Source organism: Elephantulus edwardii, unplaced genomic scaffold, assembly GCF_000299155.1.
Source record: "Elephantulus edwardii isolate Elephantulus edwardi_28Jun2011 unplaced genomic scaffold, EleEdw1.0 scaffold00074, whole genome shotgun sequence".
NCBI lineage: Eukaryota > Metazoa > Chordata > Mammalia > Macroscelidea > Macroscelididae > Elephantulus > Elephantulus edwardii.
Window position 1 is genome coordinate 4,619,965 of NW_006399824.1, and position 72,089 is coordinate 4,692,053.

At 39.3% G+C, this 72,089-nt stretch overlaps 2 protein-coding genes and 2 pseudogenes across 3 annotated transcripts in view; all 4 read right to left on the reverse strand.

The window, feature by feature from the left end:
- Positions 1-1,574: 1,574 nt before the first annotated feature.
- Positions 1,575-36,216, reverse strand: SUPV3L1 (suppressor of var1, 3-like 1 (S. cerevisiae)). Its single transcript, XM_006888998.1, has 15 exons — positions 35,895-36,216; positions 29,212-29,289; positions 28,046-28,153; positions 26,305-26,419; positions 24,898-25,066; positions 21,662-21,773; positions 17,240-17,317; positions 15,861-15,952; positions 15,544-15,724; positions 10,426-10,519; positions 8,925-9,144; positions 7,552-7,632; positions 5,452-5,628; positions 2,668-2,816; positions 1,575-2,066 (listed from the first exon to the last, which is right to left on the reverse strand). Exons 1-15 carry the CDS (start codon positions 36,163-36,165, stop codon positions 1,631-1,633), a joined length of 2,361 nt encoding a protein of 786 aa, XP_006889060.1. The 5' UTR covers positions 36,166-36,216; the 3' UTR covers positions 1,575-1,630.
- LOC102871212 lies at positions 18,853-19,743 on the reverse strand (annotated as a pseudogene).
- An 8,962-nt stretch (positions 36,217-45,178) lies between the features above and the next one.
- LOC102872028 (vacuolar protein sorting-associated protein 26A-like) overlaps positions 45,179-72,089 on the reverse strand; it is a 59,224-nt gene continuing 32,313 nt past the window's right edge. For both annotated transcript variants that reach the window (XM_006889000.1, XM_006888999.1), the window contains exons 5-9: positions 63,473-63,637; positions 61,326-61,432; positions 59,830-59,898; positions 57,847-57,989; positions 45,179-45,292 (exon numbers count right to left, since the gene is read on the reverse strand). In XM_006889000.1, coding sequence (XP_006889062.1) covers positions 45,179-45,292; positions 57,847-57,989; positions 59,830-59,898; positions 61,326-61,432; positions 63,473-63,637 — 598 coding nt within the window. The remainder of the gene's footprint in view (positions 45,293-57,846; positions 57,990-59,829; positions 59,899-61,325; positions 61,433-63,472; positions 63,638-72,089) is intronic.
- LOC102854422 lies at positions 47,408-55,368 on the reverse strand (annotated as a pseudogene).

Here is a 72,089-nt window from a genome sequence, read left to right on the forward strand (position 1 = left end):
GCTTGCTTGGTTCCACAATAAAAACTCTTGGTACCAGCAGTCAGGACATCAAAAGATGAATTGCACTAGCAAAGTCTGTCATCACGGACCTCTCTAGAGTACTGAAGAGCAATTATGTCAGTTTGGAGACAAAGGTGCGCCTGATCCAGGCATGGTCTTCACAATTACTTGCTATACATCTGAGAGCTGGACAATAACTAAGGATGATAGAAGAAGGATTGATGCCTTTGAGCTGTGGTGCTGGAGAACAGTGTTGAACATACCATGAACTGCTAGGGGAACAAACAAGTCTGTCCTGGAGAGGGTGAAACGCGGCTGCTCCCTAGAGTCAAGGATTTTGAGGCTCCATCTCACATACTTTGGGCATGTGGGCAGGAAGGCCCAGTCCTAGGAGAGGACATCAAGCTTGTAAGGGTGGAGGGATAGTGCATAAGAGTAAGACCCAGGATGAGATGGATTGACTCAGTGACTGGATTAGGTCTGTCTGAGACGATGAAATTGGCTCAGTACAGGGCAGGCTTCAGAGCTAATGTACTTAAGGTCAGTATGAGTCGCAGGCAACTTGATGGCACATAACAAGAATATGAGCGAAGGAACATTATCTGTTATGCTTAATGCATATATTTAGCACCAAGCTAAATACTTGCACACAGCAGCTATATAAGAAGTACTTGCTGAATGAAAAACACATAATTGTTGGTCAAAGATTTCTACCAATTGCTTTTTTTAAATGTATATCTATTTCTTACTCATTTTAATCAAAGTTTACAGAGACTTTGGATTTTCATTCATTGTTGCACTTTTCTCCCCTCCCAACCTCCCCCAGTTTGCTCTTCTCTTTGAAAAATAAAATTCTTTCATTGTTATACAATCCCTGCCCCAAAGTCCACTCCACTATGCAGCCTTCGTTCTGGACTGCTGTCACGACAATACTACCTAATCACATATCCCTTTTAAACAGTTCTCTCTCTCATCTGTTTCAATGTAGTATACATAATGTATCCCAACTTTCTCAATTTCCCCACAACCCCAATGTCAGTCTCATTTTACAACAGTGGCACAATGCAGTATTTGTCCTTCTGTGACCAAGATATTTCACTCAGCATAATGTCCTCCAGAGTCACACATTTTGTATAATATTTCATGAGTTCCTTGTTTTTCAATGCAGGGTAGTATTCCATTGTGTGAATATACCACAGCTTCCCTATCCATTCATTTGTTGATGGGCACTTAGGTTGTTTCCAGCTCCTTGCTATTGTGAACAAAGCTGTTATAAACATGGGTGTGGGTTTCTACCAATTTCTAAGACACAGAAGACTGACCCAACAATTCACCAAACTAACTTTATTTCTGTGCAGAGTTCCTTAAAATGCATCATCCTGGTGCTATATTAAAAAAAATAATAATTTAAATATAATCCCTAAGACAGTCTAAGATTTTTTAAAAGTACTGATCAGACAGCAGCTTGGTCATCTCTGAGAGTTAATTTTTCGGTACCAAAAACTCCCCAAAAATACATCAAGCAATGGGTGCACTATCATGGCAGGAAGTAAAAGTGTATGAGGACAAAAGATTTCTAAGCAGGTTTTTATTTGCAAAAAAAAAAAAAAAATCAATAAAATCAGAAAAACTAGTCCGAGTCAGGCTCCTTCTTCTTTCGCCTTGTCCCTTTTGCATTACTCCAGGACTCTGTCCTGTCCTTGCCATGCTCTGTCTGCTGCGTCAGCCACTCTTTCTCCAGCTGCTTCAGCATGTCCGGAGTGAGGAGTCCCTGCTGCACCAACCTGGAAGCCAGCGAGCTCCCTCCTGCCGCTGGGTCTTTAAGCTCAGCAGCTTTACTCCCTTGAGTTCTGGTGCCGTGAGTCCTTCTAATTTGGCCTTTTAAGTTTCCTGACAAACGGGACTGGCTCCCTGCTGACAAACTCTCCAACTGCAGCAGCTTATGTGTTTCGGAAATTTTGATGAGTTTGGTGATGTTGTGTACGCCATCTTGGATAATGCCATCGAGCTCTTTCTGGAGGTTTCTAATAAAGCTGGCATCCGGAAACATATCCATAAACCGATAGCTGGGAAAGAAGACACATTATATCAGTGCAATAGCTTTTGTCACATTTGCTGGATTATTTTCAAAGGCCTATGTCTAGGCATGGATCAATGCCAAACGTTCTTTCTGTAAACTCTGTCCAGTGTCTCTACTTGGCCTCCACTTCATCCCATTAACTCCTCTCACGAGATTGTGATTTGCTCTCCTAGGAGTGCAAGCCCTGCCTCTGAGAATCACTGATTAAGGCCAGTGCTTTACAAATCTTTTCAAAAGGAACTACCTGGGAAGCTTGATAAGATTTTAGTCAACAAATCAGGAGTAGGCCTGATAATCTCTGGATGTCTAACAGGTTCCCAAGTACCCTCGATGTTTTTGTCCAGAGACCACCCATTGGGTACAAAGAGTCTAGTAGATTTTTAACATCTCTACTAAAATAACAACAGTTCTTTATGTTATTTTTGGAATGGGAATAAAGCAAGTTCCATTGCCCTTATAGACAATAAATATAATACAGAGTAACCTGCAAAAGTGTGAATTTGAGAGAGCAAGAGGTCACTCATAAAACCCATGACTCACTGTATTGCTTAGAAAATTGTGACCACAGAAAGGAGAAAATATGGTACCTTAGCCAGAGGTAGAGATCCAAGACGTCATGGACAGCCTCAAGATCCATCAGATCTTTAATGTTTTTAGGTGGCAGTAAAGGCCATTTAATGTACCGACGCAGCCATCCAAAGGTCAGGGGTTCATTCCTGCTATACTGTCTGGCAAACTGAGAAAGGGGGGGGAAAGGTTTGGTAAGGAATTAGAATTCACTTATGTCTATAATTAGAAAGAAAAAGGAAGAAAATACAAAGAAATGCTGTGGCTGTGTTTCAATAGGCAAGCTGATGTCTTTACATTTTCCCCCTAAATGTTTAAGGAGCCGCCCTGGTAGTACAGCGATTAAGCACCTGGTCGTTAATGGAAAGGTTGGCAGCTGGAACCCACCAGCTGTTCCACAGAAAAGCCTTGGTGGTCGGCTTCTGCAGAGACCACTGCTGTGTGTCACTCAGGCAGCCTTGGAAGCTCTGGGGCAGTCCACTCTGTCCTACTGGGTCACTGAGTCAGAAGCAATTTGAATGCAACAGGCTGGATTTCCGAGAACATTTATTATTCGGTAAAAGTGTTTAGGAAAAACTAAAAATCATTTTCTTCTTTTTTTCAAAATCAGGGCAATAATACATGAGTCAATGGTTTCACAAGGAGTAACTTTCCAGGGCTTAGGGCTATTAATCCTCCTTTATAAAAATATTCATTGGTGGACAGTATCTGCAGATGACGATTTCTGTCCCTTCTCGTAGTCTCATAGTCATAGTCCCAAATTATTCAATTTTCTGTATTTTGTTCTTTAATAATAATGTCTTTTCTTCTTAGAAACTGCTTGAGGTGCCTGGTGGCTGGCCATAAGCCAATCTTGACTGCCTTCCATTAGCTATGGCTCTGAGCCTCAACCTCTTCAGTAACTTGAGACGACAAACGTCCTTCTTGAACTATGAGACATGGGTGAGAAATGTGCTTTAGTAGGATGAGAAGGGCATCCCAACATGAGACATTATCACACACAGCCTACACTGCAGGTGACAGGAATACAACAAACTGTATATAGTGAGACTTCTCAAGAAGGAATTTTAAGGGAGCTCTGGTGGCCTAGTGGCAAAAAGCTGCACTGCAATCCCAGAGGTACGCAGTTCAAATCCACCAGATGCTCTGCTGGGGAAGGAGGAACAATCTCCTCCTGTACCAGTCAGATCCAATTTGATGGTACACATACACAAAATTAGAAAAGAAAAAGGAATTTTAATCTATAGCTTCAAAAATTAAATGCTTTCAAACGGAACATTCCTAATTAGAGAAAAGTATTTCTAAATCTTTAACCTAAACAAGTGAAATACTATGGACAGAGGCAGGCCATTTTTAGACTAACTGGAATCATATGATGCTGATTTTATTAAATTCTGCCTGGTGTATTTGACTGTATCGACTATATGGAATAATGCTGAGTCTACAATTGTCAAGTTCTTTGAGAAAGACAGCAGCTTTAGTATTTCTGGTCATAAACAACTACTGGAAACTCAGTATGTGAAAGAGTTAAATTTGAAACTGCCAAGAGAAAGGGCAAGATGCTCAAGCATTTGACACCACCTGGAAGTGCCCTGAAGGAGCTCCTTGAAACTGCCAAGAGAAAGGGCAAGATGCTCAAGCATTTGACACCACCTGGAAGTGCCCTGAAGGAGCTCCAGGGAGCACAAATCCACAAGTAATGTTCTAAAGAGATAGCAGAGGCCATCATTATAGCTCAGTAATAATAGATACTAAAAAAAAAAAAAAGGTAAAAACTAAAGAAAGAGGAACACAGACAGACGCAGCCGTTGTTCACTGCATATCATTTTTAATAGCAACGTGCTGGAAACCATCTAAACATCCATCAACTGACAAAAGGCCAAAGAAGCTACAGTGCACTCACACAGTGGAAGATTATCCATTACTAAAAAAATGATAAAAAATTCACAAAATACTGTAGTGTCTAGAACAAATTATGTTGAGTGGGGTAAGGCTTATACACAGAATCATCATTGGATGGTTGAGAGGGAGAGGAGAGTAAAACTAATAAATAGATAAGGTGGTGAAAGGAAAGGTAAGAAAATAAGGAGTAGATTAGACATTGTAATTAACTCACTACATTAATCAATGATAATTAGTTATAAATAAAATGTCTATGAATGAATAAATGAAAAACCAATACCATTTGTAAACTTTCTCAAATTTTTTTTTTTTAAAAAGAGACTTTTGGATGTAGTGGGGTGGCAAGGGCATTCCGAACACCAAAATCTGTGCAAGGGCCCAGGGAGGCGGGAAGGGTTGGAGCAGGGGCTGGACGTTCAGGTGCTAGTGCCCTTCTAGCCCCCTTTGTTTGGGTAGATTCTGTCTTCTTCACTCAAATGGTTACGAGAGGCACACACATTAGCAACCTCGGGTTTGTTGCCTTCCATTTCTGAAAATGAAATGCCACTGCCACTAAGGACCCTCAACCAATCTGCTGACCTTCCTCCAAAGTATTTACCTAAGACTGAGAAGCCAAAAAGTGTCATTAGGCAAAGCTCTCTCCCATGGAGCGAAAAAACGTGGCAGTCTGTGTTTCTTCACAAAGACTACCATACCATCCCAGACACAAGTCACGGCTTTTCCCACTCCCCAAAAAACAACACATCTGTGAGGAAGCAGTCACGTGCCATTTACATTCTTAGAAAGTCCCTCCTATTACAAAGCACTCTCTCAACTGTTTTATTTTTCATTTAAAAAGTACTATTTGGAGAAAAATCCATCAGCCTAAAACAACTCCAAATATCAAAAAGGTAAAGGCTTACCTGTAACAATGAAGAGCAAACAAAAGGCTGCTTCTTATTAATAGGCGCTGTGCAGAACACATATCTCACCCGGAGACTTAACGGGATATGCTGGATCAATTCTGCTGAAAATTTAAAATCATCCATATTGCAGACAAAATACTGCCCATCAACTTGTGAAAAGTCAACAAAAATATCCTAGGAGAAAAGACACATGACATTATGGACTGCCAAAAGGGCACGAACATAATATGGAATTCTACAAAAGTCAATCTCTTTATCAGACTTCCAGAAAGTCTCGCTTTAATATTCACTGTTACTTCAAGGTAATAGACTTCCCACAGCTTTCCCAACTGAGATGAATTCCTGGGACATAAGTCCCAGAAAAGTTGGAAAGTTTTTACTTTAAGATAAATTGTACAAATAGTAATTTTACAAACATCCCAAAACAAAACAAAATGCTCATGAGATGAACAAGTAGTCATGTGGCACATCACCAGCATTTTTAAAGAGGTATAAAATAAAGGAAATTTAAAAGTGAATTTCTTTCAGTTCCATTGCTTGGGGACTTAGGGTCACATTTTCTTGGGATAATCAAGGTAACTCATCTAATAACATGGTTAATGCCTCTCTTCTACCTCTTAGTTATCTACCTAGTGCCTTGGGTCTGCAAAGCTTGCAAGCATTCACCCAAGGCACAACTGGTAGAGACCAGTTGCTCCTCTGGGAGCAACAGAAAAAGAGGACACTCAGCAAAGGAGGTAAAAATGGACCGTGTGGCTAACTGCCTCCATGAACAACTGCCTCCTCTGCCATGAGATGAGAAGACCTGGATGGTGACTGTCTATCACCACCACCATTTGAATCAAGGATTCTATACAAATATCTAATCTAAATGGGAAAAACACAAAACTGAATTTCAAATTTTCCTGGAATTCAGATTTTCGGAACCATGGGTGCTGGATGAACTACTGAAATTATTTCTCTAAACTATAAATCTGCTTGCTGAAACTGAGGAGGACCTGAAGGGCCTGCTGCAGAGGGTCAAGGACTGCAGCCAAATATGGATTGAGGCTCAATGTCAAGAAGACAAAGACTCTCCCCATTGGACCAACTGGCAGCATCAGGATGGATGGTGGAGAGATTGAGATTGTTCACAGCTTTAGTTTGCGTGGCTCCACAGTCAACACTCTTGGCACCAGTAGCCAGGAAATGAAAAGGTGTATTGTCATGGGAAAGTCTGCTGTTAGGGACCTCTCCAAAGTACTGAAGAGCAATGGTGTCTCTCTGGAGACTAAGGTGCATCAGATAGAGGTCATGGTCTTTGCCATCACTTGTTATGCATCAGAGAGTTGGACAATGACCAAGGAGGATAGAAGGAGAATTGATGCCTTTGAGCTGTGGTGCTGGAGAAGAGTATTGAGAATACCATGGACTGCTAGGAAAACAAACAGATTTGTCCTGGAAAGGGTTAAACCGGGTGGCTCCTTGGAGGCAAGGATTCTGAGGCTCCGTCTAACATACGTTGGACATGTTGTGAGGAGAGACCGGTCCTTGGAGAAGGACATCATGCTTGGGAGGGTGGAGGGACAATGCAGGAGGGAAAGGCCCTCTATGAGGTGGATTGATTCAGTGACTGGGGTAATTGGGATGGGAGTGTCAGAGACAGTGCGACTGGCACAAGACAGAGTTTAGGGCTGTTATACATAGGGTCGCCATGAGTCACAAGGGACTCGACGGCACATAGCAACAACAACAATAATAAATCTAGAAACCAAAAATCCCCTGAAATCTTCTAAAATAACAATAGTTTAGCTTAACTAATAAAGAATGTCTGTCTTTCACATTATGCTCTTTTAGATTCTATCTGTATGAAATCAAATTAGCAGTGACAACTTAAAAGAGTACATAGGATGCTTAAGGGACAGTAAGTAGTAAGTTTAACTTAGTGGAAGAAGATCAACTCAGAAAAGGCGGGTGAAAATGGTCACATGACTCAAGGAAGGGAAGCAATGTCACAGGGCTGTACATGCAGAAATGGCTGATACTACGTGTCAGTTCTGCTATGTATATTTTCAACAATGAAATTTTAAAATTATTAAAAAATAAGGATCTACTTACAATGAGATTAGACAGTGTTGTATCAGGTAGATGGTAGGCAAACATTTCAATCTGTTCAGCAGTTGGATGAAGACCAGCTGCCTTTAGTAAAAGGAAAAGGGAAGAACCACCATTAGTTAACAGGAAAAAGGGATAAATTTTCTTATCTCAAGATAAAGTTCTAATTCAGGTTAAGCTCTCATTAAATAGCAAGAATTAGAGGGCAAACAAGAAAACCATCATCAATTCTTCTTTTATTACCATTTAGGAAAACTGATGGTATCGTTTAATAAAACTTAAAATTATGCACATGGAAAAAAAAATTATGCACATGGAATAGACTTTCACTTACATCTCAGTTATATACCTAACACCAGCGATGACTGGTATACTAACTGAAAACTGCTTTCCAGTGGAAACAACTTTGCATATCTTAATTCAGCTCCCTAAACCAAAAGGAATGAAGGACCTCCCATTCTTAAATATGAGAAAATGTTTACACTGAAGAAGAGTTATTTCTTCAGCTGTATAACCGCACTGTTAAGAAGAAAGCAGACAGAAATGAGGGGGTGGGAGGAAGGAGATCGAGGTAATGAGGCAGAGAGAGGAAGAAAGAGCACGAGCAAGTGATAATGTGCCCAGGACAAGGTGGGGAATGTCTGAGAAGCCACCCATCAACTGAACCACGCTTTTAACAAAAGCTACAAGAATTACTTCAATCACAGCTTTCTTCTTGTGTTATTTTCCTTTATTCAGTGTCACTGAAAACTGAGATAAACAATTTAAGGGAATTAAAAATTTAAGTTTAAATATAAACTATTTTTAAAAGTTATTTTCTCTTTATGGTAATGGATATTGGTGATAATGGCATAAGATTTCTTTAACTGTTATCACTCATTTATAAAGGTGAAAGAGACCTGGTAAATGTCTTAGCTATTTTTACAATAAAAATAGTTCTTTTGTTAACATAGGTATACCTATGATTCATTAAGTACACCAATTAAAATTTAACTTCATCCTTACTGGCTTGAAGTTGTACTGCTTGGTGTTATTCTTCTTCCACACTCAAGAATTTTATCTACATTCAGGTTCCAAGAATTTGTTAAATCTGGTGACACAGCTCTGTGTGTCCACCTGAAATAACTGTGTCTAGACACTTGCTGCCTGATGTGAGAAAGAACTAAAAGTAGACTCACTAAACTTCTTTAAGATCTTTTACTTGCACAACCTTTTCTGGCCCAGGAATCTATGCCTCTACAAAGCAATAAAGTAGGATTTTCTTAATATTACCTCCACAGCACAAAAAAGAAAAGAATTTCTATCTAAGAGTCTGACTAGTGAATGAAAGAAGGGCTAATTGCACTCCACAGAGAAGTTGTTACACAACACCTTACCCTGATAGGTTCCACAGGCCTATTCAAAATGTCCTTTAATAAATTAAGGTCTTCACGATGCATTGTTGTAACCTCTCCTCCTTTAAATTTTGAGCTGAATCTACCAGCTCTGCCGGCAATCTGCAGGGCCTGCGAGGTGGTGATTGGTTCCATTTCTTTCTCTCCTTTTTCATTGACACTGGGCTTTATAAGGGAGTAAAAAATAATTCTTCTTATGCTCCTGAAATAGAAAAGCAGTCTCATAGCCTGTGTATGACAACAGCTTAAATCTCCTGCATCACCACATAAATCCCCACTCTACTTCTAATACAGGTCCGTTTGTAATCCTGCCCACCACCTATAAGTAAAATATGAAGAGTGCAGTCAATGTCACCAGGGTATTTACATAGAATTATTAAAATACAGCTACCTGTTGCCTTGATTACCTTGGGAGGAATAATTAGGGCTAAGTTTGTTGTCCCTAACAACAATGGCTAGCCCTACATTCCTGACAACTGTTGTATGAGACATTGAACTTAATATACAGTGAACTGCTTAGCAGTGGTGGGAGTTCAAAAGGCCTAGAGCCTTCTAGCACTTACTTGCCTTTCATTTCCTCAACAAGCTCAATCTGAGATCCGTACTACCAAGTCCTGCTGGCAGAGTGTGTGACCTGCTGGACTGCTAATAAGTCTACCAGCTATCAGTGGGAGGAGGAGGAGGCAGCTTTCCCTGCAAAGCTCTACAGCCTCAGTAACCTGACTGCCATTAGGACTGCCTCGAGGGCAGTGGGCTAGGTGTTACAAACAGGCATTCTGCAGGTAACATCAAAGCTGGGTGGTTCACACTCAATCTTCTTCCACAAAGATTACAGCAAGAAAACAAAATTCTACTCTGTCATTGTCAGTTGAAATTGACATGACAGCACCTAACAACAATATACTTATGATAGCTAAGGGTACTGTATGTCAACTTGGCTATGATTCTTAGTACAATGTGATTATCTTATGTGTTGTAAAACACCTTCTTGAACATCTAATAAACATCAGTTTCTTTCTCTTGCTAAAAAAAAAACCAAACAACCAAAAAAACACCCCACACCTTCTATGTTACTAAGGGAAGATTAGAGCCAGTTAGGTAATGACATATCTGGAAAGGCTAGTTAACTTTTACTAGATTTGGATCCCATATCTGACTCCTCACCTCAAGTTCTATGAACTTGAACCAGAAGCCTGTCATGCCTACAGACCTGGCGACTTGTCAGCCTCCACAGATGCCTCTCTCCTGAGGTCTGACCCACAGGGCTGGCACGAGCCAGGCTCTAGAAGCCTGTGAGTCATTTCCTTGAGATAAGCCTCTATGTCTCCCGATTTTATTTCTCTAGAGAACCCAGCCCAAAATATCATAAAATTCAGTTCCTGAAATTAAATGGTTGGCTTATTCTCATTCCAATTAGAAAATTGAAAGAAAAAATGTTATCTAATTCACTGAAGACACATGCTTATTAAAAACAATTACTTACAAATTAAGTCCCATGCCAATTGCATCTGTGGCTACTAGGATTTTACAGGGATCATCAGGATCATTAAACTTTTTCGCTTGGGCAAGTTTGGTCCCTAAAAAATCAACAACACACAAACACAAAACACATCAGGTATAATAAAGTTTATGTTAAATTAATGTCTTCAATTACTACATTACATCAAGTATATTTTTGAAACTCTCACCTCCTATTCTTCCCATTTACAGAAAAAACTATTGTGAAAAGTTGTGATTTGAGTGAAAGCTTACAGAGTAAGTTGGTTTGCCAGTAATAAACATTCTGTTTAATGATGTTAATGATACCACCAGAAGGTTGCTGCACTCTTTTCTGCCTCCTGCCTGGGCCTCTTACCCCTGACCCTTTCATCCTATGTGCTCCTAAGCTTTACATGGATGAAAAACTAACAATTCAAATTTCTTTGCATCTTCAATAGAGGCATTCATCTTCTACTTACACCTCTTCAATACTTTTTCATATGGTAGGCCATCCCTCCAACACAAACTTGATGGTTTCTGGTAACACTTACTAACAGATTTCACCTTAAAGGGTACCACCAAGTCCAAATTATAATAATACTTCTATAAGAAAATAATAACCTCAAAATTTTTCCCCTACTTTCCCTCCACTTCCATTGTGTTCTAGACAATAATTTATAGACATTGTTTCAGTAACCTTAACATTTTTAAAAAGAAAACCTTAACATTTAAATTTCCCTGTTGGGTGGGGGAAGCTGAAGGCCCTGCCTGCTGGCCCTCTCTTCCCTTCTGAAATTTCTATTTTGTGCCGAGCTCAGCCTTCCACGTGTGCCCCAATGATTTCTGGCTCTGCCTTGACCTGCCAGGCCTCTGAGTTGTGTTTACCTGTTGGGTGACTTGGGCCAGGAAAATAATCTATATACCAGATCTACAGGACACATTTCTTTCGCTTGGGAAACATTACCCCTAAACTCAAGAGACACTGGCCACAGCATAAGAATTGTCAGCAGCTGGAGTATTTGAAATCACAAAAGCCCATAAAGCTTGAGATATAAGCTATCAGATCAAGGGCTGGACAACGGGAGATATGTGTTGAAGGGAGTGGGTGGGAATGGGAGGGGATGCTGGTGGATGGTGGAGAAGGAAAATGGGTGGATTGTATCAAGGGTGGGGACAACACTGAAACTACTGGTTAATTCCACAATTGGGGAAATACCTTTTATCTGCTTTTTCCATAAAATGCTTGTCTGTCAGATACTTTTCTAAAACTGAGCATTCAGATTAAGCCAGACTAGGAAGAAGAACTGGCCCACCACCCACTTCCGAATTAGCAGGCCTCTGAAAACCCTATGTATAACAGAACACATATTGGATAACAGATAGGGCAACTGAGGTGGAGCTTTCAAGTATGGAAATACAAAGGAAGAGGAACAGTTTTAAGCCCACACTAGTGACTGGAACATGGAATGTGAGAACCATGAATGTAGGAAAATTAGAAATTGTGAAGGAAGAAATGGAACATATACATACTGACAAACTAGGTATTGGCAAGATGAGATGGACAGGCATGGGGCATTTTGAGTTGGACGATCATATGATCTATTACTCTGGAGATGAAAAAGTGAAGAAAAATGAGGATGCTTTCATAGTTAAAAAAGTCATTTCTAGATATGTTTTAAAATACAGTACTGTAAGGAACAGGATAATATCCATACATATGCAAGGAAGTCCAGTGAATGCCATTATCATTCAAATATATGCACCAACAACCAGAGCCAAAGAAGAGGAAATAGAAGATTTCTACCAACTTTTGCAGCCAGAGACCAATCAAACATGCAATCAAGATGCATTAATAATAATGGGTGACTGGAATGCAAAAGCTGGGAACAGAGAAGAAGGATCAGTAGTTGGAAAACATGGTCTCAGTGACAGAAATGAAGCTGAAGATAGAATAACTGAATTTTGCACAATGACTTATTCATGGCAAATATGTTTTATAAATGCAGGTTACACACATGGATTTCACCTGATAGTATGCACAGGAATCAGATTTATTACATCTGGGGAAAGAACTGCTGGAGAAGACCCAATATCAGCTGTGAAAACTAGGCCAGGTGCTGATTGCAGAACAGACCACCAACTACTCACATGCAAGTTCAAGTTGTAGCTAAGGAAAATTGAATCACACCCACAGGAACCAAAATATGACCTTGAATCTATCCCACATGAACTTCAAAACCATCTCAGGAACAGGTCTGAGGCCGTGAAAACCAATGAGATGAGTTGTGGGAGGATATCAAGAATATCATACAGGAAGAATGCAAAAGGTCATTACAATGACAGGGAGAAGAAAAGACCAAGATAGATGTCAGAAGAGACCCTGAATATTGCACTAGAGCACTCAGAAGCCAAAGCAGAGGGAAGAATTTGATATTAAAGAGCTGAAGAGAAGATTTCAAAAGGCAGCACAGGAAGACAAAGTAAAATATTACAATGAAATGTGTAAGGAGCTGGAATCAGAAAATTAAAAGGGCCAAACTCGCTCAGCGTGTGTGTGTGTGTGTGTGTGTGTGTGTGTGTGTGTTGTAGGGCTATAGTTCTTTGTCATGAGCACTTCCCCCTCTTTTCTAAATTTTAATTCATTTTAATGAATGTTTACAGAGATTTTGGATTGCCATTCATTCATTGTTTCATTTTTCTCCCTGCCCCTCCCCGCCTCTTCTCTTTGAAAAGTAAAATTCTTTCATTGGTATACAATCCCCTTTCCCTGCCCCAGCCCTGAGTACACTCCAGTATGTAACCTTCATTCTGGACTCTTGTCATACCTATAATACTCTATTATATATCGCTTTTAAACAGTTCTCTCCCTCATCTGTTTCAATGCAATATACATCATTTATTCCATTTTTCTCAGTCTCACCCCAACCCTGATGTCAGTCCAGTTCTACAACAGTGGCACTATGCAGTATTTGTCCTTTTGTAACTGAGATACACTAAGCATAATGTCCTCCAAGGTCCCCATTTTGAGTAATATTTCATGAGTTCCTTGTTTTTCAATGCAGCCTAGTATTCCATTGTGTGAATATACCACAGCTTCTCCATCCATTCATTTGTTGATGGGCCCTTGGGTTGTTTCCAACTCTTTACTACTGTGAACAAAGCCGCAATAAACATAGGTGTGCATGTTCAGCATTTCTTAAGCTTAAGGAACTGAAGAACAAATTCAAACCTCGAGTTGCTATACTTAAGGATGCTTTGAGCAGAATATTAAATGAGCCAGGAAGTATTAAAAGAAGATGGAAAGAGTCATTGTACTGAAAGGAACTGACAGAAGAATTTCATGAAACAACATGTAAGCAAGAGCCTACAGTGATGAAGGAAGAAGTTCAAGCTGCTTTGAAGGAAACAGCAAAAAATAAGGCCCCTGGAATTGATGGTATACCAACTGATGTATTTCAACTAATAGATGCTGCCCTGGATGTGCTCACCAAGTTGTGCCAAGAAATCTGGAGAACAACCACGTGGCCAATTGACTGGAAGAGATCTATATTTGTTACCATTCCAAAGAAAGGTGATCCAATAGTGTGGAAATTATTGAACAATATCATTGACATCACATGCAAACAAGATTCTGCTGAAGATTATCCAAAAACAACTGGAACAGCACATCAACAGAGAACTGCCACAGTGCAGTCTGGGTTTAAAAGGGGTTGCGGTACTAGGGATATTGTAGCTAATGTTTGTCAGATGAATCTTGGTTGAAAGCAGGGAGTACCAGAGGAATGTCTATCTGTATTTAATTGATTATGCAAATGTGTCTGACTATGTGAATCACAATAAACTTGGCAAACTCTGAGAAGAATGGGAATCCCAGAACACTTGATTGTGCTAATGTGAAACTTACACTTGAACCAGGAGGCAGTTGTCAGAACTGAGCAAGGAAACACTGCATGGTTCAAAAATGGAAAAGGTGTACACCAGGGATATGTCCCTATCTGATACGTTTTCAACCTATATGTAGAACAGATTATCTGGGAGGATGGACTCTATGAGGAGAAATGTGGCATCAGGACTGGAGAAAAATTAATCAACAATCTGTGTTATGTAGATGATACAACCGTTCTTGTTGAAACTGAGGAGGACCTGAAGAGCGTGGTGAAGTAGGTCAAGGACTGCAGCCTTCAATATGGATTGAGGCTCAATAGCAAGAAAACAAAGATTCTCACCATTGGGCCAACTGACAGCATCAGGATGGATGGTGACGAGATTGAGACTGTTAACAGCTTTAGTTTGCTTGGCTCTATGGTCAACATTCTTGGTACCAGGATCCAGGAAATTAAAAGATGTATTGCGATGGGCAAGTCTGCTGTTAGGGATCTCTCCAGGGTACTGAAGAGCAATGATGTCATTCTGGAGACTAAGGTGTGTCTAATACAGGCCATCGTCCTTGGTATGCATCAGAGAGGTGGACAATGACTAGGGATGATAGAAGGAGAATTGATACCTTTGAGCTGTGGTGTTAGAGTATTGAATATACCATGGACTGCTAAGAAAACTAACAGGTTCACCCTGGAGAGGGTGAAAACAGGCTGCTCTTTGGAGGCAAGGATTCTGAAGCTTCGTCTAACATACTTTGGACATGTTGCAAGAAGGGACCAATCCTTGGAGAAGGACATCATGCCTAGGAGGGTGGAGGGACAGCGCAGGAGAGGAAGACCCTCGATGAGGTGGATTGATTCAGTGACTGGGATAACTGGGGTACGTGTGTCGGAGAGATTGTCATGGGATAGAGCAGGGTTTAGGACTGTTGTACACAGGGTCACTATTAGTTGCAGGTGACTCGGCAGCACATAACAACACCACCACCACCACCATTTAAAATGCAGTTTATTTTAAAAAATGTAGTTTATTACTAGCAGCTAATTAAAAGATCTACAATTAATTAAAACACTCTCTTCTCACTGAAATAAAAGCATTATTTTTTATGAACTAGATTAAAATACTCATCTGTCAAACAATTTAATCCACTACCTTTTACTGAAGTGTTTTTTTATATATATCTCGACATAAAGTCCAAAAAGAAGCTATTTTGTATCGTGTCATGATGAAAATCCAGCCTTACCTGGTGGGAGACTGCCATATATAACAGCTGATTCCAACCCCCGAATTTCAATCTGTCGACTCACAGAATAAATATCATTCTTGCTGAAACAGACAATGCAGTCCCCTGGCCGAAGATTATCTAAAGACTCTAATGCACGATCCAGAACAGAAATAGGGGTGAGCCTGTCATAGTTTCGAACCTACAACAAAAAAATGATCCTGTAAAATAACAGACAAAACTCAAGTTCTTGTGACTATAAAGAAAAAGCTGTAAGAACAGCTAAAATGGACCGATACCAATTATTTTTCCAAGAGAAAATATGGAAAAGCATTTACCTCCACTTCCTCCCCAGTCGTGTACATGAGCTCAGTCACCAGGTCGATAGCAGCAGATTCTCCACACAAATGGACTTCTTTAGCACAGAGTCCTGTACATGCAGAATTGACATATTTTTTAAAAGACAGCAAGCAAAATTAAAGTTTGTAACACTTTACACAGAATAAATAGCTTAGAATTGATTACCAACTGTTTTACAGCTTTACCAAGTTTTCACAAATACTATTCCTTTGGTTTTAACCAAAGAACCAACTTCTAGAGGGCAATGATTATCCTTATTATTAGAAATCTCAGAGAGTTTTAAAAACTATTTTTGTCAAGATTTTGGAATCTATTATAGTCAACGAAGTTTAGAACTGAGCAGTTCAGTGCTGAGTATGGAGCACCATCCTATGCTTGAGTTTTTCAAATCAGACCCCTGGAAAGACTGAGGTGCCCAAGAGGCTGAAAGGTGGAAGGAACCATGCTCCTAACCCCTGAGCCAATCTACTTTCATCTGTTTTACCCAACAGCCTTCAATGTATCTTCTGAACAAAGAGTTGAGCTATTTATTTGCATATTTCAAAACATCCCCAAATAAGAAAAACATTCATATTGTCCAGTGGAATTCAGGAGCCTATCCCTGAAAAAATAAAAAGTAAATAAACAAGTAACAAAAAGAGAAAATGCCACAAAGATGCTTATTGCAACATTAGCAGCAACAGTTCACTAATATGGCAACAAATTTTAGCACAGCTCTTCAATTGGACATATGAAAATATCCAGCCATATTTTAAAATATAAACAAAAATGTCTAGGAAACAATAAAGAAGAAAAAAAAAAAGCAAAAAGCAAAACACAAAATATCATGTGTACAAGAAAAAAAAACACAACTGGCCAGAAGCTGGCTAAAATATTAATAGTTGTTGTGTAAATACGGTAATATTTGAAAATTTTAATTTGTAATTACAAGGCTATGCTCATTTTAATAGGAAACATCAACCTCCTATTATTAAAAAATATTTAGAGAACATAAACTCACAATCAGGGCTTTTTGTCTGATCTTGCCAGCTTTACTGGCAACGTCAGGCAGATAAACAAAACTCAGTGCCGATCAGAAGAACTAAATAGTGCCCGGCTACTCTACTTTTGTGATCAGAGTCACACAACAGATAGATCTTGAGAGAAATATGGGACAGAATTTAAGTTCTTTAAAAGTCCAGGTTTACCAGATTGGTTAAAACCAAAAGACTCCCTCTTTTTAAACATTAAACCAAAACATTCCTGGAGGACATCTTTTAGTTAAATAAGAGATGAGCTGATAAAATAAATACTACAAAACCCAAGAAAACCTCAGTGTCAATCTCAGCACCCAGGTTTTAGCACTAAGAACACCAACCTAGAAGCGCTCTGGTCCAGGCCCATCCTCTAGCTGGATCTTTAATCATTTGAATTTCGTCAATTACAGCCACTTCATCTTAAAATAAAAAAGTTATATGAGCAGAACAATCCACTTAATATGTAAAGAGATTACCACACCAAACTCAACCTTTCACCAGCACCACCACTACCATAGTAGCAGCTGCTAAAACTTTATAGCTGCTTCTTAGAAGTTATTTTAACTATTTTACGAAGTAATTAATTTAATTCTCACAACAAACCTATTTGGTCAAAATTATTACTATTTCAATTTTACATAAGAATAAACTGAGGCCCAGAGAAGTTAAGGCACCAACCTAAGTTTATATAGTTAATTAACAGGATGACTTTATACCTCAGTCCATTTGGTTCCAAAATGCACACTCTGAAATACAATGCCACACTAACTTTAAAACCAAGCAGGTTCACCCCATTTTCTGCCATCTCAGAGATGGTCAAGAGGATCTCTGTGAACTCACATGCCCAAAAAGCTGAAAAAGAAAGCAACTTTACATGCTTCCAAGAACAAGGAGGCAGGTGTCACGCACTAGAGGAAGGATGTGTACCACAGAAACCAGGCCGTTCTCAGGAGCAGGAAGTGACCTGGAAGGTGTAATTCCTCAGGTTCCCACTCTGCTCATTTGTAGGAATTTTAAGCTCATCACTATGACAAAAAATAGGGGTCCCCACTTATTTCCTAATGCTAACATGCTTCCAATAATACTACTTTATTTTCCATAAATCAATACATTATAAAATCATTCTATTTTCTTTCCAAATTACCAGCAAATCAGAAGTGAAAACTCAGGAACAAATCCAAAACTTAAAAATACCTTCAAAGACAAGATAGTTTAAAAAAGCTAACTTTATACTGAAAAACCATCAGATTAAAAATTACTTTCTAGTGCTACAGCTTTTTTTTAATTTGTCTAGCAGGTCTTCTGGGTTTTTCAGAAGGCCTCTGCATGCCACCCTCCCCCAAAAAATTTAGTTTCTACATCAGATTTTTGGAAGCAGGAGTGGCATACACTTCCTAAACAACATGCCTCTGGAAACTCTATGAACTTTGATAAATGTTGATAGTTTTAGAGGGGCTTCAGGCCTTGAGTTCATAGGGTCGCTATGAGTCATGCTTGACTCAAAGGCAATCAACAACAGCACATCAGATTATACAACACAAATATGACTAGAAAAGAGGAGGCAGAAGAGGGAATCTCGATTTATAAACTTCTGTCCTGTACCAGTCAGATCTGATTTGACGGTACACGTAAAAATAATACAATTAAAAAATAAATAAATAAACTTCTGTTATTTGAATTTTCACAATTTTATGTTACAGTTCATAAACATACACTACATATTTGATAAGAAACTGGGTTTTTTTGTTTGTTTGTTGGTTGGTTGGTTGGTTTTGGGGTGGGTTTTTTTTGGGCCGGAGGGTTGTCGAGTGTGGTGCCCCAGTCAGGTCTGTTTATTGATAGGAGATGTGGGTGCTGAAACCAAGCCTCCAGGGTCTGGCTGACAAGTGGTGGGTACTGGTGGGATGGACACATGGATGGGCTCAGGGTCAGGCCAGCCTCACACACTGGGAGTTTACTGCAGGACCAGCCGGTCTAATTCATTCTTCTCAGCCTGGTACTCTTTGATGAATGAGTGGGACCTACGGGAATCCTTCAGCTGTGACATCTCAGGGGGCTTGCCCGGGTTCTGTGACAGGACAATGAGGTTGATCAGCGCCTCTGGGTATCCACTGTCCTTGTCGAGTGCCTCCTGCAGCACGCCCTCGGCCTTCTTCCAGTGGTTCTGAACCATGTGCCAGGCGGCCTGGCCACTGAGCAGCAGCAAGGTGGATGAGTACTTGTTGGCCAGCTCCTGGAAGGCGTAGTATGTATCCTGCAGCTTGTCACCACCCACAGCCAGATTGACCGAGGCAGTGGCCAGCTGGGTGAGGGTGGTGTCCTTGTCCTGGTCCTACATCTTCAGCTCCTTCAGGGCAAGGTCCAAGCGGTCCAGCTGCAGCAAGATCTGCAGTACGATGGCCAAGCACTCGAGGCTGTCACCCTGGTGCAGGCCCTCAGTGTGGCATCCGGGTTCCCATCATGCAGGTAGATGGAAGCGGCCATGAACAGGAAGGTAGTGTTGGTCACATCCACATTGCGTCTCATCTCCTGGGCCAGGTATGCCATGACTGTGTCCTCTGGCTCTCACTGGCAAGGTACTCAGCAAGCATGCACACAGGCTGCAGCTCCAGGACAGAAGAGGACTTGATTTTATCCAGCACCATGCCATACTTCCTTTATGCAAGGTATGCTCAGTATAGAAAACATCTTGCTCCAGGTCGCTCTCTGGACTCAAAGGCTTCACTCAATGCACCTCGTTGATGTACTGCCGGTAACTGCCAATTTAGAAGGCGTTCTTCACGTCAAACAGCTTGTCCACCTCCCCAGAGCCACCGGTGGCCAGGCCTGGGACTGGTGGAGTCATGATACTGTCGTCTCAGCCACTTCTTTTCCAAGGGGGCGGGCTAAGGAAGTGATACATGTCCTAAACTGTTTTTTAAAAACTATTTCTTCACTCAGAAAGTTATCACTATTAAAATGTGCAAAATAAGCTAATAAGTAATAAATACATAATCCCAAATTTATCAAATAAATACACTCACGAGTACATGTATTTGCAATATAAACATAAACAGTCTGGAAAGCAGACACCACTATCCTTAATAACTAAGTATAATAACTAAGAGCCATGTTGGCACAATGATTAAGTACTTGGCTACTGACTGAAAGGCTGGCAGTTCAAATCCACCAGCGGCTCTAAGGAGAAAGATCTAGCTATGTGATCTTGTAAACATTCAAACAGAAAAGCCCACTGCCAATGAGTAGATTCTGAGTCACAGGGACCCTCTGTTGGGTTTCCCAGGCTGTAAATCTTAACAGAGGGAGATTGTCCATCTTTCTCCCTCTGAGCTGCTGGTAGATTCAAGCTAGCAGAGACGTACAACTTTTGTAAGCTTTAGAAGCACAACACGCTGAGGACTACATCACCAGAGCTCCTTCCTGTACAAATTACAGCCTAGAAACCCCCCGGAGGCAGTTCCCCTGTGCAGCACAGGGTCACTGACCTGGAATCAACCAGAAGGCAGAGCCGCAGCAGAATACTTATTTCTGGTTGGCTGACACTGACACTGAGGGACTGTGTGTGCTTGTTTTCTTCCCCGTGAATGTTTCTATTTTCTATAATGATGAAACAATTATTTATGAAAGAAGATAAAATGAATTTTTCTTTTAAGAGTTTTCAAAACAGTTTACACAGTAGTGCATTACAGCAGTAGACACTGCAGCAAAATAATTTAAGCCACCTGTAGTTGTTGTTAAGTGCCAGGAAGTTCATTCTAACTCCCACAACTCCAAGTGATAAAGGAGAATGACCCATCAAATATTCTAGGTTGTAAGCTTTGTGGAAGCAAACAAGCAAGTCTTTCTCCTGAAGAGCTATTTGAGATGGTTTGAATCACCAAACTTTCAGCTAGCATAAGCTCCTCCTAAACAAACTAAATTTCCTATAATAGCATAATGAATAATTTTAGACATAAAATGAAATACAACAAAAAATAAACTTGATTAATACAAATCAGTAAGATCCTCTATCAGAATAAAATTTTAAAAATAATTATAAAAAGGGTTAAAAAAGGGATATTATATCTATAAACATATTACATGGAATAAAGAAAAGCAACATGCAGAACCACAGGTGTGATATGATAATCACGTTAATGTTTTAAAACACAAGGCTCTGTGTACAGAAAATTAATATATCCCAGTGATATCCAAAGGGAAGAACTGAACTGAGTAGTGGTACAAAGGAAAATAATCTTAATGAGTTAGTTCTTCTAGGGGGAAAAAATGAAAAAGAACATTCAAAATCAAATATGACAGAATTTAAACTTTTACAAGTATTGTTAGTAGGCCGTAAGAGATAAAATGATTTATACCAAAATATATATTAGAATCCTAACGTCTTTCACCAGCACCTGTATACCTGTTTAGAAGTAGTACTTCCTGTGTCACATTAGCCAGAACATACCTGAGTAGTGGTAAATTCTAAATGTATAACAAGAGCAGATTAGACACAGAAGACACACACACAGGGAAATACAGGCGACACCAAGGCATCCCCGAGGAAGACCAGTGCTACAATCCAGGAAGGGATCAGCCAGCCCAACTCTGGGATTGTAAGCCTCTAGAATTAAGACACCTACCTGTAGTACTTTAATGACAGCAGTATTATGGAGCCAAGATACAGGTACTTTTCTCAATTCTTTTTTTCATAACTAAGAAAATACTATTTCATTGATGCATTTTTACAAAAACATAAAGTTTCAAAAACATCATATACATACAAGGAGTTATGACACTGCACATCTCAACAGTACAAGCAACATGGGCAGCCTGCTTCCCATCTGGATCCACAGTCAGCCGCTCTTCGCCTGTTACCAAGTCACATGGTACTCCCTGGGACGACAAAAAGCAACCTAGAATTATTCTTCCTTTGAAAAAAGTACCAAAAGGAATTCTGTGTATTAAAGAGAGGATTCTCTCTATTACCATTATATTTACTTAATAACGGAAAGAAAATACTTTTATATATAAAAACAAAGACCACTCTCTTACACAGTCTATATAAATTTAGAAATATCTCAAACAAGCCAGATTCTTCCAGATTTCTCCAGATTTCTTGGCACAACTTGGTGAGCACGTCCAGAGCAGCATCTGTTAACTGAAATATGTCAATTGGTATAGCATCAGGATGGATGGTGAAGAGATTGAGATTGTACCACAGCTTTAGTTTGCTTGGCTCTGTAGTCAACAGTCTTGGCACCAGTAGCCAGGAAATTAAAAGGTGCATTGCCATGGGAAAGTCTGCTGTTAGGGACCTCTCCAAAGTACTGAAGAGCAATGGTGTCTCTCTTGGCTACTGACTGAAAGGCTGGCAGTTCAAATCCACCAGCTGCTTCCAGGAAGAAAAATAGGCAATCTCTTATTATGAGATTTACAGCCTCTGAAAATCTGCTAGAGGGTCAGATGAGTGAGTCAGTGTTAAACTGGGTGGCTCCTTGGAGGCAAGGATTCTGAGGCTCCGTCTAACATACTTTGGACATGTTGTGAGGAGAGACCAGTCCTTAGAGAGTGACATCATGCTTGGGAGGGTGGAGGGACGGCGCAGGAGACGAAGGCCCTCTATGAGGTGGATTGATTCGGTGACTGGGATAATTGGAATGGGAGTGTCAGAGACAGTGCAAATGGCACAGGACAGAGCGGAGTTTAGGGCTGTTGTACGTAGGGTCGCTATGAGTCGCAAGCGACTCGACGGCACATAACAACAACAACAACAAGCAAGCCAAATCCTGAGCTAACAACAAAGAAACATTAGAAATTACAGCAGTTTGACTCTAAAGTTATATATTCCTATAATCTGCCTTTATAAAAACAATAAGATTATTTCTATAATCAAGAAAAACATTTAAGAAAGTTTAAGAATGTAAAAGTTGTGGTGAGCTCTGGTGGCCTAGTGCAAGAAGCTGAACTGCAATCCCAGAGGTGCATGGTTCAAATCCACCAGATGTTCTGCTGGAGAAGGAGGAACAACCTCCTCCTGTACCAGTCAGATCTGATTTGATGGTACACACACACCTCCCCCCATAATAAAATAAAAAATAAAATAAAAAATTTAAAAAAAGAATGTAAAAGTCTCATTGACCTGATGCCTTGAGGATCAATAGCAATGTGGTGGTGTATTAGGGTAACCAACTATGCCTTCATTTACACAGGACAAAAGGATTTTCAGTGCTAAATTTACCAAAGTTCCAAGCAAAATGGGAAAGTTGATCACCCTAGTGACCTAAAATTATGACAAAACACTGAACATATCCAAACTGAGGGACAGTTTATAAAACAACTGACCTGCAATCTTAAAAAATGTCAACACAAGTAGAAGATGCAGCAAAATCTCTGTAAATGTTTATGAAAATTAATAAAATATAATTATAGGAAAAAAAAAAAAAAAATTTTGTTTTTTTTATAAAAAATTATTATGTAAAAAAAAAAAAAAAAGTAGAAGATGCAGGAACTGCCCTCAGATTAAAGAAAATCAGAGACATAAAAGCCAAATACAGTGTGAGACCCTAGATGGAATTCTAGATCAGTAAAGGGAAAGGAGACATTACAGAATAACTGGAAGAAATGGAACATGGATGGTGGTGGATTAAATAACGGTATTCTATAATTACTAATTTTTTTAATAAACATTTCGTGGTTATATAAACTAAATCTTTGAGTATTTAAGAAAATTCAGGTATTAAGAACACAAATTACTCAAATTATTTAGAAAAATAATGGAGAAAAGGCATTAAAAAATACAACAAAACTAGTCTAACTCACATTATAAAATTTTAATACAATGATCTAAAACATGGTCTATTACATGTATCACAATTAATCTGGGAACAAGAAGTACATTACAAAGTGAATGGGGGGAGAATGCACATCAATGAATAAATGAAAACCTAACCTTTCTGTAAACTTTCGTTAAAATTACAATGAAAAAGAAAGCACACACATACATTCCCCAAAATGTACATACTCCTAAAAAATAGTGCTCTATTTAGTGAAATGTTTTAGGATTATAGACCATTCTATTCTTCATAATTTTGAAAGGGTTGCTTCAGTCTTTACTACCAGTTCTGATGATATCAGAGGTCTGATTATTTAAAAAACAAACATCAACTCCAAGTAGTGATTAACTCTAAGGAAGGAGAAAAAAGGGGTCAGGGAGAGTTTCACCTATATCCAAAATTTTTTCTCTATACATGATATAAAACTGGCAAAAATGCTAGGATTTGAAAAAATAAGATAAAGGTCATGAAGTTACTGTGTAAATCTCTGTACTTCCCCATTAACGTAAAATATGCCATACGGGTTTTTTATGTCACTCATTTTATGCAGTGTGCTCCGGTGACCCAATGAGTAAGAAGTTGTGCTGCCCATTCAAAGGGAGGGAGTTCAAATCCACCAGAAGCTCCATAGGAGAAAGATGGGTAATCTTCCCACTTTGCAATTTCTAGCCTCTGAAAACCCACTGGAAGGCCCACATGTTGCTTCTGACTCAATTGCACATAACAACAACAACAACAACATCATCATTCTAATGTACGTATCTTTTCACATTTTAACGTGTCTGAAATCAGAATTTAACACTGGGAAACGGCAGAGTTCAGCTGGCAGCCGTCTTTTTCTTAGCTACACATAAAGTAATAGTCCTTTGTATGGTCTGTGGAGAGCTGTGCTGTTAACCTCTCTGGCAGGTCAAACCCACCAGTGGCTCCTAGGGATAAAGATGTGGACACTCCTCCTCTAGCATTTACATCCTCAGAAACCCAATAGAGGGTCAGCTAAGTCGGTTCCAACTCAACGCAATCAGCTGAGTTCTTAGAATAAATGACTTCTTTGCCTTGATAAAATAAAATCAATTTTTGTTGATGGTAAATTATGAAATATGACTTTCCCCCACTCAAAACCTTAAACTCCACCCTCCAAAAATACAATGCAAAGTAACACTGAGTGTGTGGGCATTACTGACAGCAGCATTACTCTTTTCGTAGATCTCGTGTGCGAGCAGTTTTAAAGGACCACAGTACACTCCAGATTTTGCTGACAGGTATTTCTGGATCGCATGGTAAGTCTTCCCACTATTGGTGGGGCCAGAATGGAAGATTATCTTTCGCCGTATGGCTCTGGCTTCTGAGTACCTGAAACATGAGAAGAAAAACAACTCAATTCTGCTAACCTCAGATCCACCCTGGAAAACGTATCAATTGAAAAAAATTCCTAAATGAAATACACTCTTAACATTCATGAGAGAGCTCCATTGAAAAACTAAACAACAGGTTGCATATTCACCTAAGTTCCAAAAGCAGCATCTACTAGCCTTTCTCTCAACAGAAAATATAAATGCATATTAATTTTTTAGATGTTTTTCCCACTTTAGACGTTCATTCATCACAGAAGTTCTTTTTTTCATCACAGAAGTTCTATTCAGTAAGTTAAAATACTCTCAGCAACATAAATATGTTTACATCATCCCCACAGCTCTAAGCAAATACTCAAAGGCTTCTGAATTTCAGGGTAAAAACAATGACTGAGGCTTCCAATAGGGAACTCTGGTGCTCAGGGAGAAAGAATTGTACCACCAATCCAAAAGCAGGTGGTTCAAATCCACCAGCTGCTTCCAGGAAGAAAAATAGGCAATCTCTTATTATGAGATTTACAGCCTCTGAAAATCTGCTAGAGGGTCAGATGAGTGAGTCAGTTCTGACTCAACAGTACATAGAGACAGCAACAACAAAGCTTCCAATGGCCGTGGTATTGGACTTGCCCTCTCACAATAAATGAACACAAAATTGGGAAAAACATATGTGGCAACTATTCTGGGGTACAAAGAACTGGCAGTGGAGGACTGCTACCCTGAAAGAAGGAAAGCTTGAGATGAGCTCTACCTCATCCCAGTGAACTGAGGAGGTGAAGATCAAATTCAAAGATGTGGACAGGACTGTCATTGAAAGGCAAAGTATGGAAGAGAGGAAAGGGAGGAAAAGACCTAAAGTCTGTTTAGGGGTTCCATGTAGTCCTGGCCTTAACTAACAAGTGCAAAGTGAGACTTGGAGAGGTCAAGCAGAGACAACCTGCTAAGGGGAATGAGTGTGGAAAATCTCAGACAGGTCACCAACTGCTGAGAAGGAAAGTTCTAGAAAAGAAAGAAAGATGGAAAGTCTAAGAGTAACAGTCTCACTGAAGGGCTACTTGATATCTACCTAATAAACCCTCATTTGTATGAAAGGGACTCATCAGTCAAGTGCCAACCAGAATTAAATGTCATTTTTTCTAAAGAAAACAACACATCCAGACTCCATACAATTTCTAGTCCAACACACAATGAAAAGCATCACTAATCTCCCATGACCAGAAATCCACCAATGAAGAAACTAACCAGTTTGGAGGTATCCGTAAGTCACTGATTTTACGTAGATCATCCTTACATTCCAACACAGGAAATATCTGCTTTGCATGTCTCAAGAAAAATGGAAATAAATCATCCACATGAGCTGGAAAATAAAATACCGTTTGTTAACATAAACAATTTATATGTTGACCATACTGAAGTTAATGAAATCTGTGTGTTTGTGTGTGTGTGTGTGTGTGTGTGTGAGAGAGAGAGAGAGAGAGAGAACTGTCAAATCGGATCTGACAGGTACAGGAGGAAATTGCCCCTCCTTCTCCTGCAGAGCATCTGGTGGATTCGAACTGCATACCTCTGGGATTGCAGTGCAGCTTCTTGCCAGTAGGCCACCAGAGCGCCCTAACGTTAATAAAATCTTTTTTATGAGTGCGCTAAGTGCGGGTGACATTGCAGGACAAACAGAAAAGAGCTGGAGGCGGTGGCCTTGTCCTTTTTAGGGATTCCAGTGTCTCTCTTGAGCTTCCCTCAAAGTTAGCTTATATTTTCAAAAACCTAGAAAATTAGTTGCCAAAACACTCTATTTTATTCCCTCAGGCAACACAGACAAAAATCAGCACAGGTAAAAAGGGGTAGAGAAAGAGAGAAGGAGAAAAAAAGAAAAATAAAGAACCTGAAACTGGTAATAAAGCCTATGGTTACATGAAAAGAAGTGCAAGTATAAATATTTAGCAACTACCATTTAAAACATTTACTATTTTAAAAACATTTTATGGTGTTACAAAGATCACAAATAAAGAATATGAAAGTTCATTCCTCAGTGAGAATTCTCCAGCCATAATGGCTCCAAGTCAAGGATGGGATCAAGGCCCGTTCTATTTTGTATCCAAGTTTTACCTCAGTGCCAGACATATGGTCGAAGTCTTATAAAAACCAAATAAATTTTAAAAATATAACCAAAGACACCTAGACCTTAAAAAAATATAACCAAAGTCAAATTGTTCACGAGAATAAAATAAACAATGTTCTCAGTTTTGTTTTTCATTCTCTTAGAGCAAGAACTTTGTCCTCATATGAGAGGGAAACAAATCAGAAGCATTAACAGATGTTTTAGCATAAAGCAGGTTAGAATTTGCATGGAAGTTCAAAAAGCCAAAAATCAAACCTACTCCTACAGTACAGATTTTGACTCAGAGTAACTGTCCACTGAGGTTTCCAAGGCTGCAAATCTTTGCAGGGAAAAGCTGCTGTCTTTCTCCCACAAAGCAGTGTGGATTCAAACTGCCAATCTTTGGATTAACAACACACACATAGTACACTAAGCCACCAGAGCTCATTTCACATTAATACATAGTGGAGGATGGATTATAACAGATAAGGCCCAGTCTTTATCTGGTCTAAGACATGTGGGTAATGTAATAACTAGCTCAGAGACTCACTATAAAAAGCAAAAGAATCTTCTAGCAAAACAATGCATTATCCTCAGAGAATGCTGCTTGGATCATTTCTAAAACAAATCCTGCCCAGAGAAACAGGCAAGAAGGAGCCCAGTGCCACAGTGGAAAAGACTCCTCGCTAACAGAAGGCTCAGTGGTTCAAACTCACCAGCGACTCTGCTTCTGTAGAGATGCCAGGGAAATCTGATACAGAAGTTCTAAGAACAGAGTCACCCTGAGTTGGAAATGATTCAGTTTGGTTTAGAGAAGTATTCAGGAAGCAAAGAAATAGAAAGCTATTTTTTAAAGGATTTTAAAAAACATCTCTACACACTTGCCTGCACTGAAACAGATATCATTCAAAACAATGTGAATGTCCACATCCAGAGAGTGAGACTGCATAATGTAATTTCGAAAGCTTATAAAAGCTTGGTGGAAGAGACGAGCTGTAAATATAAAATCAAAACAGGCAGAGCTTAGTATTCAGTGAAAAAAAAAAAACAACAACATAACAGTACACAAACACACTAAACAAGTCATCACACTGTCTTAAAATTACTTTTTAAGCATCCTTTTTATTAAGTCTGTTTGTCTTAAAAAGAAATTTTAAACTTCTTTCTTAGATACAGTTAGTTCAAAGGCATGATGACATTTAATCAGAAATGTACCTTATGTCCAACCGCAAATGAATGGATTGAGAAATTATGGTACATTCACACAATGGAATACTATGCAGCATGCAGGAACAATGATTTTTTAAAATTATTACCCAACTTGGGAGGGACTGGAGAGCATTACGCTGAGTGAACTAACTCAGTCCCACAAGAACAAATATTGTATAAAACCATTATTGTAGAATGAGTATAAGGATCCAAAGTGGGTGGGGAAGGGTGGAAGCAGAGGGATGAGGATGTGCAGGGGGGAGGGGAGGATTAATCACAGTGTTGTAGAATCTGATGGGTGCTGGGGGTAGGGGTGAGGGAAACTGGAAGAATCTGTTCTCAAATACAATGTATTAGAATTTTGTAAGTAAACTCATATTATTTAAAAAAGAAATGTACCTTACTGGCATGTCTTTAGTTTTTCTAGAGAGCAGGAATTGTCAAGAACACAAAAATCCCTTTTTCTAACATAAAACTATAGACAGGCAAACATTTTTTAAGGGTATTTCTGACTTCACAGTCTCTAACACTGGGAAAGGCTAGGACATCAGAACATTTCCTCGTTACACAAATGACAGAAATATTTTTCCTTCAACAAGTTCAAGAGGTGGATGGAGATTGCCACTTGCTCTCCCCACCTCCAGGTCTACATAGATTCTAGCAATGAGGCCTCCCTCTCTGCCATGCAGTGTAGCTCAGGTCAGTCCTGCCAATGTCCTTCCAACAGAGAGGCAAAGGTCAGGGACACATCTCCAGATCACAGTAGACAACATCTTCCAGGTCCCACAGGGTCCCACACAACACTGACATAAAGAATTTATAAAAGATTCCTAGAATCTTACCATCAAGTCCATAATCAGCACTCAGCTTGTGAATTTCTTTTCTCTTGTAAAACTTGTCTAAGATCTTTTTAACTTCATCTGGAAGAAAGACAGAAAAATGTAACATTTGTTTCTTATCTCAGAGAAGTAACCAAAAGACAAAATAAAACTCAAACTGTAATGTTTAGAGCAATAATCTACTGAGTAGAGCAATAAAAGTGAGGCTTTTGGTTAATCACCAGCTAAAACTGTGTGAGGGCTGTATATTCATATAACTGCAGTATTCCTATTAGCAAAGTGATGAAGGATCAGAGAAGACAGACCTTAACCTCTAATATACTCAAACCAGCAGAGCATCAAGTACTGAGCTGCTACAATGTATCCACAGAGTGTAACACTGTAAGAACCAAAATAGTGTGGTTTATGCAAATAATTAAAGGTGCTAGCAATGATCTTTAGTCTGAAGATGGTATTAGGAACAAACTATTACAATTCTTTTGTTCTAGGATTCAATGTCAGTGGGGTTGAGAACAGCAGATTTTCAGTGATTATCTCTGGAAGTATTTCCTACAACTGGAACAGAGAATAAGGATTATCTTCAGCTAAAAAAAGTCTGTAGCTGGAAGTACTCAAAGATTAGAAAATGATGTCAGAAAAATGTCTGTGCTGCAGGGGAGTGTGACTTAGAGGTTCCCTGAGGTATTATGTCATTATGAATCAAAGTTTTGTAAATGGAAATTATTTAATCAATCTGAGATAGGATTAATACTGTACATGTACAAGAAGACTACTGTCATTTTACTGATCCATTCACACGTGCATTTCTGGGAATACAGGCCAAAACTGAGGACACAGTCTTTGCCCATGAAACACAGACCAGTGGCCAATATTCTACCTCTCACAAAGCCATGCTTAAACAACACTCCCTGCACAAATGAAGCATGATTAAAGCCTTTCACTAGCAAAACTCAGCTTTGCATAATGAGGGAATTTCAGAATCACTGATTTATCTATCCACTACATTTGACTACAACTAAATGCGTCACACACACACACACACACACACACACACGGAGAGAGGCTGTTTGGGAAAATTCCCCTGATCTTTATATTCTGCACAAAAGGCAGATCATAAGTATTTAAATTAACCCATTTTCCATAGAAAACACCTCGGCATCCCAGTATCATGTAATAATCATGCTACCTTAGTCACTTTAAAATGCTTTTAAAAAAATGGGAGGTTTCTTGTTATAAAGACCACCTACTGAGTACTATTTGTATGAATTGTTCAGATTGGGCAAATCTATGGAGACAGTAAGTAGAAGAGTGGGTGATGGGGCTTAGGAGGGAATGGATGGAGACTGATAAAGGGGATATTTTAAAATTAAGATTGTGATGATAGCTTACACCTTTCAAATATATTAAAACTCATGGGATTATGCACTTTAAGTGGGTGAACGGACTGAATGGTCCATAAATTATAACATAGTAAAGGTATTTTTTAAAAATTAATACTATACATTGAAACGTGATGATTCTCTGTAACAAAACTTTATCTAAAAAGAATTCTTAAAATGAATAACTTTAAAAAAATAATTGTAAAAGTCTTAACACAATAAAAATGATACTGAAAAAGATATTTTTTGAAAAACCTGATACAGAAGTATATAAAAGCCCAAGTTTTTGTTTTAAAGAAATAAAGCTTTTATTGTTCATTGTTCCTAACAGAATGACCTGAATTTTGGTCATAATTATTTCTCATTAAAATTAACAAGTAATTAAAAAAGACACTCTGGATTTCAGCCAGAGCAGAAAGGAGGCGGGTCCCTGGGTGGTAGAAACAATTAACTGCTTGACTACTGGCCAGATGGTTGGTGGTTCAAACTCACCCAGGGCACCTTGGAAGACGGGCTTTTTTCTGAAAAGTCATAGTCTTGGAAAAAACCCTACAGAGAAGTTTTGCCATGCACATGTGTGACTGTCAGGGGTCAGGAATAACTAGACGATAACTCTAACAAGAGCAACAACAGAAATGAGCTGCTCATCATAACTATTAACCAAGTAATAGCTTCCTTTATGCTACCTTTAAATGGAGCCTGGTTTGGTATTTCACAAGGCTATGCTGAGATTCAACTACATTTGCTAAAATCCAGAAGCTAGAGAGCACAGTATAAATTTGAAGTCAACTGCACGGTGCTTTAATATTACATCTTCTTCTAAGACAAAATATTACAATAGCCCATAAAGATACTTTGTCTTCTAGACTGCAAATGTGTATTACATGGAAATAATAGCCACTTTACTCCATTCATATACTGACAACAAAGTGCTACTCCTGCTTCACTTGTCACACTTGGTGGTTTACACATGCTATTAAAGTGTTTCATCCGCTTGCTCTGCTCTAGTACTCCTGACTAAAAGCATATGCAATATAGTCCAAAGCTACATGTTCATGGGAGAGTTGGACAGGGGAACTGGAAGCTATGGAACTCAACCTAAGCAGAAAGAGGATCTCAGAACAGGTTAGTAAAATCTAGGATCCAAAAGAGTAATTTTGTTGTACTCTGTCACCCAGTCAACTTTGACTACTGGAAAGCCCACAAGTGCATTATAAGTGTGTGCCACAGTTTTACAAGCTGTGACCTTACAGAGGCACATCATCAGACCTAAAGTGCCCTGAACACATTGTTGTTAACTGACACACACAGTAAGTAACCCCACAATCTAGAGTAGAACTTCACACTAAGGTTTCCAAGGCTGTGATCATCACTAAAGAAGACTTCCGCATCTTCCACTGAGGAGTGGCTGGGGGATTGGGTGCTGAGCTAATGACCTTTTGGTTTGCAGCTAAGTTCTCAACCAACAGAACTCTCTGAGGTGCCTCTGATGGATTCATATCACCAACCTTTTGGCTAGTGGTAGAGCCCACAGGTGGTTCGAATCCACCAGCTGCTCTGCTGGAGAAGGACGGGCAGTCTCCTCCCGTATGATTAATTGCCTCTGAAAACCTGCCAAAGGGTCAGTTATGGGTTGGGTCCGACTGGATGGAACACATCAAGAGCATGTGAACATTCATACCACCCAGGGACTCCAGAGTTGCTAAACAAGGCCACAATCAATCCTGAGGAGAGTGTATAAAAAAATACAAAACAATGGCATTTAATTCTTATCCCTTTAATTTTACTGCCTAGGATTATTCTCCTATGAATATGAAGTGTGAATGACTTACAGCCCCCTAAAATCTTCTAGAGGGCCAGCCATAAGTTGTTCCAATTTGACAACAATGTGTGAAGATGAATATAAAGAGGTACCAGAATATTATTTTAATAGTTGTAAGGAATTTGCATTAAACTTTTGATATCATCACAAATAAAATTATGAAATGTGGTGCAAGAGTTGCTAACACTACCACCACTTCATTGGGCAGCTATGCAGCAGTGCATATGCCTCTGGCTTTTCTCCAGCTCCATCAGGGAATGGATGTGGCAACTGGATGCCCAGTTGGTCCCTCTACCCCGACAAGAGTCTGTGTCAACTCTACCTACTTCAAATTGCACTAACTGGTGAAGCCTCTATCCTTCTATAAGGTTCTTCTTACAACTAACATCAAGTCCTTTTAGGCAGTTTGAGATGCTGAAGAGTAGTCCCTCTGGTAATAAAAGCATCATCAAAATTCTGAGTGGAACTGATGCCATAATCATAACCCCTCAGCTATACCCTCAGTACTCCCAGAATGGCATGTCAGAAACTACCAGTCCAGGCAAGCAGAAAAACAAGTGTCCTCAAAAATTCTGACTCTTGCTCACTCTATTAATATGGAGCTGAGTGGCTTCTAACTCAAGTTCAAAATGGTATATACTCACCTACTGCTAGAGAACCTACTAGGTCACTACCCTGACCTATGTTAATGAACTTGAGAACTTCTATGAGTGTCATAACTGCTAAAAAAACAAACAAACAAAACCCCAAAGAAACAGCAAAACCCATTCAGGAATACTATTTGCAACTGCCACCTCCTGTGAGCATCAAAAGTCAGGAGGAGATGCTCCAGAAGCTCATCTATCTATCGCATGTGGACAGACGGCATAGAACAGAACACTGGTGCTGCCTTCCCCCTCACTGCTCTACCTGAAACCAACCAAAGCTGCCAGCTTAGTAAAATCTTCCATTCTTCCATCAAATTTGTAGAACTTCCTAACATTTAAAACTCATGTCAGTATCCAAAGGCCTAAATCCACTGCTCCAGTTAAACACAGCCAGCATGCTCCTTAGATCTGAAAAAGGCAAGCCTTTGTCTCACACACTTCAGACTCACTATCCGGACAGAGCTCTGTTTCTACCATGGAGTGACAACCTCAATTTTTTAAATACTAGATTTAGTACAAATGTCACTAGTTTACATTTGTTTATCCCTTTATATTGTCAAAGTACTTCAACCAACATATGAAAACTTCACAATAACACACTGAAGGGGCAAAGAAAACAATATTCTCATTTACCAATTAGGATATCTTACTGATGAAGAAAAGGTAACTGAATGAAAATTAGGCCAGTCACAATTGCTGTATGACTCAACCACACACAACAGCATATATCTTCACTCAGGGAGCAACAATGACTAATCGTTCCCAGTTAAGGCTAAATGAAAAGCAAAAACATTTCTGAACAGGTAGGATAACAGCACAAAAGGATTTATCTGTAATTTAACATAAATACATTATTGTTGTCATCAAGTCCATTGATCAATGATGTTCTTGTACCACTGAATCAACCATGACCATGATACTGTCCTCGCCTACATCATCCTCATGGTCTGACATGCTCAAGTCAACTGTGGTAGTCAGTGAGTCCATTCATCCCTTGAGGGTTCTCCTCTCTCTGGCCCTCTATCTTTCCCAGCATGATGTCTCTCATAAAGGACTGGTTCCCTCTGAAACTTTGCCCAGTGTAAATAAGACGAAGTTTCACCATCCTTTAAGGAATACACTGGTTGTACTTTCATCAAGTCAAATTTGTTTGTTCTTTTGGCAATGGTATATTTACTACTCTTTTCCAAGAGTGCAATTCAAAGGCATCAATTCTTCTGTCATGTTTATTTGCTGTCCAACTTTCACATGCACAAAAAGCAACTAAAACCTTATGGTTTGGAACAGGCACACATTAGTCTTTAAACTGACTTCATTGCTCTTTCATATACTCAAGAAGTCCTTGACAGCAGATTTTTCCAAAGCAATAAATCTTTTGACTTTCTGACTGCTGCTACCATGGGTGCTGATTGTGGATCCACATAAAATGAAATCATCGAGAGCTTCAACTATTTCTCCATCTATCATGATGTTGCTTATTGGTCCAGTGGTAAGGATTTTTTTTTCCTCTCTTGATGCTTAGATGGAACTCTTATTAAATACTGTTGTCTTTGATCTTCCACAGTAAGTGCTTCAAGTTTTCTGCGCTATATGAAAGTAACTAAGTTATTAAAGTATACAACTGTATTTTTATAATAATACAGCCCATAAATATGAGAAAAGAAGAAAGGGAGTAGGGGGAAGACAACAAAACCCATCAGCCAAGTGGCTGAGGTGCTTCCGACTCATGGTGACCTTCTATCAAGTTTCCAAGGCGGCACATTTTACCAGAAAGAGAATCTGCCCATCGTTCTCCCTCAGATTTGAACTGGAGCCTTTCGGTTAGCAATCCAGCACTTAACCTACTATGCCATCAGGGTTCCTCAGTAAAGTGAAAGGTTTTCCTTGACACTGCTTGAAATAGGTCAACGAATAACTTACACTGTGAGTTTCATCACATTTTTAGTGAAAACACCATCTCTCTGTTCTGAAGAAACAAAATGTGATTCACAGCACATTGTGGCCTTATTTTAAACTTACAATAGAAGCATGAATGTTCATGAACAGCCTGAAACAGCTTCCAGAAATGAACAAAATTAGATTCTCAGCCTCCTACAACACTTCATTTGGTCGACGGAAACTCTGCCCAGCTATCTCGAAACTAGAAATGCAGCCATCTAATGGGGAACTACACAGAGCTCTTGAAAGCATGCTCAAGTCTTCCTGTAAAATCTATCCAAGGTTGGTTTGGGGGACAAATCCAGTGCCACTTGCCAATGCTAAGTGTTCCCTTTCTCTTGGAGGCCCAGCTCAACAACACACTTGTATTATAGTGGGTTAACTGCAAGTCCTCCATCTGCATGAAACTATAAGTTCCCTAAGAAGACGATTGCCCAAGACGACCCGTATCTGAATCTGGGTTCTCTTGGAAACCACAATAGTCCTAACAAGGGCTTGGATGCATTGGCTCCCAATCAATGACAAAGACTTCGGAAATCCTCCTCTGGTTTTGCACACACATTTCAGGGGCAATGGTTCTGGCCAGGGGTGAAGGAGCAAAGAATGAGTGGAAGGAAATCATCTATCAAACGAGTCCAAAAAGTTACGCTTCACAACACACACACAAAAAGGGTTAAGGTAGAAGAAGGCAGTGGGAGGGAAAAGACCGCCTCTGGAGAGGGTCGTTAGGGATAAATCAGACGCAGCCCCAACCTTTAAGGGAAACAAGGTCAGTGAGGGCAGCGGACACTAATAAGCACTGGGCCAACGCTCGAAGGGACCGGGATCCGCCAAGGGATGGAGCGAAGCTTCGTGTCATCACTCCTGGGCCGGATAGACAAACATCACCTCCCCGCCCACCTTTGTCAAGAGGCCGAGTAAGCTCGGCTCCCACGTCGCCATCCGCGCTGGGTCCCTGGGGTTTCACAGGCAGGGGTACGAACAAGGATGTGTTCGGGGCTTTGGAACCACCCGAGGCAGAGGAGGACGCGGCAGCGGCTGGGATGCGCCCGAGGGTCCCAGGAAAGGGTCCAATATGAGATCGAAGGGCAGAGCAGACAGCTGCCCGGTAACCAGCCTGCGGCCCCGTCGGCAACCGAGCCCACAACAGGGCACACCGGGGTAAGGACATTGAGGCCACAAGCTCCCCTGGAGCCCGCAGCAGCCCTGAGACGCGGCGCTGCACAGTGACGCACTCGGTCGGCACCTTCAGTGCGGAAAGCCCCAAAAGGACTCGGGGCGCTGTCCGGAAAGAAGCCCTGTTATTTCAGAAAATATAATGCCGTGCGGTTGGTCGCAGAGGAACGGGAAATATTATAAGAAAAAAAACCCATCAAAAATGAATTTTTGTTCTTTCGTTTAATGACGAGTAAGACCCGTTTTCTTTATAGAGGAAAACAATCAGGCACTGTTCAGGACGCCACAGGTGAGAGCAGGGACCTGCGAGCTGCGTCACGCGGCACAAACACGTCGGTTTAGAGAGCAAATGCTAGAGAGCACGTGGGCTGTTCGGGCGTGGTTGCATCTGGGCAGGGGTTTGCACGCTCAATCGCTGTAGAGCATTTCCCAAGTGTCCTTGGAGTATTAAATGTCATTTCTCAAAAGGGCAATTTAGGAGAGTTTAACTTGATTTGCTCCACATGAGAGTTTCCAAGGAATTTTGCTGTTCCACAAGTTCTTAGATATCTTTTGTGATACTTGTGTAAGTACTTAGAATTTTAATATAAGCAAACTGTACAATTCACTAGTAGCTAGTAGATAACATGTAACAGTTTTGTGTCAACAAGTGTGTGCCCTGCACCCAGGCCACAGTTTCATTTGCGTTAATTGGAAGCCACCCCGTTTTAGGAGGTTGCAAGATTTTAAACTCTAAATGTTCTGTCACTTTGGACATGTTGCCAGGAGGGACGGGTCCTTGGAGAGGGACATCATGCTTGGGAGGGTGGAGGGACAGCGCAGGAGGGGAAGACCCTCTATGAGATGGATTGATTCGGTGACTGGGGTAATCGGGATGGGTGTATCAGAGGCGGTGCGGTTGGCGCAGGATAGAGCAGGGTTTAGGGCTGTTGTGCATAGGGTCGCTATGAGTCGGAAACGACTCGACGGCACATAACAACAACACAAATGTTCTGTCAGATTTTTCACATGGTCTTCAGACTGTACTCGCAGTGTACACGAAGGAATTGTAAAACTTTCGTCCTGGTAGTCCAGTAACTATTTGCAACACACTTTTGACTTATAGAATACTGTTTAAACTTAGAGAATACAAGTAAGAAATTCTTTACTCTCAAAGAGCTTCTAATAACATATTAAATAATTCGGACTCACGACACAGTACTGCTCGACCGTTGTGGCTCGAATCTACCAGCTTTTTCGCGAGAGAAGGTCTCCTTCTGTGCAGTTGTTGTTACGTGCCATCGAGTCGCTTGTGACCCATAGCGACCCTATGTCCAACAGCCCTAAACTCTGCTCCGTCCTGTGCCAAATTACTACCTCTGAAAACTCAATGGAGCTGTGGGTCGGTTCCGACTCGACGTTACACAACAACAATCTTTAGAAAGATTGGAAGTTCCGATGCCATTGCCGGTAGTATGTGGATGCCCATAACCAAAAGGCTACATACATATCTCTGGTGGTTCCAGACCACCAACAGCGAGTCAGGAGAAAGATGGGCAGTCTCAGCTCATTAAGTTCTATAGCCTCAAACCTACTGGAGGGTGGCTTGAGTTACCAGGTTCCCCGCCAGAACTTTAGGGTTCAAACAGCTGAGTGTAGCCATTGACAACAGGTCTCATCATCTTAAACCACTACAGGTAACTTATTTAATAAGCTAGTGGGCGTTCAGAGCATGTGAGAATCCGCGGTTAGCACACCGAGCTAGAGGTGCTTTGGACAACAGACCTGACAACTTGTTTTTGAAAATTTCCTAAGAACTCTATGCAGCACAGCTGTGCCCTATGCACATGGGTGGCCATTACTTAGAATGTCCTCCCGTCACTAACAGGGAGATAACTCCCTACCCAAAGGAGCCTTAGACAATGTTGTGACTATCCAAATTGGATAGAAAATAGCATTAAAGTAGGCTATCTCATGAGATTTGGAAGCAGAGAAACTATGGAACAAACCAAACGTTTAATATGCAACTGAGGCAAGTACTAAGTTCTTCCTTTTACAGAATATGTCTGGCAAACATTTAAAGGTATTGTCACCAAATTTATAGATAAGGTTCAGTGATCTGTCTCAGTGTTATGTGGAAAAAATAAAAACTTAAATTCATTGCCATCTGAGTTTGAACTTCTGACGCAGAACTGACCCTCCAGCAGATTTTTTGGAGGCTATAAATTCCACAGGATACTGGCCATGTTGCTAAGACAGCTGTTTCTTAGGGAAATCATGCTTGCAAAGATGGTCAGTAAAGAAGAGGAAAATCCCCAACGAGGTGGCTTGACAGGGTGACTTCAGCCATGAGGATGGCACAGGACATAGGGTTGCTAAGAGGTGTGCTGGACTTGATGGCACCTAACAACAAGTGCATGTAAAGGGAGGTTTGGTGGCTTAGTGGTAAGGAGTTGCATTACTAACCCAGAGGCACATGGTTCAAATCCACTACCTGCTCTGCAAGAGAAAGATGAGCAGTCTTCTGTCCCATTTACTGCCTCTCAAAACCCACTGGAGAGTCAGTAATGAGAAAGTTCCGAGGGTACCTAACTGCATCAGGAGCTCTGGTGAGGTAGTCCATGGCATGTTGTGCTTCTAGCCAAGCCCTTGTCTCCAGTGGCTCAAATCCACCAGTCACTCTAGGGGAGAAAGATGACCAAACAATGTCCTCTCATTAAGCTTTAGAGCCTCATAAACCCAGTAGGGGGTCATGCTGAGTTGACTCTAGCAGAGTGTCTGGTTAGGTTTTGGGGGGTTTCTTCAAAGAAAAAAAAATTATAGTCTCTTAGACCCTTGGTGGTATCGTGTTAGACCACTAACCAAAGCTTGACAGTTCAAACCTATCAGCTTCTGCAGGATAAAGAGGGTAGTTTCCTCCCATAAAGATTTATAGCCTCAGATTCCTGATGGATGGTTGCCATGAATCAGAATTAACTTGACGGCAGCTTCGTTTGGGTTTTTGGTGGGGTTTTTTCTATAGTTTATGAAGTGTGCAATGGCATTATGGAAAAGTTTGAAATAATGTGAGAATTACCAAAATGTTACAGGGACACAAAGTGAGCATATGCTATTGGAAAACTGGCATTGATAGATTTGCTTGATGCAGAGTTATCACAGACCTTCAATTTGTGCAGGCAAAAAAGTGCAGTAAGGCAAAGTACAAGAAAACCAAACATGCCTGTTTATAGAGGGCTGTGGTCACCTAGTGGTAAGGAGTTGTACTGCCAGCCCAAAGGCAGGCAGGTTGAATCCATCAGCTCTAAGGCACCTCACAGTTCGAACTCCAGGAGACAAATCGTTGCATGTTCTGTTTATACACATTCACTCACTGCCATCAAGTCAGAATTGACTCCTGACCGACTTTCATTTGGGTTTTCAAGGATGTAAATTGCACAGGAAGAAATTGCCCAAGTTTATTCCATGAAGCTGCTGGTGGATTGGAATGACCAGAGAGGTGATGTGTTAGGACAACTTCCTGCAGACTAAACCACTGGGATTTTCTGTGTGACCAGCTAGCTAGACATAAATATATTCAAAATTATTTTGGGGCTTTGGAGTTAATTTTATGGACTCATTCTAATGCTAGAATAGTTTTATGTTGTTTTAGCAAAAGAAATGAAAAAGGTTTATTAAGGTAATAAGACAAAAGTGAAATAGACCTTCCAGCAGCTGTCAGTTGAAAAGGAAAGCAAGAGAGCACACAAGGTAGTTGTTTAAGGGGAAAAATTCTCAGAGCTAGTTGAATGGTTTATAATTCTTTGAAGGTGAAAAGTCTGAATTTTATACTGCATAGAGGTTTCCCTCTTCATTCATTCATAGAAAATACTATTGTGAGCATTAGAATGAGAAAATTTTAGTTTATTGTTTTACATATTAATTGTCCTTCCCTTTTTGAGGTGCCATACAGGCTTAGTTTCCATTCTGCCAGATCACCCAACAGTGTGGAAACTTTTGAACAGTATCATTAATAACACATGCAAGCAAGATCTTGCTGAAAATTATCCAAAAGCGACTGGAACAGCACATCAACAGAGAAGTGCCAGATGTGCAGGCTGGGTGTAGGAGAGGCCACGGCACTTAGGACATTATAGCGAATGTTAGTTAGATGGATCTGTACCAGAGGAATGTCTATCTGTGTTTTATTAATTTCATTGACTATGCCGAGGCATTTGACTATGGGGATCACAACAAACTCTGGCTAACTCCGAGAAGAATGGGAATCCCAAAACACTTGATTATACTTATGTAAAACCTATACTTGAAGCAGGAGACCGTTGTTAGAACAGAGCAAGGAAATACTGCATGGTTCAAAATTAGCAAAGGTATATGTCAGGGATGGATCCTATCTTCATACCTTTTCAATCAATATGCAGAACAGATATCCAGGAGGCTGGGCTCTATGAGAAGGAAAGTGGCATCAGGATTGGAGGAAGACTCAACAATAATCTGCGTTATGCAGATGACCACCTTACTTGCTGAAACAGGAGAATCTGAGGCATTTGCTGCAGGTTAAGACCTACAGCCTTCAATATGGATTGAAGTTCAACAGCAAAAGAGTCTCACCAATGGGACAGGCAGCAGCATGGTAGATGAAGAGATTGCAATTGTTAACAGCTTCAGATTGCTTGGCTCCACAATCAATATTCTTGGTACCAGCAGCCAGGAAATCAAAAGATGAATTGCATTGGTAAAATATATCAGGAATCTCTCTAGAGTACTGAAGAGCAATGATGTCACTCTGGAGACTAAGGTGCACCTCATCCAGGCCATGGTCTTCACAGTTACTTGCTATGAAAGCTGGACAATGACTAATGATCTCCCATCCAAATACTAACCAGGCCCGACCCTGCTTAGCTTCCAGGCGTGTTCAGGGTGGTATGGCCGTAGACAGACAATGACTAATGATGATAGAAGAATTATTGATGCCTTTGAGTTGTGGTGCTAGGAGAACAAGCAGGTTCATCCTAGAGAGGATGAAACCAAGCTGCCCCTTGGAGGCAAGGATTTTGAAGCTTTGACTGTCATACTTTGAGCATTTTGCAAGGAGGGACTAGTCCTTGAAGAGGTGTATCATACTTGGAAGGGTGGAGGGACAGCACGGGAGAGGAAAACCCTAGATGAGATGGATTGACTCAGTGACTACGGTAATGGTGGTAGGTGTGTCAGAGAAAATGAGGTTGGCTCAGAATAGAGCAGGGTTCTGAGCTGTTGTACTTAAGGTTGCAATGCATTGCAAGCAACTCAATACATATAACAACAGAGGCTTAGTGAGCTCTGGTGCATTACTGGTAAGGAGATTGCAGTGCTAACCCAAAGGCATGCAGTTCAAATCTGCCAGTTGCTCCATGGGAGAAAGATAAGCAGTTTCCTCCTGGGTGATTTAGACTCCAAAAACCCACTGGAGAGTCAGCTATGAGTTGGTTCCAACGCGACAGTACATAACAAGAGGCACAGTAGGTTAAGTGATGGGCTGCTGATTGAATTATGGGCAGTTTGAACTCTCTGGCCCTCAGGATGAAGATGAGGTAGTATCCTTCTTAGATGTACAGCCTTAAAAACCCAATGGAGGATCACTATGGGTTGGAATCAACTCCATGGCAGTGGGTTTGAGTTTGGTTTTATAGCACCAAGGAACCTTTGTGGTGCAGGGGTTAAGCACTCAGCTGCTAGTGACAAGGTCCATGGTTCAAAATCCCTAGCTCCTCCATGGGAGAAAAATGTGGCAGTCTGTTTCCATAGATATACAGACTTGGAAACACTTGGGTACTGTTGTACTCCCTCTTGCAGGGTCAGAATAAGAATCTACTTGATGGTATTGAGCTTGGTTTGGTTAATGGCAGCACATGCAATCCGCATGTAATATTAACAAATTTTAGAGCCTCCATAAATGTTCTGTTGAATGAATAAATGGAACCACCATGTAACTGAGTTTCTTGCCAGCTTTCTATCCTCCTTACAGTTTTTATACATACATAGTGATCTGAAAACACAAAACCGTTTTGGCATAACTGGAGCTGAAGGTGTGTTTTTTAGGATAGAACTTAAACTTTATCCTGGAAGTGGGAAGCCAAATTTCAAACTAAATATTAATGATAAACCTAATGCTATATGAGGGAGGCACAGATACAAGCTGGAATTCCCCAAGATAGGTCACAGGGGTCAAGTACCAAGACAGACTTTCAAACGTTTTTCACAATTCTTGGATTGTATTTGCTAACCCCTCCCTCCTGAGTCAAGCATAAGGTTTTCAATAGAAAGAGTTTAGCTGTATTTACATAGAATTAATTCTGTTTGTGATTTGCTCCCTGGCAATTTTCAATGAGCTGTTCACCATCTGCCTTCATGATCTGTTTCTCCTCTATTCTTGGTGTCCTCTTTCTTTATTCTTTTTCCTAAGCCAACAACACTGGAAGTAACTGAGTCACTGAAAAATTTTAGATTGGGGAGTGGCACAAGATTCATCCTCATGGAAGCAGATTAAATTTATATTTAAGGACACATTTTCTTCACTAGGCTCTTACCTGATTGAAACTTAATGTATATTTCACCCAGTATAAGTTCCTATAGAACCCTAACAGATTCTATTGAATGTGAAAAGAACATAAAATGTGAGACTTTACTGGTACACATGGCAATTGGTAATTAGAACCATAGTCTAACTCCTCAATCAGTATCAAAACGACAAATTCCCTAGTGGTAAAAGGAGCCCTGATAACTCAGTGGGCTCAAGGCCACTGGTTAATAAAAAGTTGTTAAATTCTTTGACTGCTAAGAGACTGGAGATTTCAGAGCCATTCAGGAACTCCTTGGAAGAACTGAAGAAGTGACAAGCAATCTACTTCTGAAAATCCACCCATTAGAATGCCTTTGGAAGCTAGTACCACGACACACGGGATCATTATGAGTCTGAATCAATTCACCAACTGGGGAAAATGGGAGACAACAGTTCAGATCAGAAGTTCTTAATCCTCAGGTAGCTTTTCAAATAGTAATTTTATTGTCCTGGGCCTGAGCATTTTGAAAAGCATCTTAGATAATTGTAAGCAGCCAAGGTTAAGGACTGTTGGATTAGACATTATACTCTTAGTTAAAGACACAAATTTCATTCTTAAGTTTATTATTTCTAAGTAATTAGTCATGTTTTTACTCAAACCACCAAATGCTAAATTCATTTTTCAAATTCGTTATGCAGCAAAAAACTCAAGCAAATAAAAATAAGCGTCTTGTGTATGAACACATTGTAAGCTAGCTAATTAAAAGTATACTATAACCCTTTTAAACAGGTAATATTTACAAAAACTACTTCATCACAGTTACATTTATTCCTAAACTGTTGAGCAATTCCATCTTCAACTATAAACCTGACAATGAGGAAAGATTTGAGAACAGAGATGATTAATCATTCAAAAAGCTAGCTCAGGATGTTTCAAAGTTTTTATTTTACACATCATGGCTGCACAATTTGAGGCTGGTTAAATATAATTCTTTAAAAAATTTATTTTTTTTTTTTAGTATTTCTAGATTACTACATGCAAGTGACCATGAAAATATTTGGCATTTTTGGAATTTTGGAACTAAACAGGCACTTACATGAAGGAAAACATACCATTCAGGAATATCCACATTTAAAATAGATGCTCCAATACACAGTACATGGAACCTTTCAATGGTAAAGAAGTTAGTAATCATTTTGTCAATCTGCCAAAGTAGTAAACAGGTTTAAAGAAACTGAACTGGAGTTATTTAGCTTACTTATAAAGTAAAGTTAACCAACAAGCCTTGCATTGAAGTGTATAAAAAAATAATTGGTACAAAAAACCCCAAGTGAAAGGAGTTTCCCACAGCAGGCTTCATTTTGGTACCTACATCTCACATTTACTGTCTCAGACCTCATGCATATGAACAAGATGACTGCAACCTTGAGACAATGAACAAATGAATTAATGTTTTTAAAAATGAAAACAACCAGAGGGAGATTTCAATTTGAGCATGAACTAACCAAAGTTCCAGTTTAACAAATGGGAAATTGTTTGGATCCGGATACTACTATACTATGTGTCTGTAACAGTTTCTTTTAAATCTCCCATTGAAAAAAATTGCCCCTGGAACATGAATACATTTTTGAGGTCAAGTCAAGAAAAATGTTATTTATGTGGCAAAAAGTCTCCTTACAATATAAAAAGGATACAGATTTTAACGTATTTGCAGAAATTGTAACAAATTCTATAATGCCAATATAAGCTCAGCTCTCCACAGCAAAAAATATACAGTGGTGCTGCTGTAAAGTAGCAAAGTGGTACTTAACACACTCATCCTCCCCCTGAAAAGGGAAGGCAGTCACATGCTACATAATCCTTCAAGAGGGAAAGAAAAAATTCATACCGCACAAAACTTCAGAGGATGCAAATTTAAGAAGCCATGGAATGGAAGAGTCTGAAACACCTACAGAGAAACACTTAATGTGGATCTCTCAGATAAAATAAACACCTAACTGACATTCTCAAGAAAAACGTACGTCTTGTTCTGTATCTATGCAGGATGTTAAGGGTCACTCAAGTTTCCTAATTTTATTAAAACACAAATACTTAAATTTTTCCATGTAGGGAATTAGCATGAAAAGGGAGAAGAAAAAAAATTGATAATCAGTGTTATGCAGAAAGAAAGCAAAATTTAAAATACCAGCCTATTCACAGAAAAATCTTTAATTTTACGCTTATACATATTTGAATACTTATCATCAAATCAAAGTATGCAGTAAAAAAAAAGGCAGCTTAAGAAAGTTCCAGTGTTTCAAAGAAAGCACATTTTTTAAAATGTATATACAAGAAGAATATTTAGTTATATCATAAAATAAATGCAGCACTGTGAGATAAAGGAAGACTATTACAAATGGAGTTTTGGCCTTGTCCCCCTACCCTGCAACTGTCTTTAACCTCATGAACTGAATCTTGACCGTTACGGGAAGAAGTTCTTTCTCTCTATTCAGTTCACATTTCAGGCTGTTCAGCAGATGCTTGTGAATCTGGAGATTCAAATCGCTGGTGAAAGTTTGTTCTCTGTTTTCTCAGCTTTTCAGGAGCTTTTCTCCATAAAATGATTTCCTAGTGAAATAAATTCACAGTAACAACAAATTAATGCTCTCATATCAAGCCTTACATTTCCATATTAGAGACAATACCACCCTCAATTTTAACCATAGCAAAATTAAACTCCTTCTGACAAAGTCCACTTTCTCCAGTTTTCTTCTTGGACTGTCTCGCTTGCCTCAATAATACCATCTATCCATGTTGGCACAAAGTCCTAGCTACAACTGATTAAACAGTTTCTAGGTTACATTTCATTATGTTCAGGCCATTATCCCACAGATACTAAAATTTTGTAGTGCTAGTCTATAGGCCTTGTAAGAACCACCTTCCCTCTGTAACTTGATTTGTGCCATTATTAGAACCTCTACTCGGAATATTATTGCTTTTTAATTATTGACTCATGTACTTTTAACTTGTTAAGTTAAATTTGTATCTTCTAGGCTGCAACACTTCCATGATTCATCTTCAAGGATATGAACATGTACGGCTAAGCACAATTGATAACAGTGCATCTAAATTCCAAAATCAATCTCCATAATAGTCTATGTGTTTCCTACTGCCAAAGGGGCCCTTTAGAGTAGTGAGAGAAGACCTTCACCCTGAAACCCACAGAGTCCCTTTTCAGCACAAAGTAGATAAAAGAATACGCCATCTCCTTTTCCTTATGAATCAGGGTGAAGTCTCTCTCAGGGAGGAGAGATAGGGAATGGCAAAGGACACACTGACGAAAGAGATTAATCAGAACTGGCTTTGACAACCACTGTGGCAGTTGGACAATTAAAACAGACATTCGGGGGTAGGGAAGAAGAACGACTGGGGAGGAAGATAGAGAAAACAGTGCAACAATGAATGAATGAAAACCCAAAATCTCTGTAAATGTTCACTAAAACTAGTAAAATTTAATAATAATTAAAAAAAAATTTTTTTGTTATTGTCATCTAATCAATTATGGGTCACAGCAGTCCCATAAACAATGGATCTGAACCCTATCCTATCCTGTGCCATTCCCATCATCTCTGAAACAACTTGAGCTCACTGTTACAGGCCTATGTCAGTTCATCTCGCTAAGGGTCTTCCTCTCTTTTGCTGACCCTCCACCTTTCTAAGCATGATGTCTTTTTCCAGGCATTGGCCCCTTATGACAACATACCCAACGTATGTGAGAAGTCTGGGTTCACTTTCTCCAAGACACATTTGTTTGTTCATTTGACTGTTCATGAGATACTCGGTACTCTTCTCCAACTCCCAAACTCAAAGGCATCAATTCTTCTGTCATCCATAGTCTTATCCAACTTTCAGATGCATACAATTAACCATGGCTTGGATTAGGTGAACCTTAGTATTTAAGTATTTGACTAAGTATTTGACTGCTTTTCCTTGGAGAAATTATTTTTTTAATTGAGATTTTAATGAAAGATTATAGAGAACTTGAATTTTCCATTCATTCACTATTGCACATTTTACTCCCTGCCTACTTCCTTCCTACCTCCCGTTCGCTTTTCTCTTTAAGAAGGAAAAAAAATCTTTCATTGTTATACAGTCCCTCTCAGTCCACTTGATTATGCAGCTCCTATTCTGGACTCTTGCCATGCAAATAATACCTAATCATACATCCCTTTTAAACAGTTTTCTCCCTCATCTGTTTTAATGCAGTGTCCTTTATCCCCTATTTTCTTAGTTCCCCCAAACTCGATGTCAGTCATTTTATAACAGTGGCATTATGCATTATATTTGTCCTTTTGTGATTAAGATATTTCACTCAACATAATGTCCTCCAGGGTCACCTATTTTGTACAGCATTTCATGAATTCCTTGTTTTTCAATGCTGTGTAGTATTCCATTGTGTAAATATACCACAGTTTCTCTATCATTCATTTGTTGATGGACACTTTGTTTGTTTCCAACTCTTTGCTATTATAAACAAAGCAGCAATAAACATGGTGTGCATATATTTGCTTGAGTGGCAGTTGTGGTTTCTTCTATGATTGTAAAAATGTCACTGTCTTTAATAACAACAGTGATTTCACAAAAATTATACACAGTACATTCAATACTTAAGAGTGGCCAAAGAGGAAGAGGAAGCATCATCAGTTGACTCCTACAAAGGAAGTCCAGCTAGGCTGGGGGAAGTCATGGCCAGAAGTCCAGTTGTAAAACAAAATGCAAACACAGATCATAGATGCTTGGGTTGTTGTATTTTGTTGGATTTTTTTTTAAAGGCCACTCATGAGAAAGCAGGGTGAGTGTGTACGTTCTCAGGGGAGGGAGGCTGGCTGGCTGAGGCAGCATGCTGCTAGGTGAGGGCTGGCACTCAGGCATGCTCCAGTTTGGTGGAGGGCAGTTTTTATGCTTGAAATACTGCACAACTTGTTGGGGCAGCTCTGTCAGTACAGCTTTGGCCAAGGTCTCCTTTGCTGCATTGTGGAACTCGCGAAAGGACACAAACTGCACAATGTCACGGCTGCCTCCTCACCCGTGTAGGAGCACAGTGTGTGGCTGTCTCTGTCCAATAACTCCCTGGCCACAAAGTCAATGTTGCCCACATCCACAATGATGATGGACCTGGGCAGCTTGGAAGCCTGCACCACGGCATGCCTGGTCTCCTCCATGTCACTGATGACACCATTCGTGATGATGAGGAGGATGAAGTATTGTGTGGGTGGCTGTCTGTTGCTACGTGGCCTGAGCAGCAAACCAGGCCACATGGTTGACGATAGTGGAGAAGTTGTTGGGGTCAACTTGGTCTGGAACTCTCCAATAAAGTCGTGGCCCCCATCGCTGTCACAGTCACCACACATGACCTGGATGGCCTTCTCCATATCACCATCACACAGGGACACCAGTGGCATAGTGAAGGGCTTCCACACATGATCCAGGGTGTACTTGATCACCTCGGTCCTATGTATGAGCATCTACTTGCCATCATCTCCTGGTTTATAAAACTCAAGAAATGGGTCTGATTTCCCAAAGAGGTCAGACTCAACATGATGACTTGTTTGTCAGACAGCTCCTGAGCAGTGATTGTAATTAAGCTCTTTCCTGTAGGCTTGTCTATTCAGCGGCAGCAAAGGATGAGTCATCTTGCTGGAGATGATCGGGTCCAGGCTGCAGGAGAACTGGCCCAGGAAGTTGTTTTCATTTAGCCAAATGCTGGACTTATCCTGGTCAAACAGGGCAAACTTGAACTTCTGCCCCTCTTCAAAATGGTAGTTGAGGATGAACTTCTTGGAGAATGCAGGGTTGAGATTGTTAACCACCATTTCTGTTCTGTCATACTCCATCCACCTGTCATCATTTTCCGTAAAGACACAGAAGGGTTCAGACTTGGAGGTGACATCCTGGTCCAGCAGGTTCTGGGCACTCACTCACAGTTCCACCTGGCACATACAATGCTGGAAACCCACAGGTGCTGCCCCAGATTCTAAAGCAGCCCCACCTGATAATGCAGGCTGGGGGCGGGGGGGGGGAGGCGCGCGGCAGCAGCAATTACAGGCAGTCGAGGTACCAAAGATACCTTGGCCTAGTGCACGGTAGCTCCCCACCTCGCACTTCCTCTGCTGGGCTGGGCACTCCCTGGTGCTCAGGGTCCCAGTTCTGGCTTCTTTAGGATATATTCCCGGTAGTGGAATTGCTGGGTCAAATGGTATTTCTACTTCCAACTTTTTGAGAAAGCACCATACTACCTTCCACAGTGGCTACACCATTTTACACTCTACCAACAGTGATTAAGAATTCCAGTTTCTCCACAGCCTTGCCAGCATTTGTTGTTTGCTGCTCTGTTGAATTTTGTTATTCTTTCTGGGGTGAGAAGGTATCTCATAGTTGTTTTGATTTGCATCTCTCTTAGAGCTAGGGATTTTGAACATTTTTTTCATGTGTTTGTAGGCCACTTGAATGTCTTCTTCAGTGAAGTGTTTATATCCTGTGCCCATTTTTCAATTGGATTATTTACCTTTATCTTGTGGTGCTCAAGTATTTTATAAATTCTAGAGATAAGTCCCTTATCAGACATATCATTACCAAATTTTTTTTCCCAGTCTGTGGCTTCCCTTTTTACCCTGTTGGAGAAGTTTTCAGATGGGCATATGGGATTTAATTCTTAGAAGGTCCTGTTCATCTATTTTATCCTCTCCTGGCTGTAGATTTTTCAAGATTCTTAGAAGACTGTTCATGTTGTGAATTAGGGCTTCTAGAGTTCTTCCAAGCTTTTCTCTAATGAATTTTATAGTCCTTGGTTTTGGTTTTGCGTATGGTGTGAGGTGTGGGTCTTGCTTGAGTTTTCTGTAGATAGTTTTCCAATTTTGCCAGCACCATTTGTTAAAAAGGCTGTTGTTTCCCCACTTGACCAGTTTCATCTCCTTGTCAAAAATCAATGACTATAGGTAGACGGACTGACTTCTGGGTTTTCAATTCTATTCCATTGATCTGTGTGTCTGTCATTATACCAGTACCATGCTGTCTTGACCGCCATGGCAGTATAGTAGGATTTGAAATCAGGGAGTGAAATGCCTCCTACCTCGTTTCTCTTTTTAAGGAATGCTTTGCTTGTTCAGGGCCTCTTTCCATTCCAAATGAAATTGGAGAATGCCTTTTCCATCTCATTGAAGAATGGAATTGGTATTTGTGTTGGGATTGCATTGAACATGTAAATTGCCTTTGGTATTATTGTCATTTTTACAATATTGAGTTTTCCTATCCAAGAGCAAGGTATATTCTTCCATTTCCCCAGGTCTCTTTTTGTTTCTTATAGTAATGTTTTTGTTTTTTTTTTATTTTCTTTGAATAGATGCTTTGTGTTTCTAGTTAGATTTACTCCCAAGTATTTAATCTTGTGATTAGCTATTGTGATGGGTATTGTTTTTCTTAGCTCCAGTTCTGTATTCTCCTTGTAACTGTAGAAAACTCCAATTGATTTTTGTATATTGATCTTGTATCCCTCCACTTTGCTGAGTTGATTGACTATGCCCAGTAGTTTTCTTGCTAAATATTTAGGGTTTTCTATGTATACAATCATATCATCTGTACATAGAGATAATTTTACCTCCTCTTTGCCAATTTGGATACCTCTTATTTCCTTCTCTTGTCTTGTTGCTATTGCTAAGACTTCCAATACAATATTGAACAGGAGAGGTGATAGTGGGCATCCGTATGTAGTTCCTGTTCTCAAAGTAAATGCCTTTAATCTCTCTCCATTGAGAACAATGTTGGCTCTCAGGTTTGCATATATACTTTTTACTACGTTGAGGAAATTCCCCTCTAATCCTATTTTGTTGAGTGTTCTAATCAGGAAAGGGTGCTGGACTTTATCAAAGGCCTTTTCTGCATCAATTGATAGGATCATGTGGTTCTTGTTCTTTGCTTTGTTAATGTAATGAATTACACTGGTTGTTTTTCTTATGTTGCACCATCCTTGCATACCTGTTATGATTCCCACTTGGTCATGGTGAATTATTTTTTTGATGCATCGTTGGATTCTATTGGCCAGGATTTTATTCAGGATTTTTGCATCTAGGTTGATGAGAGATATGGCACATAGATTTTTATTTTAGTGGTGTATTTTCCTGGCTTTGGTATCAAGGCTATGTTTGCTTCACAAAATAAGTCTGGGAGAATTCCACCTCTATTTTCTTAAATAGTTTATGTAGAATTAGTGACAGTTCTCCTCTGAATTTTGATAAAATTCACTTGTAAAACCATCTGGTCCAGGGCTTTTTTTGGTTGTTGTTGTTGGAAGTTGTTTTATTACTTTTTCAATTTGTAATGGGCCTGTTCAGGTGTTCAGTTTCAATTTGTGTCAGTTTAGGTAGGTTGTGAATCTCTAAGTATTTGTCCATTTCCTCTAGGTTTTCATATTTGTTTGAGTATAGTTTTTCCATAATATTCCATTATTAGCCTTTTAATTTTAGTTGGTTCTGTTGTGACATTGCCCGTTTCATCTTTTAATCAGAATGTATCTTTTCCTTTGTTTGTTTTGCTAGTGGTTTGCTAATTTTATTGACCTTTTCAAAGAACAAACTCCTAGGTTTGTTGATGGTTTCAGTTGTTCTTCTGTTTTCTATTTCATTTATTTCTGCCCTAATTTTTATAATTTCCATTTAATTTAGTGGGTGTCATGTTGTCTTGTTGTTCTTTTTCAATTTGTTGGAGATGTTGGGTTAGAGAATCAATGGTCATTTTTTTTCTGGCCATTTGATGTGTTTGCTTATTGCTATAAATTGACCTCTTTTTTTTTTTGCTAGATCAAATGGTATTTCTTTTTTTATTCATTCATTATTGCATATTTTCTTCCCTCTCTCTTGTTCCCCCATCCCCCAAGTCTACTTTGCAATGCACCTCTTGTTCCACATTGTTGGGATCCACATTCTTCTCCGTTTTAGCCATAATTTGTTTCCACACACTAAAATGCTTCTCTATAGTCAATAAAACAAAAGTAGACGTTTGTCTGGTGTTCTCTTCTTTCAGCCAGGATCCATCTGACATTAGCTATAAGATCTTTAATGTCACAGTCTCTTCTGAACCTAGCTTAAACTTTTGGCAGTTCTCTATCAATGTACCATTCAAGGTATTTTTGGATATAATCTTCAGCAATATTTTGCTTACATGCATATTAGTGATGCTGTGGTGGTTGTTGTCTGCGACTCATAGTGACACTATGTACAACAGATCTAACTAAGCCCTGCCCTAACCTGTGCCAATCTCATTGTCTCTGACACACCTACCCCCATTACCCCAGTCACTGAATCAATCCATCTCATCGAGGGTCTTCTTCTCCTGCGCTGTCCCTCCACCCTCCCAAGCATGACATCCCTCTCCAAGGACTGGTCCCACCTTGCAACATGTCCAATGTATCTCAGACGAAGCTTCAGAATCCTTGCCTCCAAAGAACAGCCTGGTTTAACCCTCTCTAGGATGAACCTGTTTGTTCCCTTAGCAATCCAACACCACGGCTCAAAGGCATTAATTCTCCTTCTATCATTTCCAGTCATTGTCCAGCTCTCTGATACATAGCAAGTGATTGTAAAAACCAAGGCCTGTATTAGGCACATCTTAGTCTCTAGACTGACATCATTGCTCTTCAGTAATTTAGAGAGGTTTCTAACCACAGACTTTCCCAACCCAATATGTTTTAATTTCCTGGCTGCTGATGCCAACAGTGTTGATTATGGAGCCAAGTCAACTGAAGCTATTAACAATCCCAATCTCTTCACCACCCATCACCATGCTACCAATCGGCACAGTGGTGAGAATAATTGTTTCCTTGATATTGAGCTTCAATCTATATTGAAGGCTGCAGTCGACCTTGTGCAGCAAACACTTCAGGTCCTCCTCAGTTTCAGCAAGCAGGATTGCATCATCTGCATAACACAGATTGTTGATAAGTGTTAATCCCATCCTGACACCACATATCTCCTCATAGAGCCCAGCCTCCCAGATAATCTGTTCTGTGTATAGATTAAAAAGGCATGGAGATAGGACATATCCGGGGCATACAGCCTTCCAATTTTGAACCATGCAGTGTGTTCCCTTGCTCTGTTCTGACGACTGCCTCCTGGTCCAAGTATAGGTTTCACATAAGTACAATTAAGTGTTCTGGGATTCCCATTCTTTTCAGAGTTAGCCACAGTTTGTTGTGGTCCACACAGTAAAACACCATTGCATAGTCAATGAAACACAGATCAACATTCCTCTGGTAACTCCCTGCTTTCAGCCAAGATCCATCTAACATTAGCTTATAATATCCCTAGTACCATGACCCCTTCTAAACCCAACCTGCATTTCTGGCAGTTCTCTGTTGATGTGCTCTTCCTGTCATTTTTGGATAATCTTCAGCAGAATCTTGCTTTCATGTGATATTAATGATATTGTTTAATAATTTTCACACTCTGTTAGATCACCTTTCTTGGGAATGAGAACAAATAAAGATCTCTTTCAGTCAGTTGGCCAGGTGATTGTCCTTCAGATTTCTTGGCACAACTTGGTGAGCACATCTAGGGCAGCACCTGTTTGTTGAAATATATCAGTTGAGATACCATAAATTCCTGGGGAGTTGTTTTTTGCAAATTCTTTCAGAGCAGCTTGAACTTCCTCCTTCACCATCATAGGTTCTTGCTCATATGTAGTTTTATGAAATTCTGTGCCCGCCAATTCCTTTTGGTACAATGACTCTGTATACTCTTTCCATCTTCTTTCTTTTTTTTTTCTATATAAATTGACCTCTGATTACTGCTTTGGCTGTTTCCCAGAGGAATATTTTTTTTTTTGTAAGTTGTGTTTTCATTGTTATTTGTTTCAAGGAACTTTTTTATTTCATTTTTTATTTCTTCTACTACCCAGTCATGTTCAAGCAAGTTGTTGTTCAGCTTCTAAATGTATGGGATTTTTTTTTCCTTTATCATCTTGTGCTTGACTTCTAATTTCATAGCATGTGGTCTGAGAAGATGCTTTGTATTATTTCTATGTTTTTTAAGTTATTGATGCTTGCTGTGTGACCTAAAGTGTGATCTATTCTGGAGAACATTCCATGCACATTTGAGAAGGTATACTGTGCTTTTTGGGGGTGCAGTAGCCTATAAATATCTATGAGACCGATATGGTTCATTGTGTGGTTTAATTTTAATTTTATTTTACAGGAGGAGAGTGCACCTCCTTCTCCAGTCAAGCATTTGGTGGATTCAAACCATGCCTTGCCACTAGGCCATCAGAGCTCCTTTATCATGTGGTTTAATTCTTTAGCATCTTTGTTGAGTTTCTTTCTGGTAGTTCTATCTTTTCTTGAGAGTGGAGTATTTAAGTCTCCAACTATTATAGTGGTATTGTCTATTTCCTTTTTCAGTTTTGTTAATGTTTGTTTTATACATTTTGCAGCTCTATCATTTGGTGCATAGATATTTATTTTCGTTATGTCCTTTTGTTCTACTGACCCTTTAGTCATTATGTAGTGACCTTCCTTGTCCTTTATAATGGTTTTTGCTTTGAAATTTATTCTATCAGAGATTACTATTGCTACTCCTGCTTTTTTCCTAGTTGCCACTTGGTTGGTATATATCCCCCCCCCCTTTTATTTTTAGTCTTCTTTTATCTTAACTTTTCAAGTGTGTCTCTTGTAGACAGCATATTGATGGATTTTCTATCTTTAGCCAATCTGCTACTCTTTTTCTCTTCAGTAGTGTATTTAAACCATTTACATTCCATGTCATTATTGAGAGGCAAGGTTTTATTGGTATAATTTTGTTGAGGTCTTTTTGGTGTTGTCCTTGGAGAAATTCTTAACAATGGATTTTCACAATGCAACACATACTTTTTGTTTCATGCCTGCTGGTACCAAGGATATTGACTGTGGATCCAAGCAAGATGAAACTGTTGACTTCAATCTTTCTATTATGATGTTGCCTATTGGCCCACAGGAGAGAACTTTTGCTTTCTTGAAGGTGAAATGTAATCCATAATGAAGGTTGTAGCCTTTGATCTTCATTAGCATTTCAAGTTCTCACTTTCAGCCAGCAAGGTTGTGTCATCTGCATAAAGAAAGTTGATGAATTTTCCTCTGATCCTGATGCCACATACTTCTTCATAAAGTCCAGCTTCTCAAAATATTTTCTCAGATACCAACATAGTTCTGAGTAAATGGGCCTCCTTCCCCTTGCCTGTGGTTCATTTCTTCCCCTCCCTCCCTCCCTTCCTTCCTCTCTTTCTTCCCTCTCTTCCCTCCCTCTCTTTCTTTCTTTCAGCACCCAAGATGATTTTAATAACAGGGCAGGATCTGGAGTTAGTTCTTGTAGCCTGGCTGGCTCTTCGGCCTTGGGCACACTCAAACTTCCGGCCTTGAAGTGGATGTAGGGTTTCGTGTGGCTGTGTGGGGTGTCCGGCGCCTTGCCCAAGTGCCTGTACATCTCTCGACCCTGGCATGGCCCTGACAGCAGCACGGTGCCATAGCCATTAAGCGAGTCCAGGGCCAGCTGGTTGAAGGTGAGGATCTTACCTCCAGCCTTGAGGATGTAGCTCTGGGCCCAGCTGCTCACGCACAGAGCAAACATCGTCAGCTTGGGCACCTCCTGAACACACAGGTCATCTGTTATGGTCCCAACCACCATAACTGTCTTGTTTTCTCAGCCAGGAAGCTTTATCTTTTGGATCATCTGAGAAAGGGACAGTGGCAGCCGGTTGGTGCCGCTCATGAACAGCCTCTTTAGCACAACCTGGTTGAAGGTGGAGTTGGTCTGTCTGGCCAGGAACCTGTAGAGCTTGACCAACAGCCGGAGGTAGATGTCCTGGCTCTTGGGCTCCTTGCACCAGACCTTTCTGTCCTTGTTGTGGTGGATGTCAACTCTCATGATGGCGCCTCCTCTGTGGTTCACTTCTTATGTGATAAGAAATGACAAGGCTGACACACACCATGAGCAGTCTTGGAGTAGGCCCTCATGTACAAGGGATGGCATCTTGCCATGACTGGTTGCAGACTGCACCTCTGGGATCCACAGAGGTTTTTAACTGGCTGCTTTTTAGTAGGAGAGTCCACCCTAGTTTGGTAATTCCATTATTCCTGATTTTGACAACTGCTAGACTAAGTGTTTAAACTCTGATATACTGATTTAAAACAACCAGTCTTGACTTTATGAAACACATATTTCTTTAGAGAACTCAGGATGTTGTATTGTTGTTGTTCAGTGCCATCAAGTCGTCGACAGCCCATATAGACCCTATGAACGAAAGACCTGAGCACTGTTCACAGAGTTTTCGAAGGCAAGCCATTTCAAAAGAGGATGCTACTCCTGCTTCCAAGCTTGTTTTAATTGGGAAGCTCCACCAAACATAACTATTATCACATCTGACACATCAGAACTTAGGATAGACTGGTTAAAATTTAAACAGAGAGAGGTATAGGAATTTGAAGATGATATAGGGAAAGAGGTTGGACAAGTTTATGGAAAATACCTCCACTGGCTGGTGGAGGATGGGAAGTGTAGCCATGAAACTGAATAAAGGTTTTAGAAAACCCAGAATGTCTGACTGGAGCAGAGTTCTCACCCCTGTCATTGGACTGGGGTCCACGTCCTGGTTCAAGGCCAGTGCACTTCATGCACAGTCACCATCAGTGGAAATTTACATGGTGCTATGATCTCAAGTAGGTTTTTTTCTTTTTAAAGTGACTATCAAACTTAATTGGTTACATTTCCTATTAATTAACTTCCATAACTACTCCTCTTCTCCAATCTGTAATGTAAGAACCTTGATGACAAACCATCTTTGTAAAAAAGTTTTGTGTATTTTGCATTGGGCACAAAGAAATATGAAAAAGTCTTTAGATCAGAAAGTATTAGAATTGAGCAATCTCATGAAGATCTATAGTAAAATGTTTAATAAGGGAAAACTATATTAAAAAATCATCAAGTAAACCATGGTACTACCATGTGATCAAGCAATCAAGGATAATCTATATGTACTCAAGAGGGACAGATACCATCAAAACACCTCATGGAAAAACAAAAAGCACCTTGTTTGGAAAACTAATCAGAGTGGTGGAGACTTTCTGGAAACTTACTTCATTCTTATTCTTTTACTGATCTTTTTAGGTTTTTATAAAATTGAAAGCAAGTATTGTTTTTATTTTAAAAGAAAAATACCACCCCAAAACCCACAAACCATTTAGAAGAAAAGTTCCCACCATGTTAAAGCTCATTTGACAGTCCAACTGGATAACTCTTAGAGAGACCTGTCACATGATGTCATTCCTGCATGCTTCTTAATCATACCCTCATATTTACGTATCACTCCATACAATATAGATTGAGACTTCTAAATTTTGGCTTTGTTAATATTTTTATTTGAGTGAAAATTTACCATGCAGAACACGTTTTCCATTCAACCGTTCATACACCTTTTGTTTTATGACATTAATTACAATACCCACAATGTAACTATATTCTTCCTACTTCCTCCCTGTGATTCTCATTTCCATAAATCCCTCTATAGCTTTGAGCTGCCTTTGATCTTTTATGGTTGACTGTCCTAAGGATTGAGTACCCTTGTGTTAGTTTGCAATGTATAAATCTGTCTACTGTGTGGCTGACAGTTGAGCTACAAAGGTAGATGAGTTCTGTTCCAGGGTGACTGGAGGCCACAGTGTTGAAGGGTCTACTAGTCTATCAGATCAGTAAGACTGCTTGTGTTTTGTTCCACATTTCTCCCAAATCTGTCGAGACTCTTCTACTAAGATCCCCTTTACATTGGTCAGCAGTAGTTGCTGGACACCATTAATTTGGTCAAGTTCGTAGAGGGTGAGGTTCATGTGGCCAGTTAATTTTTTCTAGGCATTTTTGCTTTTTTCCTTCTTTGGAGAGACCAACATTTGCACATCAGATGGGCTTCAGGCAAACTTTTTAGACTCCAACTGATACTAATGTAAACAGGATGTAGAACACTCTCTTTATGAACTGTTATGCCAATTTAGCCTTAATGTTCCCAGAGACTCTGGGTTTTAAGCCTTAGGACTAGCAACTCATTCCCTCTGGGTGTTCTCCAGATGTTTATAAGACTCCACACACCAAATATCAGGTTGGGAGGCACCATACCTGCTGCTTGAAGTACCTTCTGTCTTCCTCATCAACAAGGACCAGATTCAAAAAGTACCTTACTGAAAATTTTTTGTTTACATCTCTCATTGTTGGAGTTGGGTCATATCCAGCTAAAAATAGTCTTATTGGAATTGATTCACCTGGAAGAAAAGTAATTTTCATGTCATTTCTTTGCATACAGCCACATAATACCCAAAACAAAACAATGCAGCAAAGATGCTTTTCTGTTAACATCATATAGGATAGATTTTTTTTTTGTTACTGTTATTTACCACTGAATAGGAACCAAGGCATAGCTGACCCTCTAGCAGGTTTCCAGAGGCTGTAAGTCACATGGAAGGAGACTGCCCATCTTTCTCCCAATGAACAGCTAGTGGATTCAAACTGCTCAGGAGGGGATTACCTATCTTCTTCCCAAAGAGCAGCTGGTAGATCTGAACCGCATGCCTTTGGGACTGCACTGGAACCTCTTTTATCTCTAGGCCACAGAGTGCCTTAAGTATATATGGCTTAGAGAGGCCTAGGCTCAAACTGCAACTCTGCAATCATTAGTTATATCACCTTTATAATTTTTTTTAAAAAAATTATCTCTTTGGTACTCTATTTTATTTGTAGAATAAGACACTGCTGCCTAACTCAGGTAGTAGGAAGCTTTGAAGCACTGGAGTATGAAGCCTTGGCTGAAGTTGTTGTTGGTGTTGCACAGTCAATTTCAATTCATGGCAACCTCATGTGACACAGGCGAAATGCCCCACAGGGTTTTCTAGGCTATAGGTACAAATCACCAGGTCATTTCTCCTGAAGAACCACTGTAGGTTTGAACTGTCAACCTCTGAGACAGCAACCAAGCACTTAATTGTTGTGCCGCCAGGGTTCCATTGGCACTCAATAAATAATATCTACTTTTTGATATAATTTTAAATAGATTGAAATCCAGGATATTAATTTTAAAAATTATAAATACTGGTGTCAATGCTTTAGACACAAAAGATAAACTGCCGAGGGGGTTCTCAAGACTAAAAAGGATGCCAAAGAAATTAGTGCTGTATTTTGTGCTCAGCATCAAACAGAAAAACCCCTTTCATTGCTGTAGTGTTGGAACTTACTCACAGTTGATCCCCTAGAGGGTTCTCAGAGGCTATAAACTGCCTGCAAGGGGACTGACCATCTTTGTCCCACAGGGCAGCTAGCAGATTCAAACTGTCCACCTTTGGTCTGGCAGCACAACTCTGACTCACTAGGACACTAGAGCCAATTAAAAAAAAAACCCACCTCAGAACTTTCTAGAGAAAATATATGAACTCCTCCTCTCCCTCAAAAAAACTCCAAGCTCACTCCTATGAGTCAGTTTCCAGTTATAGGACCCTCTGTGCATTTCTGAGGTGGTAAGTCTATGGGAGGAGATGGCACATCTTCTCTCTTTAGAGCAGGTGGTAGATTTGAAGCACTGACCTTTCAGTAAGCTACACACACATAATGTACCACACAACCTCCTTAAATATGTACACATCTTCTAACATCCAAATATAAACACAATGAAAAAGTAACTCTTGGCGAGCTCTGGTGGCCTAGTGTCAAGAACTGCACTGCAATCCCTGAGATACACGGTTTGAATTCACCAGATGAGGGACAAACACCTCCTATACCAGTCAGATCCAATTTGACAATACATACACACATCAAATTAATAAAAATCATTTAAAAATAAGGAAAAAAGTAACCCGTATTTCAGATTAAGAAAAACTATTATCATCATCTTGGCATCTATAAAAACATGACATTAAAAACCATCATCAAAAAAGCACCATTACCAGAATAAAGAAGTATCAAGCTGCAAAAAAAAAAACCACCAAAAAACCATCATCATTAGCATTATTTTGGGAAATTATAAATATTTCATAGTAAATGGTTTTAAATTAAACCACCTTAACTGTTTCTGCATCACTCCACAAAAAGGAAGTAACTGAAAACTGCTGTTACCTTTTACTGGTGCACCATCCATTATTTCGTATTTGGCAATTGTTTCTGTTTCTGTTGTGGTGCTGGGTCCTAGTGCAGTAATATAAATGACATTCATGTAAATATTTCTAGAACCGAATTTCCTGCCTTGAACTCACTCTCTATTTTTCAATTACTTTAGTACTAATGTATCATCTTGTTTAAGTGTTACTCATTCATTTTATTTCTTTGTTTATACTTAACATATTCATCCTTCAACTGAATGTTTTGCTCCCATTCTTCCCAAAGATACCATATAAGTTGAGATTGATTCTTTCCTTACTGAATTATTCTATCATTTCTGATAACAGAAATTAATAATTCACGTCGGAAATAATTATTGGCATGTTAGTTTCTTCTGCAATGCCTAAACTCTCTTCTCTTGGAGTTAGTTAACTTTATCACAACAATACATCAAATGTGTACACACACACTCTCTCTCTCTCTCTCTGTGCTTTTATTAGTTGCCATAAAATCAATTCTGGCTTATGCATTGTGTACATTTTTTTTTTAATCTGAGGATTCACTCTCTAAGAAACTAGTTGAAGAGAAGTTTATTAAATAAACACAACCACCTTTTAAACAAATGGGAATCTGAAATTTTATTGTAATCTTAAAATGACTTAGTCTTTTAATCACTCACTCACTGCTCTTGAGTCAGAACCAACTCATCGCTGCCCATTTTTTGAGGTTTTCGAGGCATTAACACCCAAGAGGAGATCGCCTATGTTCCTCTCCAGCAGTTGCTGGTAGACTTCAATTGCCAGAGAGGTGCGGTTGTTGTGTTAGCAGTGTAACACTCTATGGATTACACCACCACAGCTCCTTGATCTTATATTAGCAGGTGGCAAAAAGAGGAATTTGGCCTCAATCTTTGCTGGATTTCAGATTTACACAGCTTGCACACCTGGGCAAGCCAATTTCTTGAAATAAGTCATATGTATTTATGTTCATACACATAGACAGACACATAAATAAAAATATATTTTGTGTGTATGTTCTACTGGTTCTCTTTCTCTGGAGAATCCTGATACAAATTTTTGAATGGAAAATTTTTTCATTATAAGAAGTTTCATTTTATGCTATGTGAATGCCATCTCAATAAGACTAAAGGAAAAATTTTAAAAAAAAAAAAGAAAAGAAAAACAACATTAGTTTGAAAAAAGGAGATTGTAGCCAAAGAATTTAAGAACTGCAGTAACAAAATTATTTTCAATGAAGAAAACTTCAATCATGGCTTTTTAAAATAAACTAACTTTTAAAGAAAGAAAAAATGAATGGATAAACAAACTGGTACATCTATATGATGGAATCCTCCTCAGTGATAAAAATAAATAAGCAACAAAGCCATGATGAGACATGAGGGAACCTTAAACACATATTGCTCAGAGAAAAGGCTAACTATATACTGCATGATTCCAACTATATGACAGTCTGACAATTTCAAGTGCTCTTTTTGAATACTCTTTTCAACTTACCAATTCCTGTGATCTCTTTTTTGATCAGTTGTAACTCCATATGTTGGATTTTTATTCTTACTAATAAGAAGTAAATTTTTCCAACAATCACATCCTTTAAATGATACCTTTAGAGAAAAGAATATACCTCACTTACGAAATACCAGTTTCAAAAAAAAAAATAAATAAATAAAATAAAATATATCCCTTAAGAAGTCTTTTTTTTTTTTAAGAAGTCTTTTTTAAGACATCTTTAGGGTAATAACGATTAAGAATGTCATTTGACTATCCATACTGTTTAGATCCAATGATACTGAATATGTTTAGCATCATATTGCCAAAAAATACTCAATAATTGACTATGTAATATGGACTGAAATGCTCACTTGCTCACCAATAAGACTAACAGAAGCTTACTGATACTTATTTAGAAAGTAACTTAGTTTTCAGAGAACTTAAATAGTATGGAGAATATCAAGATTTTTATGCCTGACATATTTATTTGGTCCTATAAATTAATTTCTTTATATTCATTTGGACATATTTTTAAACAGTAAAAGCTCTACACAAGAGTTCAGAACCATCATTATTCTAAGTGCTAGAGTGCTGGAGCCCAATACCGTCTAATCACAACGAAAGATTAAGAAGAGCTGCCTCCATACATTAAGCTACTGCTGTAACCTAATCTAATAACCAAAAGCCTCTCCCAGGAGCCTTGAAATGACGTGGTAATCAACCTGGGGATCCCTAAAATCCTGACAGCTTAATCTCTTCTGGTCTCAAACTATAATATTTGAAGAGTTAAGGAGTAACATTTTGTCAGTCTGAAAGGAGGCTTCCAATTATAAGCTTTAGGTGCTAAACTACTTGGTAATTTTATCAGCAATATGGTTTAAGACTCTGAGGGAATATGTATCACATTTTCATTGATACAAATTGAAGTGACAACAGTTTAGCTAAGAGCCTGGACAAACAAAAGGGACTAAATAAATCATGATGCTTCTTGAATAGTAGAGCTTTACCTACTGTAAAGTCATGTAAGAAAACAAATGCGGGAGAGAGGATTGATTAGGGCACATGTGTAAAGTTTAATAAGTCACAATCTATCAATTAAAAAATATGTAGGGATCAAACAACCAAATGCAATGTAGACACTGGATACTGATTTGAGCAAACCATGTGGAGGAGAAAAAAAAAAGACATTTATGAGACAATTGGGAAAATGTGAACATTGACTGGATAGCTGAAGATATTAAGGGACTGAATTTTTAGACAATCATATTGTGGTTATTATGAAGTGCTATTTTAATGGTATTTTATGTCTGTGACTTGTTTCAATATAATTTACAGGGAGTGTGGGGATGAACACAGATAAAACATACCGCATGCTGATATTTACTGACGGTAGGCAAAGAGTACATGGAAATTCATAACAATGTTCTGTGTATTATATTTATATGCTTTAATATTAATTAGTATATTAAAGTTCATGTGTTTTGGTACATGTTTCAAATTCTCCATAATGAAGTTTAAACTAGTAAGCAATTTTTTTTTAAAAAATCAGTACATTTCTATAAAAATACAATAAACATACATCCATCTCCTCCAATGGAAAAATATTCAAGACATGACTGTACACAATCAAGTAGATTCTGACTAGCGATGACTCTATAAGACAGAGGAGAATGGTCTCATAGGCCTTTGTAGGCTGAAATCTTTATGGGAGCAGACTGTGGGGCTAATGGATGCAATCTGCCAAGCTTTCTATTGGCAGCCAAGCGCTTGTACCATTGTGCCTCTAGGCCTCCTCAACATGATCTTGACAGTGATTAAATGGTAAAGGCGAAAATACTTTATTATGACTTTCTACAGCCTAGACATTTTCACTGAAAATGCCATTTGTATAGTTTATTTTTGTTTAGGTCTAAAGAGATGGCAGACTAAAGACATGTTGAGGGAGTTATATAAAGTATTATCCACACAAGGGTACTGGCTTCCCTGGGAGGTCATCCCCAAAAAGCAACCAGACAAGAGATTTAGGAGGAACAGAATCTGAAAGCCAAGTTGAAAACCAGAACATTCTTACTTTGACCAATTTACAAGGATCTGAAAAGCTTACCTCTTTATTTACTCACATTATTTAAAGCTAAGTTGGCAAAAGTACTTACTTTGACTTATTATATTCAAATTCTATGTGTAGACAATCTTCAATGCCTACTTCCATCTTAATAGAGTTGTTAACATCAGGATAGGTGGCAAGCTGGTGAACGATAAGATCATACTCTTTTACCAAGTCTGTCAGTCTTCTTACTATTGTTACCTTAAGAAAATACCTACAAAGTTAATGGGGAAGACAGTTAATTGTTCTAGTAGAAATGGAAATGTTTTAAGTAAATAAGCCTCAAAGGTACAGCTTTTCCTTTCCTGCAGGAACTTCTTTGGGATTAATTTATAGGGTTTTTTTTTTCTTTATGAAAGAGAATAAAAAAACCCTAACTATATATTTTTTTTAAAAAAAATTAAAACACAGCAAAAATCAACCCACACTTTCCCCCATTTTGTAACTGGGTTATCGGTCTTTTTCTTGTGGAGGCCCAGGAGTATTCTGTAAACTTTCATTATAAGATTCTTGTCTGAGATAGTATTACCAAATGCTTGTTCCCAGTCTGTAGGTTTTCTTTTCACCCTGTTGAAGAAAGTTTTTGATGTGCACAGGGATTTAGTCTGTAAACTTTTGTTATAAGACTCTTGTCTGAGATAGCATTACCAAATATTTGTTCCCAGTCTGTAGGTTTTCTTTTCACACTATTGGAGAAAGTTTTTGATGTGCACAGGGATTTAATCTTTAGAAGGTCCCATGCATCAATTTTATCCTCTTTAGATGGTGCATTGCTGGTTGTATTTGGCAGTCTCTTTATACCCTGGACTAGCACTTCTAGCTTGATCCCAGTTTGTCTCTTATGAATGTTAGGGTTTGGGGCTTTAATCCCAGGTCTCTGATCCACCTTCAGTTGATTTTTGTGTATGGTGTGAGAGGTGGATCCTGTTTCAGCTTTCTGCATGTTAAAGTCCAGTTTTGCCAGCACCATTTGTTGAAGAGGTTATCATTTCCCCTTTGATTTCCTTGTTGAGTATCAGTTGACCATAAACAGCTGGGTCTGTTTCTGGATTCTCAATTCTGTTCCATTGGTCTATGTGCCTGTCATTGTAACCAATACCAAGCTGTTTTGGTCACTACTGCTGTGTAGTAGGTTTTGAGGTCAGGGAGTGCTATGTCTCCAACCTCATTTTTGTATCTTAGAAGTGTTTTGCTTATTCGGGGTCTCTTGCCTCTCCAAATAAATTTGATAATTTCCCTTTCTTTCTACTTGAAAAAAGAATTTGGTATCTGGATTGGGAATGCATTGAACATTTTAGTAGGACTATCATTTTCACCATATTGAGTCTTCCTATCCATGAACAGGGCACATTTTTTATTTCTTTAGGTCTTTTATTGTGTCTTGCAGAAATGCTCTGTAGTTTTCTTTGTATAGGTCTTTTGTATCTCGAGCTAGGTTCACTCCCAAGTATCTCAATTTGTGGTTGGCATGGAAAAAATTTTCAGAGGAAGATATTCAAATGGCAAACAGACACATAAAGAAATGCTCCAAATTAGAAACTGGAACCCTATTCACTTTTGGTGGGAATGTAAAATGGTGCAACCACTGTGGAAGGCAGTATGGCGCTTTCTCAAAAAGTTGCAAATAGAGATACCATTTGACCCAGCAATTCCACTACTGGGAATATATCCCAAAGAGACCATAACTGACATCCAAGCAGATATATGCACACCCATGTTTATCGCAGCTCTGTTCACAATAGCAAGGAGTTGGAAACAACCCAGGTGCCCATCAACAAACAAATGGATAGACAAGCTGTGGTATATTCACACAATGGAATACTATGCTGCATTGAAAAACAAGGAACTCATTCAATATTATTAAAAATGGGTGACCCTGGAGGACATTATGCTGAGTGAAATATCTCAGTCGCAAAAGGACAAATATTGCATGGTGCCACTGCTGTAAAATGGGACTGATATCAGGGTGGGAGGTAAGACTGAGAAAAACTGCATAAATTGTGTATACTGCACTGAAACAGATGGGGGACTGAATAATTTTAAAGCGATGTTGTTGTTATTGTTGTATGATAGGGTATTATGGTTATCACAAGAGTACACAATTAAGGTTGCATAGTGGAATGTACTTGGGGCAGTGGGAGGGATGCGGGGGGACTGTGTACCAGGGAGGGAGTCTTTCTTTTACTTGTGAAAGAGAGGAGCAAAGTGGGGACCGGGGGGAGAGGGCTGGGCGGGTAGAGAAGTGCAGCAATGAATGAATGGAAATCCAAATTCTCTGTAAATGTTCATTAAAATTATTTTAAAAAAAAAGAAAGAAATGCTCCAAATTACTGGCAATAAGAGAGATGCAAATCAAAACCACAATGAGGCACCATCTCACTCCAGTAACAGAGGCAAAGTTTAACAGGGCAGCAAGTAATAAATGTCGGAGAGGATGTGGCAAGAAAGGAACATTGTTGATGGGATTATAAAATATAAAATGGTTCAACCATTCTGGAAGGCAGTTTGTTGTTTCCTCAAAAAGCTGAACATAGAAATTCCATGACCTAGCTATTCCACTACTTGGAATATATCCTGAGAATATGAGAACTGAGGCATAAACTGAGATTTATACACCAATGTTCATTACAGCATTATTCACCATCACAAGAACATGAAAATAGCCCAAATGTCCAACCACAAATAATGGATTGAGAAATTAAGGTACATTCACACAACGGAATTCTATGCAGCACGCGGGAGCAATGATTTTGTAAATTATTACCTAACTTGGGAGGGACTGGAGAGCATTATGCTGAGTGAACTCAGTCCCACAAGGATAAACATTGTATAAAACCATTACTGTAGAATGAGTATAAGGATCCAAGAGGAGTGGGAGAGGCTAGAAGCAGAGGGATGTGGATGTGCAGGGGGAGAAGGGGATTAATATTGGCTTGTACAATTTGATACAGGGGTATGAAGGAAGCTGAAAGAATTTGCTCAAATTTGCATTTGAATTTTGTAAATAAACTAGTAGAAAATTAAAAAAAAAAAAAAAAGGATTATGTACATACTTTTTCAAAGGAGTCTGGGGGACTCTCATCAAGCCAGCTCTCTAGATTTTTTTTTTTAATATACTGTATGACATTCCTAGAGCCATACACTAGAAAGTAAAGCATTTAGAGTAATTCACTTTATACCACAAATGAAGCACCTAAGGGACAAGTTATACAAGGTGTGTTATCATTAATGGATTTCTCTAAATTGATGATAAACTAAAAAGTTGACTGTCACATAGTTAGTTTTGACTCCTCATGACCCTTCTTGGGTTTCTGAGGTCATAAACCTTAACAGGAGGAGACTGACTGCTCATCTTTCTCTCATGGGGATGTTAGGTCTCTGAGTTAGCAACGCAGCTCACCACACATTACAGCAGAGCTCCCTAAACCTATGACAGGACACTCTCAAATCAGCATCTACTGGACAAAATAAAATATTTGATAAAGTTTTTTAAAGTCTCACCTTAACACTGTCAAAATGCCAACAAAAATATTGCAACTTACAGACACTTCTCAATTTCAAAACATACTATACAGCCACAATAATAATAGCCACATAGTTTAATGACACAAAGACCAATAAAAAAACTAAAGACCTAGAAAGAAGTTCATCCATGGGCAACTGATTTTCAGTAGAGCTCAAAGTCCATTTAATGGGGAAGAAACAATCTCACTGACAAACGGTGCTAGGGAAAAAAAAAAAGAAAATGGATACATCCATTTGCAGGAAAAGAAAACTTTAATGCCATACACAAAAATTAACTGAAAATACATCAAAAACCTAAAACTATGAAGTTCCTGAAAGATAGCAGAGAAAGCAATTTTAAAAAAAAATTTCAAATAAAACTACAAATGCAGGAACAAAAGAAGAAAAATCATATAACAATCTTCTAAAAAGTAATACTTAGGCTCACCAAGGAGTCCTGGTAGCCTAGCTGGTAGGGAGTTTCAAAAGGCAGCACAAGAAGACAAAGCAAAGTATAATAATGAAATATGCAAGGAGCTGGAGTCGGAAAATCAAGTGGATGAACTTGCTTGGCATTTCTTAAACTGAAGTAACTAAAGAAAAAAAAGTCAAACCTCAAGTTGAAAGGATGCTGAAAGCAGAATGCTGAATGAGCCAGGAAGCATCAAAAAAGTTAGAAAGGGGAAAAAAAAGTTAGAAGGAGTACAAAGAGTCACGAGGAATTGGCTGAAGAATTTCATGAAGCAGTCTATAGTGATGAAGGCGGAAGTTCAAGTTGCTCTGAAGGAATTGGCAAAAAACAAGGCCCCAGGAATTTATGGACTACCAACTGACATATTTCAGCAAACAGATGCTGCCCTGGACACAATCTCACCAGGTTATTCCAAGAAATCTGGAGGATAACTACCTGGCCAACTGACTGGAAGAGATCCATATTTATTCCAAAAAAAGGTGACCCAAAAGAGTGTAGAAAATATTGAACAATACTACTAAAATCACACATGAGCAAGATCCTACTGAAGATTATCCAGAAACTACTCAAACAGTACATCAACAGAGAACTGAAGGTGTGCAAGCTGGGTTTAGAAGATGTTGTGGCACTAGGGACATCATGGTCAACATTAAATGGATGTTGGCTGAAAGCAGAGAGTACCAGAAGAATGTCTATCTGTGTTTCACTGGCTATGTAAAGAACAGATCATTCAGGAGATTGGACTTTATGAGGAGGAATAAATATGGTATTAGGATTGGAGGAAGATTCATCAACAACCTGTGTTATGCAGTTAACACAGCTTGCTTGCTAAAACGGAAAATGACATGAGAGGTTTGCAGAAAGAAGGTTAAGGACTGTAATCTTCCAATATGGATTGAAGCTTAACATCAAGAATACAAATATTCTTACTACTGGGTCAACTGACAGTTTCATGATGGACAGAGAAGATTGAGATTGTTTGATAACATCAGCTTGCTTGGTTCCACAATCAAAACTCTTGGTATCAGCAGTCTGGAAATCAAAAGATGAATTGCACTAGGAAAGTCTGTTGTCAGGGACCTCTCTAGAGTACTGAAGAGCAATGATGTCAGTTTGGAGACTAAGGTGTGCCTGATGCAGGTCATGGTCTTTACAAATACTTAATATTCACCAGAGAGCTGGACAATAACTAAGAGTGTTAGAAAAAGGATCGATGCCTTTGAGTTGTGGTGCTGGAGAACAGTGTTGAACATACCATGGACTTCCAGGTCTCTGCCCTGGAGAGGGGGAAATGCGTCCGCTCCCTAGAGGCAAGGATTTTGAGGCTCCATCTCACATACTTTGGGCATGTGGGCAGAAAGGCCCAGTCCTAGGAGAGGGACATCATGCTTGGAAGGGTGGAGGGACAGTGCATGAGAGGAAGACCCAGGATGAGATGGATTGACTCAGTGACTGGATTAGGTCTGTGTGAGATGATGAGATTGGCTCAGTATAGGGCAGGTTTCAGAGCTAATGTGCATAGAGTCACTATGAGTCCCAAGAACAACAGTTTCCTCAAAGTTAGGACAACCTACAATAGGTAAAGGAGCTCTGGTAGCACAGTCCTGGGAGCTAGACTATCAACCTATAGGTGGTGCCTCTCTGCTGGTTCAAATCCACCAGTGGCTTCTTGGAAGAAATATAGGCAGTTTCCTCCCATGTATTTTACAGTCTCCAAAAACCCACTGGAGAGTAAGCTATGAGTCGCTTCTGACTCAATGGCAATGAGATTAGTTTTTAAAAAACTGAGGGGAAAATTTTGGGCAACAGTATATCCGATGAGGGTCTAATCTATAACATACACAGAAACCTTGAAACAACTCAACTACAAAGACAAATAATCCAGTTAAAACAGGGACAAAGAGCATGAACAGGCACTCTACTTAAAAGACTATTTAAACTTCCAAAACAAAAACATGAAAAGAGGCCTGTGATCACCAGTTAAGCTGCTATTGTTAGGTGTCACTATGTCAATTACAACACAGAGCAAACCTACAAACAGCAGACTGAAACCTTGTCCTCTCCTGCACCATCCCCACAAGTTCCACCATGCTCAAACCTACTGTGCAGTCACTAAGTCAGTCCATCTCACTGACGGTCTCCCTGTCTTTTCCCTTTTCCTCTACTTTTCCCAGCATGATGTCTTTTTCCAAGAACTGGCATCCCTGACAACATGCCCACAGTAGAGAAGATGACATTTTATCCTTGCCTCTAAAGAAGCATCCTTGGTTTGCATTTCCTCCAAGACAGACAGGTCTGTTCTTTTGGCAGTCCATGACCTATTTAATACTCTTAATCAACACTACAGTTAAAAGCCATCAATTCTTCTTTGGTCATTTTTTAAAAATTTTTTATTGGTGTGCTTACAAAGTTCATATACATCATGTTTCACAGTATCTACCCTTCAGTCACATTGTGCTTCATACAATCATTCCCATTCATCTGTTTTATAAAATTAATCAGCCTTGAACTTCTGTGGTCATTCTTATTCTCTGTCCAACTTCCAAATTTCTATGAAGCGACTCAAAGTACCATGGCTTGGATCAGTCTTTAAAATGACATTCTTGTCATTTATTGCTTTGAAGCCCGGACAACTGACTTGTCCATTAAAACATATCTTTTGATTTCTTAACTACTGCTACCAATGGTGTTCATGGTGGACCTAAGTAAAATTAAATCACTGGCAACTTTAATCATTTCTCAATTTATCATGATGCTGCCTAGTTACTTAAGTTGTGAGCATTTTTTCTTTTTTTTTATTTTTATTGTATTATTTTTACGTGTACCATCAAATCAGATCTGACTGGTACAGGAGGAGATTGCCCCCTCCTTCTCCAGTAGAGCAGCTGGTGGATTTGAACCACGTACCTCTGGGATTGCAGTGAGCATTTTTTCTTAAAGTGTAATCCATATTGAAGACTATGGACTTTGATCTTCTTTCATAAGTATTAATTAGCCACAAGAGAGATGCAAATCAGAACTACCATCAGATATCATCTCATCCTTGAAGGATAGCAGTGTTTAAAAAAAAAAAATAACAAAACCATAAAACAACAAAATCAGGAGAAGATGCTGGAACCCTTATAGACTATAAAATGGTACAACCACTATGGAAAATGAGAAAGTATCTCTTCAAAAGGTCTGAAACAGAAATATCTTATGATCCTGCTAGTGTATACCCTGTTATTAAATGCTGTCCTGTAACCTGTAACTCATACAGATACATGTCCAACATGATGAAACACTGCCTGGGCCTGTGTCATCCTTATCATCACTGGTGCTGTGGCCACCGTGTCAAGTCATCTCATTGAGAGGCTGCCTCTTTTTTTCAGCCCTTCTGTCAAGTCTGAAGCCCCTCTCCAGGGACTGGTCCCTCCTGATAACATGTTCACAATATTTAAGATGAGGTCTCACCATTCTTACCTCCAATGTATATCCCCTAGAAATCTAATAAGAGACAGGAAAAGACATATACACACCTATAGTCACTGAAGCATTAAAAAGCAGCAAAAAGATACATACAACCTCAGTGCCAATCAATCTACAGAAGAATAAAATTTGGTACACACATTATGTACAGAAAGAATGATGAAATCTCTGAAATATCTTAAAATGTAGCAGAATCTGGAGGACATTAAGCTGAGTAAAATTAATTCATAAAAGGACAAATATGGGGGAGGGGGGAAATAAAAGGACAAATATGGTATGATCACACTTTTATAAGACAACCACATAGGCAGGTACAGATATACAGAGACCAACACTCATTAACAGCTACGATAGATGGGAGGGAACCAAAGACATAGCTACTTTTTTTTATTTTTGGCAATGGGAAAGGTAGCATCAAACATGGGTGAAACAACACAGCTTAACCAAGATAAATGAGGTCATTAAGAAACGCACAAGAGAAAATGAAACTTTTGGTAAAGGATATGATAAATAAAATTCTCTACTACCACCAACAGCCAGAAAATGCATGTGTACACAAGTACATATACAAGCATACATGTGTATGAGCATGAACATGCATGCACAGAAATTTACCTACAGGCACAGGTTTATAAAGGTATGTATGTATATGCACATATTCCCATATGCATGCCATATATATATAGTAAGCCACAGAAGGAACAAAGTTAAAGAAATGTTTCAGACATAACCACATCTCATAAGGTTGGTTTTCTGTTTGAAGTCTCAGAACCATAGTCTCATAAGATAACCCATTTAACTGGCATAGTTCAAAAAGTGTATGTTCTACAACCCAATGGAGTAAGAAGAAGTGATGTTCCCTGGCTGTCACTACTAATCTTTCTGATTAGGGCCACAAGAGATGTATTCTGACAGAGTAAGAGACAAATGTTGAAAAGAACTCAACTCTTGAAAAGTCCAGACTTACAAAACTGACTGAAATCAGAGGAGGACTTGGTGAGACTATCATTCTTTAAACCTTAAGCCAAAATTATCTTAAGATCACCTTTTAGCTAAATAACAGACTGGTTAATAAAATAAAGAACATCACTCAACAACAACCTTTGATATGCAGATGACACAACCTTGCTTGCTGAAACTGAGGAGGACCTGAAGCATTTGCTGTAGAAAGTCAAAGACTGTAGTCTTCAATATGGACTAAAGCTTAATATCAAGAAGACAA

Excerpts from the sequence above, each read along its gene's own strand:
- SUPV3L1 (XM_006888998.1), bottom strand. The coding sequence starts at position 36,165 with ATGTCCTTACCCCGGTGTGCCCTGTTGTGGGCTCGGTTGCCGACGGGG. Across the intron at positions 10,520-15,543 it reads ATATGGCAGTCTCCCACCAG|GGACCAAACTTGCCCAAGCG; the intron begins GTAAGGCTGGAT and ends TTGATTTTTTAG. Across the intron at positions 9,145-10,425 it reads ATTGGCATGGGACTTAATTT|GAGCATAAGAAGAATTATTT; the intron begins GTAAGTAATTGT and ends TTTCTATTTCAG.